We start from the raw sequence: 72,089 nt of genomic DNA, 5'->3' as shown, positions 1-72,089 counted from the left end.
CCTGTCTCTGCATCCTGAGTGCTAAGATTAATTAATCGCTTGCTTGCACCACCACCACCTGGCTTCAAAAGACAAATTTTTAAACTTATTATCTACTTACAAAAGTCCTTTTGGTGTAGTTCGAACTTTCTTTGGGGTGAAAGTGAGTTAATTATGTGCAGTTAGTCTGAGCAAGTAACAAGGCAGGCTTTTAAGTGTCCAAGGTTCTTGTGGAACAAATAGATCTGGTGATGAAACATGTCTCAGTATATTTTCTATATATCAAAATTAAAAATTAAATGAACAGTCATCTTTCTGAACATCCCCAGATATATGTACGCAGTAGATGGAATATTTTCATGACATAAACACACAAGTAGTGCGAAAACACAGAGTTATTCTTAGGGAAGGAATGAATGACACCTGAGAGAAAGTACAGACAGGAACTATTTGTTTCCACAGCCAGTAACTCTGTTGCCTTGTCACATACGGCTCCCTGTCAAAGAATCACTCATCTGGTAGGTCTGTCTGTTGAACACTAGTTATCAATTGCAGTATCTCACATGACTCCTAATATTGAACAAGTTTGGATAGAAAAATATTAACCCTGGGAAATTTTCATAACACTACTTCTCAGTGTGATGTGGTTTGTGACACAACTGAACTAGAGAAAAAAAGGTATGGTATTCATGCCAAGTCTAAGCTTCTCAGAACTATTGTCCTCCTGATTCTCCATAGCTTATATTTCACAGATGAATTGCAGAGAAATATGTTTTTTAATTTAATTTCCAGAGTCATTTGATGTTTCATTTTAGGGATTCTGCTCAAAATTTGTCAAAGAAGAGTGATTTTATTTGGCTTTTCAATCAGATATTCAAGAAATAAAATTAGCACATCATGAATATGGTGTTTTTAATGAGGATGATTGCAAAGGCTCATATATTTGAATGTTTGGTCCTCAATTGTTAGAAATGTTTTAAAAAGATAAGGAAGTGTGGCCTTGTTGAAGGAGCTGTGTCAACGGGCATGAGCTTTGAGGTTGCAAATGTTCTTTATTTTAATATTTACGGATAATTCCTTGCATCTTTCCTTTAAGATATTGTAAAGAAAAATGCACATATGTAATGTAAATAGTTCTACTTCATTTTTTTTCTCAGTTAATGGTGACAAAAGTCATGAGTACTTTAGTTCCCATATCTGTAATTATTTCTTCACCTACCTAAAGAGGTTACAAACCTTAAGAAAAAATGGGGGGGTTTATTCTTTTAAAAATATTATTCTCTATGTGTGTGAATTTGAGAGGTAGTGCATATCACACTCTGGATAGAGGACAACTTTGTGAAGTAGGGCTTTTTCCTACCTTTATGTGTATTCTAAGGATCAAAGTTGAGTCAACAGTCCTATCTAGCAAATACCATTTTTAAAGAAAATGTTTGAGAAATAAATACTGTAATACATGAACTATTTAAAATTTTAGCATCTAGGACATCCCACTGGCTGGGAATCATTTTCTTATATCAGTTTAATTTCACTATTGGTGACAAAATTAATTCATTACACAACTTTTAAAATTTGCAAATGAAAAACAATCATACTTTTTAGAGTGATAATGGAATATTTACACTCATAAAGTTAGGACAGAAAAATATCAACCAAATTTAGGCAGGTATTCTTTCATCTGAATCACTGTAAATTAGAATTAAAATTTATATTATATTATATTATAAATTATATTGTAAATTAAAAGCATTGGCTTTTAACCTACTGTAAGGAGTAAAACAGCATTAAAAAGGGGTTGACATAATGCCTAGAGAATACAACAAACTGTTAAATACTTAAGCTCAACCATGAAATTCATTTACTCAAAAGCTGCAAGCTGCTGAGTCTTTTATCTTGCTTGAGAAAGAAAGAAAGAAAGAAAGAAAGAAAGAAAGAAAGAAAGAAAGAAAGAAAGAAAGGCAGGAGAGAGGGAGGAAGGGAGGGAGGGAGGGGAAAAGGGAGGAAGGGGAGGAATGAGGGAGGGAGAAGAGGAAAGGAGAAGGGAAGGGAAGAAAGAAAAACTTTAAAATGTTCTGTGATACTCTCTTTTATGTCAATCAGTAAACCGTACTCTAAGTCAGATGAATTCGAAATTGGGATGCTTGATGAAATATCTATTATGTGTTAACAGATTGGAAAGTTTTATGAATGGTCATATTTAGAGAAATCATTTAAGGTAACTCTCCTATTTTTTTCACTAGTTCCACAGAAGTACATCATCTTGGATTTCAAAGCAGTTGAATTAGGTGACTTCAGAGAGTGATGAATAGCATTTATTTATGTAATGAATTCAAAAGTATATGACATTCTCTAGATGTAATGATGTGGTGAATTTGTACAGAATATATTCTCTATAGAAACAGAGCGAATACACTTTAGATTAGATAGATGAATGTGCAGATGAATGAAAGAAAGAAAAAATAAACAAATGATAGATGATACACAGATGTTAGATGATAGGAAAAAAGATCAAATGATGATGGGCCTATTTTAAGGCATAAGTAACTATGGAGGATGGAAAAATAAAAAGTTTCAGGGTAGATTCACCAGATACAAGATGTCTCTTCTTATCAGTGTTCCTTCCTTTGACTAAGTTTGCCTTTTATAATAAAGTTGGAATTGCTTGGTTGAGAAATTCTTACATTATGGGCGATAAGTATCTTATTCAATATCTATTAATTTAAATGTGAACTATTTAGAAAGACCTCCTCAGCAAAGTCCAGATGGATTTGTATAAGGATCTGAATATTGTGGCCTAGTAAATTTGCATATAAAATTATTCATCAGTGTGGCATTATTTACAGCATGCAGGTCCTTACACTTAACTCATTCTGTAGAAAGTCAAACACACATTGTTCATGTTTTTACTTATGTCTTTTATTAGATTATAATTGCATAATTTTTCCCTTCACTTTCCTTCCCCTAAATTCTCCAATATTCCTATCCCATTCTGTCTTGCTCTCTTTTATGTTCATGACCTCTTTAACCATTTTTAGCATACACACTGTCTAAACAGTCTTTATAATGTTATTTTTGTGACTTCACAAACTTGTGCTAAACAAGGACTCAAACCATAGTCAGGCAGAAGGGAACAGGGTAAAGATCAAGAAGCTTTAAATTACAGGCAACTAATTATGTTAAAAGCAGGAGAATAATCTCATTCAGACAAAGCACACCAGTTTGTTATCCATGGTCACCCTTCAAAACATGCATGTAATAACATTGTTACAATTTCAAAAAATAATTTAAAAGATGATGTAGAAATTTTAGAACTATTTATTTTATTAAGAGTATCTCATTACCCAGTAAGTCACACTGCATTGTTAATCATTTAGAAGTTCATTAGCATTAATAAAATACTTTAGAATTATAACTGACAAAATCCTACTGTTAAAACACTGAGAAAACTTACAATGTTGAATACAGAAACTTACTTTGGTGTCTGCAATTATTTTAATGTACATTTTAACTTAAAGAAGGTAATTTGAATATGTTTATACTAATTATATAATTTAGTAGTTATTGGCAACTTCAAAATATCCTTCTCCATTTTTTTGTTACCAATTTCAAAAAACAAGAATAACTGTTGAAATTGCTTCTGTATTGGACTATTTTGATTAATTCGTTTAAAATCTTGCTACCAGAATACCACTGTAATTAAATTTTATTATTAAAAATAAAACATTTTTCTATAGGACTCATCATATTTTGTTATAAGTAGTTGGGTTATTTGTTATTAAAATCAGTAATTTCTCCTTTTCTATACATCCTCGAAAGTATGTTTATATCTACATATGAGTGTCAGTGTTACCCAGTAATTTGTCTGCTAGGCAAAGGTAGACCCCTGCTATCACTTCATGACCTATGGAACTCAGATAACTTCCTTTTAAGTCCTGATAAAACATCTTTGCTTCTATGAGTTGAAAAGTCTCTAGGAAGTCAGTGATGATTTAGCACCAATTTTCTCTTTCTCTCTCTTTATATGTGCATTCCTGTGATAGCAAAAGTTGTGGCAGTTCTGTCTCTCATTGAAATGGATCATTTCTAAGATATTGATTCACTAACATTGGTACAAATTCATAGAGGGCTTATACATTTAAACTATTCTTTTGCTTGTTTATCTTTTTAGAATTTTGAGATTTTTAACATTTATTTTGCCATTTTTAAAAAATGTATACTTTGTCTTTACATCATTTACATCATTATATTCCCCATGTCAACTCTTCACAAATACTCCATCACTAGGGCCTCTAAAATTTATTGCCATTTACTCTTATTGTTAGATATATACACATATATAACTAGATACATATATGCACATACACATACAGAGATGCACAGCCACATCCTAATCACTCAGATTCTTCAAATATCCCCTCCCTTTTTGAGTTCTAGAAACCCTCATTATAGCAGGTGTGTGACACATAGTCAAATGCAGAAAAAAAATATGTTTTGTCCCCTATAGTATTCAAAGTTGAAGTGAGCTTATTTAAGTAATTTTTTGTGGCATATATCAAAGTTTCTCTATAAGTATATTTGGTTTTACACTATGATTTTTTTCATTCAGTGTGCATATTCATAATTTTATGTGATTATCAATCAAATTAATATATTTATAATTTAAATATATGTTTGTTACAGTGAAAATTTCAATATGCTTCACAGCATATTATATTTTCCATTATCACTAAAGAATAAAATATTAGAAACATGCCATCATAGCACATAGAAAGGGAAGCCTTTGACATTATGCACAAAATCAAGGAGATTTGTAGCAGTACAAATATGTGCCAAAATCCATACATAATAACTTTGTTTAGCTTATGACCTAAAATCTCCTGTGCTTATGTGTATATAATGAGTCCTCAGTATAAATGTAATCTGATTCTGTAATCATTATAAATATAGAAATCTAAAGATGCTCATTGTTTATAGGATGGCAGTAAGTCTCCTGTGTTCTTTAAATCAAGATATCACTAGATATGTAAAATAAGAAAATAAATAAATAAATAATAATTTTAAAAAGATATTAAAAATATTAGATTGCTTATAATAAGTACATAATACAATGCAATTCTACGGAGATTTTTGTATATTTTATGGAATACAGTGACAACAAAAATGTCTATAAATATTTGGTGCAGGTAAAATTCATTTTTCCAAGTACTTTGAAGCACACTTGGTTGAATACTCAGATGTAGAACTGACAGCTATGGAAAGCCATCTTTATTGGAATTATTTTAAAAAGATACAGTAGGAGTATGATGGTTTGAATGTGAATGGTACCCATTAACTATCATGCTTAGTCTCTAGGAAGTGATATTATTTGAAATGATTAGAAGGATTATGAGTTGTGGCCTCTGTGAAGGCAGTGTATCACTGAGGCACGTTTTGAGGTTTCAAAAGTCCGTGCCAGACCTGCTTATGAATCAGGATGTAGATATCTCAACTACCTCTCCAGCACTACATTTGCCTGAATGCTTCCATGCTCCCTAACATGATGATAATGGACTAACCTCTGAAACTGCAAGCAAGCCCACAATTGTAAGAATTGCCTGGGTCATGGGGTCTCTTCACAACAGTGGAATGGTGACTAAGAGAGAAAATAAATATAAGTTAAGGGGATAAAAATAAAATTACAAGTACAATGGGAAAAAATTAGAGAAAGTAATTACCAGACATAATGCATGGCAGTTAAGATAATAGCATATACTTGACAAAACCAGGACCCAAAGCAAGATTCAGTGATTTCTGCCTGTCTTCTTTTCTATTTCCGATTTCCTTTGACTGAAATTGTATGTAGAATATTTTACAATCTGGTGTTGGACAAATGACCTAGTCCACCTTGAAGTTATTTTCCTAAAGCTTAGCACCAGACATGCCTAATGGTAGAGGGGGCAACTGACAGTGGGAGGGGGCAGTGAGAATTAGAAAGAGATAGAAAGACTCTTAGTGCTGTCAGAAATATGAAATAATTAAATAATTTTTTTTATTGGTAGCACAAATGGATTCAAAAGAAGTATTATATCAATTCCAATCAAAACAGATTTTTCTCATCTCTCTCCCTCACCCCCCTCTCTCTTCTCTCTGTCTACACCCCCCCACACACACACACTCACAGTTTTCTTAATTATTTTATACTGCCCACTTTTAAAGGAATTCAATAAATTAAATTCCTTTCCTCCCTTTTTCCATCCCTGGTCAGTTAGCCTTAAAGTTTTGAGTTTATGGGCACACATTTAGGGCTATTTTAATTTTAATTAACACCTCTGATGGACTATAAAAAGAAAAAGCCATCTATCCAGAATTTATGGTGACTTGGCACATTAGAGGACCACATTTTCATCCCCAGGACCCAAATGGTGACTCATAACTATCTGTAGCTCAGTCCCAGGAGATATGACATCCTCATCTGGATTATTGGAAAATTTTATACATGAAGTATATTGACATGCATGCAAGGAAAGAAGAAATACACACAAAACAAAAGTAAAATCAGTTTTAAAAGTAGTGCAACAATAATTACTTCATAAATAAATTTAAAATTATAATTTACGTACAAGACATAACCATAATACACATTTACATACATTGTTTGGAGGAAACTCTTCCTGTGAGACATTTCTTTTTCAAGGAAAAGAAACAGGACTCAAGGAAGAGAATACATTCACAGCCTGCACTACAGAGATGCAGAGAGCTTTAAAGCAAGCAGCATTTCTAAAGGTTGATGCCTAGTCTTTGTTCACAAGCCTGACAGAATTCATTCACTAAGCAGATGGAATCCCAGATGCATAGTGTCTATGTCAGTGCCGCTATGTTGTATAATGTGCTGAGGCATAAAAATCTATAAATAACTATAATTTAGTAGCCATTTCACACTTACTAATTGTTTGAAAATCATAAACATCACAGCTAATTCTCAAAACAGTGAGTATGTGTTTAAGTCAGGACTTAAGCTATTTCTTGACAGCAATATCATTGTGTTTATCATGATTCCTTTTCTACATTTCTCCGTGAATATAATGAAAAAATAAAAGAGAATGCAGAAAGACCAGATACATTAAAATATATAAGTTCACAATGTTTGAAATGTTTTGAATTTTTTCCTACATTTTAATTGTTAAAACACCAATATTAAAAAACATTTTCTGAGAAATATATATATTATGTGCATATATATACATATATGCACATAATATATATGGATAATATTTAGTGATTTTATTTTTCTCGTAGAAAATAAAAGGAAATGATTTGAGTCATTTGAAATACTATATAAAAACCCACAATAACCAAAAAAATATCTCATATCCACATAATCAGCAATATGGCTTTTCCCAAATGCTAAGCTCCTGCATCAGGCTGTGTAACTTTGAACAATTACTCTCATTGCCTTGGATTTTTAATTATGATTATTACATAAGGGCTTGGAGTGCTGAAATAAGGGCAACACAGGCCTACTTGATATACCATAATCAGTGAACTGATATCTGATAGGACAATATAAACCGTGTATATTACTGACACAGTTTTCAGCTAACATCATTGTAAATGCTTCTATAATCCATATAAAAATTTATTGTCCCACCTGCTAAAAATTGATACATGATCTGGCAAAATGCTTCTCGAATAAAAGAAATTTTCTGCACAGGTGTAAAAAGAGGGATGGGAACTGATTCTGAAAATTTTCTTTAACCCCAAATAAATGCAGTGATATTTTGACATTGTGAGAACCAAACAAATGGCATATAGCACACACACAAAGACAGAGAGAGAGAGAGAGAGAGAGAGAGAGAGAGAGAGAGAGAGAGAGAGAGAGAGAACTGTAAAATGTATAATGCCCAGACTGATAGCTGGGAAACCAGCATTATACTGACTCGGACCAACTGAAAGTGGGTCTCAGTAAGAAGGCCTGGGCAGTCTAAGGGACCTCTGACATTGTAACCAGGATGTATCCCTGGTGCACAAAAGGACTTTGGGAACACATTCCACATGGAAGGATACTCCCTTAACCTAGAGACAGGAGGGAGGGCATAGACTACTCCAAATGTCTTGACAGATATTGATAATTCCTCCTATAAGGCATTACCCTCCCTGTGGAGAGTGTGGGGGGGGAATGGGATGGAGGAGGTTTGGGGGCCATGGGAAGGAGGGAGAGGAAACTGGGATCAATATGTAAAATAAGAAAACATTATATATATATACATATATATATACATATATATATGTATATATATATATATAATATGTTTTCATTTTTCATGTTATCATATGGAAGATGTTATCAGGATCTGGGAATTGGAACTTGCAGGACATTTCAAGCATGTGTAGAGAATTTAGGTGATAAGTTTCTTACTCTGAATTACTTCATTTGGGAGTCAGTTGCTATGCTGGCTAGTTATATGGCAACTTGACATAAGCTAAAGTCATCTTCAAGGAAGGGTCCTTAACTGAGAAAATATCTCATTTTCTTTATGGTGTTTTCTATATTATTGACTCATGAGGCAACTCCCAAACCATTTTGGGTGGTGTTACATGTAGGGTGGTAGACCTGGAGACTGAGCAAACAATGGTGAGCAACCCACTAATCAGGATTCCCAAATGGCCTCTGCATCAACTCTTCTAGTTTACTCCCTTGTTTGAGTTCTTATTCTGATTTTCTTCAAAGTGAATAGTGATAATAAATATTTTCCTCCCAACATTGCTTTTATCGTGGTGTTTCATCATAGGAATAGTAACACTAGCCAAGACAATCACTGGAATACTGTAGCCAAAATGATGTGTCCCATGGTTGTAGTCTAAGCACTTCATTTCTGATGGAGGACGAACACGCAAAATTAATACCAGCTAGAGCTAAAAAATGAGATTCTGTCAAAAATAAATAAATAAATAAATGTTTTATGTACTTTTTAAAAAAGAATGATGTTCATCAATAGAAATATGGGATATATTGTGTGTGTATGTGTGTATACATATGTATACAGTATGTAAATTAGGGACTATTATATATTTATAAATATATATACATACACATTTATAAATTATACTTCCCATTAATATTTCCAGAACATTTATAAAACACAGAGACTTGATTCATTCCTCAGCCCTGCAGAGAGGACAAAAGGGAGGGAATGAGGGAGGGAGGAAGAATTGAGAGAGTGAGGGAGAGGGAACTGGGATCAACATGTAAAATAATAAATTAAATTAAAAAAAAAATGCTTTGACTCCAAAATTTAAGTTCAAGGACAAGTTACTGGGGAAAATAATTTCTATTTTTGTTTCCACAAAAAATGAAAAGATGTGGATTCCTTCCAGACTAAAGTGGTTTGATCAAGCCAGACCACCTGAAACAGAGTACCAGGTGATCCTACATTCAAAACAGCTGGACAAAGCAGCCTTACAGACTATAACCAGGATATCTGAATCTTCTTCGAATCCCCTATGACACCGCACCTTACCAGCAAGAAGTAGTTTGGAAAGAAGGATGCCCAAATTCCCAAATATTGTCTATAAATATTTGTTTTCATTTAAATGTACTTGGTTATATATAAAAAAATCTGATTAATATAGGTATTATTTAAAATCTGCATTGAATTATACATTACATTTCTACACAATACCTAAACAAGAGAAGAAATACACATATCACAAAATTAACCTTAAATTTTATCAATAAATGAAAATCCATTTCAAAACAAATATTTCATATCTATAACATAATCCCCTTTTTACCTTTAAAATATTTTATTGCCATAATTAACCATTATAACCAACCCCATTTAATTGAAAAACAAAAAACAGTGGACACAGTGGACAAGACCAAACAGCAGCCCACAGACTAGGAAAGATTTTCACCAATCCTATATCCTACAAAGGGCTGATCCCCAAAATATAAAAGAACTCAAGATACTAGTCAACAAAACACCAAATAACCCTATTAAAAACGGGGTACAGAACTGAAGAAAGAATTCTCAATAGAAGAACTCAAAAAGGCTGAAAGACACTTAAGAAAATGCTCCACATCCTTAGCTATCAGGGAAATGCAAATCAAAACAACTTTGAGATACCATCTTACCCCTGCCAGAATGGCTAAAATTAGAAACACCAATGATGACTTATGTTCTAGAGGATGTGGAGAATGTGGAACACTCCTCCACTGCTGGTGGGAGTGCAAACTCATACAACCATTTTGGAGATCAGTATGGCTGTTCCTCAGGAAAATGGGAATTAGTTTACCACAGGACCCGGCAATCCCCCTCTTGGGCATATACCCAAAGGATTCACATCCACGCAAAAAAGACATCTGTTCAACTATGTTCATAGCAGCACTATTTGTGATAGCAAGAACCTGGAAGCAACCTAGATGCCCCTCAATTGAAGAATGGTAAATGAAGATGTGGCACATCCACAAAATGGAATACTACTCTGCAGAAAAAAATAATGGTATCTTGAAATTCGCAGGCAACTGGATGGCACTTGAAGAAACCATCCTGAATGAGGTAACCCAGTTACAAAAAGAGGAAGACAGTATGTACTCACTCATATTTGGACTTTAGACTTAGATCAAAGAATCACCAGGCTATAATTCAAACGACCAGAGGAACTATGATACAAGGGGTATTCTAAGAGATTCATATGAAGTCCCTCACAGAACTGGTAAGGGACAAGTCCCCAACAACTCAGGGGAAGTGGGGGGGCAGCGAATGGAGAGAGAAGTAGGAGAAAAGAGGGGGAGGAAAGAAAACATATGCAACCAGGAAGATTGAGCCTTGTTAGGAATAGAAGACAGGAAAGAGAGAGAGAGAGAGAGAGAGAGAGAGAGAGAACATAAAAGAGGGAGCCAATATTGATTTGAAGATAAAATTGAACACAAAGAAAGGTCTACAGAACTACATTACTGCTCCCAACTAACACTTTGAACTTCTGTGCAAAGGCTTTCATAAATGCCCTTCCCAGAGAGTGAGATCAACAACTAACTTATCCATGGAGCCCTCAACTAATGCCTGTTGGAAACAGGATCAAACACCCATACATAAACACCGAGTCGAACTAGAACCCAGATGCAGATGGAGAGGACAAGACCGTGTGCCAGAAATACATAGAGACAGCTTACCTGAACTAGGAGGAGCTAACAGCCACCAGACTGACAGCTGGGAAGCCAGCATGGAACTGACTCAGGCCCCCCTGAATATGGGTCTCAGCCAGAAGGACTGAGCAGTCTAAAGGACCTCAAACAGTGGAGCCAGTATGTATCCTGGTGCACAAAAGGATTTTGCGAACACATCCCCCATGGAGGGATAACTGCCTTAATCCAGAGACAGGAGAGAAGCCCTAGTCCCTTCTTCACATGACCTGTCAGATCTACATGACCCCAACTGGATGGCATTTCCCTACATATGGAATTGGGGTGGTGGGATGGGTGGGGAGGGTGTTTAGAGTGCATGTGAGAGGGCAGAGAGGGTAAATTGGAGGGAAGGATGGAGGGAGGAAAGGAGGGAGTGAGGGAAGGAGGGAGGGAGGGAAGGAGGGAGGGAGGGAGTGAAGGAGGGAGGGAGGAAGAGGGAACTGGGATCTACATGTAAAATTATAAATTAAATTAAAAAAAGAGTGCTTTGACTCCAAAATTTAAGTTGAAGGACAAGTTACTGGGGAAAAGGATTTCTATTTTTGTTTACCCAGAAAATGGAAAGATGTGGATTCCTTCCAGACTAATGTGGTTTGATCAAGCCAGACCACCTGAAACAGAGTACGAGGTGATCCTACAATCAAAACAGCTGGACAAAGCAGCCTTACAGACTACAGCCAGGATTTCTGCATCTTCTTCGAATCCTCGATGACAGGGCACCTTACCAGCAGGAAGTTGTTTGGAAAGAACAAAGCCCAAATTCCCAAATATTTTGTATAAATGTTTGTTTTCATTTAATTGGACTTTGTTATATAAAATAAATTTTAAAAAATTAAAAAAAAATGAATAAAACCACAGAAGTCATGAATGGTGGAAACAAAACAAAACAAAACAAAATATTAAAACCAATGTCGAAGTTGTATTTTTTAGAAAAAAAATATATAAATTGAATTAATCCAGTAGTACTTCCATTAACAGTTGTTTGCTCAGCTGTCAATGATGCAAAGACAATATAATGCCCTACAGTAGCCACAGTTTTTCTGTGCTTTTCATTATTACATGGCTTTTGTATTACTGTTTCTATCACTTTTTATTTTTTTAATTTATTATTTTACATGTCGATCCCAATTCCCTCTCCCTCATTCCCTCCCTACATCACTTTTACCCTCTCTGCCCCCTCACATGCACCCTGAGCACCCTCCCCACCCTTTCCTCCACCCAAATTCCATATATAGGGCAATGCATTCCAGGTGGAGTCATGTAAATCAGGCAATTCATTTGAAGTTGGGACTAGGACTTCTCTCCTGTCTTTAGGTTAATGCAGTATCCCTCCATGGGGGTGTGTTTGCAAGGTCCTTTTGTGCACCAGGGATACATCCTGGTTCTACTGCCTGAGGCCCTTAGACTGCTCATTCCTATATGCTGAGACACATATCCAGGGGTGGCCTGATTCTGTCCCATGCTGGCTTCTCAGCTTTCAGTCTGGGGGCCTATTAGCTCTTCCTGTTTCAGGTCACATGTCTCTATGTGTTTCTGCAATCGTCCTCTCGCTCTGCATATGGATTGTAGTTCTACTCAGTGATTAGGTATGGGTGTTTGCTTCTGTTTCCAACAGGTATTAGATGAGGGCTCCATGGATAAGTTGGTTGAGGATCTCACTATCCAGGAAGGGCATTTATGATTGACTTTCCATGGTTGCCCACATTGTTAGTTGGAGTCGGTCTTGTAGGTCTCTAGACCTTTCTGTAGGTTCAGTTTCCTCCTCAAACCATTAATGGCTCCCTCTTTTGTGCTCTCTCTCTCTCTCTCTCTCTCTCTCTCTCTCTCTCTCTCTCTCTCTCTTCTATTCTTACCCTGAATCAATTTTCCTAGTCACATGTGCTTTGTTCTCCTCCCTCTCTCTTTCTCCTACTTCTCTCTTGATTCACTGCTGCCCACTACTTCACCTGTGCTCTGGGGGACTTGTGCCTTCCCCCTTCTCTGAAGGATGCCATATGAAACTTTTAGTAGGCACCTTCTATCCTAGTTCCTCTGGTGGTATGAATTATAGACTGGTGATCCTTTGCTCTGGTTCTAAAATCCATATATAAGTGAGTACATATCATATTTCTCTGTTCCTCTTTTTATGACTGGGTTACCTCATTATGGATGGTTTCTTTAGGAGCCATTCACTTGCCTCAGAATTTCAAGATTCCACTACTTTTTTCCTTTGTGTAGATGTGCCACATCTTCTTTATCCATTCTTCAGTTGAGGGACATCTAGGTTGCTTCCAGGTTCTTGCTATTGCAAATAATGCTGCTAATGAACATAGTTGAGCACATGTAATTGTTGCATGGATGTGGATCATTTGGGTATATGCCTAAGAGGGGGATTTATTGGTCCTGTGGGAAACTAATTCCCATTTTCCTTAGGAAATGCCATACTGATCTCCAAAATAGCTGTACGAATTTGCACTCTCACCAGCAATGAAGGAGTATTCCCCTTTCTCCACATCCTCTCGAGCATGAGTTGTCATTGGTGTTTCGAATTGTAGCCATTCTTGCAGGAATAAGATGGTATCTCAAAGGTATTTTGATTTGCACATCCCTGATAGCTAAGGATGTTGAGCACTTTCTTAAGTGTCTTTCAGCCTTCTTGATTTCCTCTATTGAGAATTCTTTCTTCAGTTGTATACTCCATTTTTTAATAGGTGTATTTGCTGTTTTGTTGAATAATTTCTTGAGTTCTTTGTATATTTTGGAGATCAGCATTTTGATGGATGTAGGATTGGTGAAAATGTTTTCCCAATCTGCGGGCTGCTGTTTGGTCTTGTCATCTGTGTCTTTGAGTTACAGAAGCTTCTAAGTTTGAGGAGGTCCCATTTATTAATTATTGCTGTCAGTGTCTGTGCCCCTGGAGTTATGTTCAGGAAGCAGTACCTCCTACTTTCTCTTCTAAGATGTTCAGTGTGGCTGGATTAATGTTGAGGTTTTGATCCATTTGTAGTTGAGTTTTGTGCATGGGACAGACGTGTTTCTATCTACAGTCTTCTACACAGCATCATCCAGTTGTGCCAGCACCATATGTTGAAGATACTATCCTCACCCATTTTATTCTTTTAGCTGTTTTGTCGTAAATCATGTGTTCATAGATGTGTGGGTTAATATCAGGATTTTCAATTCAATTCCATTGTCCAACCTGAGTATTTATGCCAATACCAGACTATTTTCAGAACTATAGCTCTGTAGTAGAGCTTAAAGTCAGGGATGGTGATGCCTCCTGAATTTCTTTTATTGTACAGGTTTGTTTTTGCTAATCTGGGTCTTGTGTTTTTCCATATAAAGTTGACTATTATCCTTTCAAGGTCAGTGAAGAATTGTGCTGGGATTTTAATTGGGATTGTTATGAATCTGTAGAATGCTCTTGGCAAGATTTCCATTTTTACTATGTTTATCCTACCTATCCAAGAGCATGGGAGATCTTTCCATTTTCTGGTATCTTCTTTAATTTCATTCTTTAGAGCCACAAAGTTCTTCTTATATAGGTCTTTCACTTGTTTGATAAGTGTTACCCCAAGATACTATATGTTGCTTGTGGCTATTGTAAAGAGTAATGTTTCTGTGATTTCTTTCTAAGCCCCTTTGTTGTCTGAATAAAGTAGGCATCTGACTTTTTTGAGTTTATCTTGTATCCTGCTAGTTTGCTGAAGGTGTTTATCAGCTTTAGGATTTCCCTGGTAGAATTTATTGTATTGCTTATATAAACTACCATATCATCTGCAAATAGAGACAGTTTGACTTCTTCCTTTCCAATTTGGATCCCCTTGAGCTCCTTTTGTTGTCTTGTAGCTTTAGCTAGAACTTGAAGTACTATATTGAAGAGATATGGAGAGAGAGGGCAGCCTTGTCTTTTTCCTGATTTCAGTGGAATCTCCTTAAGCTTCTCTCCATTTACTTTGATGTTTGATGTTGGTTTGCTGTTTATCGCTCTTATTCTGTTTAGGTATGTTCCTGTTATCCCTAATCTCTCCAAGGCCTTTATCATGAAAGAGTGTTGAATTTTGTCGAAGGCTTTTTCAGCATCTAGGGATATGATCATTTTTTAAAGGCTAGGCTCAAAACCAAAACCACAGATGGTCATTTACTCTATGTGTTCATATTTAATTTACTCCATAGCTGTCTGTACTTTCTAAATGAATATATGTCTGACAATGCAATTTTCATGATGGTGCCTACCTCTTGGAAGAATTTTGCCATAATCGTGCAATTCTGCCTCCCATTTACTCAACTGCTGCTACTTAAAGTAGCATGATTATTTTTAAGAATATGGCTCAGTTGACTCAATTTCTTTTTTCTTTCTTCCTGCCTTTTTCCCTTTCCTTTCTCTCTCTGTGTTATCTATTTTCTCTCTATATATATGTATATGTTTTTTTTTCCTTCCTTCTTTTTGTGGATCTTCCTTTTTTCCCTCTTTGGTTTCATTACCAAAATATATTTTCTAATAGGTAATCTTTCAATGGCTTCAATATTTTCCTTTCAGACAACACAAGTTTTAGTACTTGCTCACCGGCCCTTTCTCTCCTTGGCTTCACCCATTTCAAAGTGCCTGTATTTCTTAAAGACAAGCATCCTCTTGTATCTTCAGTTAGGTTCAGCACACTCAGCTTAAGCAAATTATTCTTTGCAGTTTTGGCATTCTTTGTGACAATTGGTTTTGTCTGTCCACCAGAGCCACTCTGCTTCTGATTGCAATGCCTCTCTCATTTGACATACAAGGAATCATTGCTCTTCTTATATTGATTCACATTGAGAGACTAATACTTGCCACATTTCTTACTGAAAGTCCTTCAGATTTTAGGTGCACTGACCATCTTTTCAGTAGAGTTGATTATGGAAAGAAATGTAGAAATCCAACATCCTCATGAATTTTATTTATGTTTTACTTACAATTTTGTCAATTATTTCTTTTTATTAATTATATGTTTGGGATTTTTATTTACATTCCTTTATTCTACAACCAACTTTTTTTATATTTTCTTAAAATTTGTGTAGCAATGTACTTATTTTTACATTAAAATGTTGTAATTTGTTTTTTGTGGATTTACTTTGATCATATCCATTCACTTCACTCAACACCTTCCAGATTCCCTACCTACTAATACAACTAATTTTCATATCCCCTCACTCTTAAAAACAATGCAAAAACATGTATTCTAATATGTTGATCAGTTACATTTGAGGTTGAAGCCTGACTAGAATGTGGTTGATATATCCCTTGTCATGCCACTAAGAAAACATGATATTCCTTTCTCAGCAACTATCCGTTGTTAATAGCTCTTTAAGTACAGATGGGACTTTGTGTCCATTTCACCTCCTTTATGTATGTATTTTATTGGGGTTGGATTATTGTAATCTGTGTATGTATAGTCACTATCCCTGCAAATTCATATCTGCTTCTGTACTGTTGTGTCTTAAAAGTGCTATTTCCTTCAAGTCATCTACAATCTCTCCATTTTATAAAGTTTGTCATCTCCCTTGTTGCATAGATCATTGTGCTTTGAGAACAGCGATTTTATGCACATGGCCCATATCAGGATGAACAGTTGAAAGCCCATATATATTCCCCATATATTGACCAAGTATAAATTTTTGTGTTAATCACTGTCTAATGAGAGAGGAAGCATGTATGTTGAGTATTGAGTAATACATTCATCTTTGGTTATAAAAATAGGTCATTAGTTTTCTTACTTCTATATTTATTTATCAGAATAATAGTAATAGGTTACTTGTAGGTCAATGACGTATGTATTTTCAAGTTTTTGGACTCATTGATAATGTCAAGTATGAATTTTGTCTCACTGAGCAGGACTTAGATGTAATTTCTAAAAGTGTTTACTCCCATAAGATTTGTACTATTATTGAACAAGGGGATATCTTGCTAGGTTGGTCATTATTATACCTCAAAATGTTCATAGCTGTATAATACTGGGTAATTACTTTTACCTTAGAGTGCATATCATCTTTTAAAACAATGAATACTAATAGTAGGGGCAAAGTTTCCAAATGAGTGATAACTTGATTTTTCCATGTTTTATGATATAAATATGGTTTTCTGTTTCAGTTGTAGAGAATAATCAACACCATTATTCTGTGTTATGCGGGGGTTTATTGAACTCCATTGGTCAATAATTTAAAAATTGTAACCCATTATTGATACTAAAGATTGCCAGGGCCCATAAAAATAGCTCCACTTCATCTTGACTAAAGGTCAGAGAGTTTAAAACTGTCATTACACCTATAAGTCTGTAGCTTGGCTGGTGTAGGATGTTTAGGCCTTGGTTGCAAATTTCTTTATCCAAGTAACAGCAGACTTGGGTTCAGGTGTGTTTTCTCTTGACCCTGAAGACCAGATGACAGGTGTGGCTATGAAATACCTAGAGGATTAGGGAAGTAAGTAGTAAGTCTGATTACCCTTTATACATGATAACCAAAGTCTTCTATCATTCTCTCCGCTTTTGGTTGGGCACTTAGGAAGGTTGAAGAATATATTAAGGCACCTTGAGTATTAAATCTGCCCTTCTGATTTCTGTGTCTCTCTCTTTATTGTCTTTAGCTACCCTTTTTCCTATGCATACTCCCCCATCTGGTGGGCAAGTCAGCTGGTTCTGGCTGTAGCCTTGCTAACACAACTCCCATAATTATACTAGTAATATTCACTGCCTAGATAGAGTATTATCCTCACCTGCAATAGAGTAAATCCAATTAACCTTCTGTCTCACTTAGGGTTCTTATTCCTATGAGGAAACACATTTACTTGGAGTGAATCACTTATAGTTCCATAGGTACAGTCTATTATCATCATGGTCGGAGAAGCATGACAGTATTAGGAAGATAGTGGTCTGCAGCTTACAGTGCTACATCTTGCCAGCAACAGAAAGTCAACTGACATAGTCATTGGCATCCTGAGCATAAGAAACCTCAAAGCCCAACCACACAGTGACACACTTCTTCTAACAAAGCCATACCCACTCCCAAAATCCATACCTTCTAAGAATGCTACTCCCTTTGAAATTATAGATGTAAATTATATTCAAACTACCACATTCTACTTCCTGTCACCCATAAGCTTGTAACAATATCATAATCTAAAATGTACTGTGTCTTACTTCAAGAGTAACCATAGTTTATAACAGTCTCAAACTTCTTTTAAAGTCCAAATTTCAAAGTCTTTTCTGAGATTGATGCAATCTCTTTACTGTAATCTCCTATAAAATCAAAATATAAATATATCACATCCTTCCACACATATAATGACACATGATATACCATACCAGTCCAAAATGAGGAGATACTAAACAAAAGCAAGAGTGAAAAACAGCTGGGCAAACTCAAAAAAAAATATATATCGTTATGTCTAATGTCAAAACATTCTTCAGATATCCAACTTCATGCAACTTTATTGACTGCAACACATTTCATTCTCTTGGACTGATTCCTCACCCTTTCAGGAGCTCTCCCTGACAAGTATCTCACAACTCTGGTATCTCTAACATCTTGGGATCTCAAAGGCAATGCAGGCTTCAACTTCACAGCTTCACATGATGGCATCTATGCTAGGCCTGCATTAAAAGTTTCCTGGACTCAGTGGTGTTCTTTAGATATGGACAAATTCCATCACCTGTTTCTCCTATCCTTAACTGTAAAGCCAGAATCATATGATCAAAGCTGTCAAGTTATGCTGCTTGCTATATGAGCCTGGAACAATACCCTTTTGTTCAATTATATTTTTACCAACTTTCTGCTTTTGATTGTTACCTTTACTGTTTAAGATTGGCTATCTTTGTGTTCTTTCAGGTACCAAAATTTTGTTCAACTTATAATCTCTGAATGTTAAACTATTCTCTTGCACAATATAGCTTTTATCCTATATGTTTTGTTACAAAATATATAGGATTCTAGTTCTATTGGCAGTGACATTGTAATACCAAATGGTATAATCTACATTTATGTTGTTATCATACAAATGCAAATGTCTCTCATAGGCTCATTTACTTATACACTTGGTTTCATGCTTGTAGAGCTGCTACAGAAGCTTATGAGGCCCCTGGGATAGCTACAAGTGGGACATCAAGCAAGCCTTTAAGGACCTCTATAGCCCAGATATCCTGTGTCTGGTCACATGCTCGGCTTCCAGATCAGGCATAGTATGAACAAATTACTCTTTGATTTTCATGAAAGAATGAATGACTTTCATTTCATGAATTTAGTTTACTACAACAAAAACAGATCATTTCAGGTTTAAAAGCAAGAGCTGAGTACAAGACAGAATGTCATGTGTCTATCTCTCTTCATCAATCTAATAGAAGAAAAAAGGCATGTTCCTTGTCTTATTTCCATGTCATTATTAGATAGCCTAGAACAATCCTTAAGTTCATTGTATTTATTATCGTACATCTTTATTTTAGATGCAAATTTCATAAAGTGAATTTACCATACTACAACTAAATGATTAATTTTGTTCTTTCCCAGGTTTAAATGTTTTACAAATATATGTTATCCCTTACAAATGTGTTGAAAATAATATTGCATGTCACCAAACTGTATATATAAAGATTGAGAAATATGCATTAGTTATATATAATTTTGAAAACTTGTAATAAAAAGTTAATTAGAAACCACATTTGCTTATGAAAAACACAATTTTATCTAGCTAATCTTTACATCAAAGTAAATTAACACTACACATATACTTAACTATGGGCACCAAATTTTATATAAAAATTAACATATAGCTATACAAATAACTGTACAGAGGCTATGAGAATATATTAATAGGGAAATATTGTTGGTGGTTATTTTTCACATTGTTGTTTCCTTGAAACTATGTAATTTTTGCCAATATGGGAAGTTATTATTTCATATTATTTGACCAGAGTAGTAAATAACATAATAGTATATGAAACTGAAACTTGATTGGAGAGTATAGGAAATATAAGATTCAACATGAAAAGCAAAACAAATAGGTTTATAACTGACTTTTCCATGTATAAAATTATATTTGTGTGTTCCATCTGCACAGAATATTTTTTATATAAATGATACTGGTATAAATAAGTAATGGTTTTCTAGATAACTTATGCTTTATATTGTAAACATCCTGTATTTATAGTGATTATGTATCAAGAGAAATGGAAAAGTACATGCATGCTGGGTAAATGTGAGCAATTTATTAGTTTGGGCATGAATTCAATTTATCTGTCATATTGACTTACCAGAGTATGTTCAGTTTATGCAAAGATTTTATTAGTTTGGAAGAGAAGGAGCATAGTGGTAGTCTTCAATATTTAAGTTTAGGATTAATACCTTCTGTTCTATTGATTTGCAAGCAAAGTAGAAACAAAAATTTTCCTATTGAGAGTTTCATTTTTACCATAAAAGGCAAAGAAACACTCTCATAGGAAATAGGTTAATTTTAATTTCCCTTATAAATATTTTAGTACACTCACTTCTGTGATTAACAATGAGCAGTTGCTTCAAAAAAGTATGATTTTTCTTTACTTTTATGTATTGTATTCAGTTCTAATCATTGATATTTTATATTTTATTTTAAAATATAATTTCTTATAAGGAAAACTAATGAAAGGATACCACCGAAGTATTGAAATCCCATGCCTATTAAAGTAAAATAACACTTTAAAGAATTTTAATTTTTCTATATTCAATAGATAACATGAAACTGATCATAAGTGATTTAAAATACAATTATAATTATTATCATTTAATTAATGTTCTGAAAATTATTTGTAAAGAGGATTTTATTAAAATAATCTCTCAAAACCTACCAATACACTAGGAGGGAACTGATCATGAGGAAAATATATTCTATATTATTAAAATTAAGCTTTAAATTTAATTATAGATATTAATTGGAGATAATAAACCTCCATCTTCATTTCAAGTATTATCTACAAACATTGCTTCTAGTTTCACAGAGCAGCTCTTATCAACACAGGCTTCCTGAGGGATAAAGTTTAAAAAGCGGGAAAAGAGGAACTATAAAAAAGAAAAAACAGAGGAAAACTACAGGTGGAAACCAGAAGTTAACTTGGACATATCACTTTCTAAGATATCTAAAAACAGTAATAGAAGTAATTGAACAAGCAGGTAACAAAAGAAAACTATAAAACATTGCTTAAATCTTCCTGGGACAGACATGTAAGAAAATGAGTTGGGTAGACATCCTAGTGTGATTGTCTCCAATTCTGGTGTGAAGTTGTGTATACCACTTGATACATAAAATGTTGTCCTCAAATATACAGTCCTAAAGCAGTAACTGCTGTCACACCTTTGTGAGGCAGCTCTTTCTGACAGGTTGGGCCCCTCCTATTGCTTCATTCAGACAATTGAAGTATCCTCTGTATGGGATCTTCAAGATGACTCCTTTACATGATGAGGAAGCCTGGCTATTTCATGGGAGTTCATCTAGTGCAGTTGACAAAGGACCAACCCATGTCTTTGTACACTTGCTTCAGAGGAAGCAGACTGTTTGACTAGCAGAAGGGGTCCTCAATGCTGTTTCTTAAATGGAAAAAAGCTTGCATGGAGACAACATGATACTTAAGTAGGGAACTCTCACATATACTATGAAGTTGATAAAGATTTTCTGAATATTAAATCTGTAAAGATAATTATATAAAATTACAAAATGTAGTTCTAGTTTTTTCTAATAATTTACATGCATTTTGAGTTCTGCAATAGTTAATATTTGTGTTCTGGTCCAACTTGAAATTGCCTGTATTGGGTGCTATGATAAAGATTGTCTTTGTCTGCCTTTAGCAACTAGAATATATCTGGTTTTAAGTGAAGGTGTTTGATCTAGTTTGAACTATTTTTATTTAAGGAGAGAAATATTCATCTAATTCCATTCTTTTGTAGGTGGGTTCCCCAGCAGCATTTATTGAAAATGCTGACTGTTTCCAGTCAATGTCTTTTTAACCTTTGTCAAACATTAGGTATCCAGAGATATGTGGGTATATCTTACAATCTTTTATGCTCTGCACAACAGGTCTTCTTTTGCTTGGGCCCCATGCTGTCTTTATCTTTATGGCTTTGTAGTAGAGTTTGATGTCAATAATTTAATGCCTCTGCTGCCTTATTATGCTTGGGGTTACTTGGGCAATCAATGGACTTTATATATATATTTTACATATATATATATATATGCATACATATATATGTATATATATATATATCTTATTTCACACACACACACACACACATATATATATATATATATATATATATATATATATATATAAAATCTTATTTTACATATTGATCCCAGTTCCCTCACCATCCCCCCTTTCCATTCCCCACAACCATCCTCCCATTCCATTGCCCCACCCCACCCCCCCACTCCACAAGGAGGGTGACACCTTCTAGGATGGATCATTAAAATCTGGCAAGTCATTCAGAGTAGGAACAGGGCCCTTCCAACTACCTCTATGCTAAAGGAGCCCTCCATAGGGAATGAGTTCCCAAAGTCCTTTCCTGCAGCAGATACACATCCTGGTTTCACTGTCAGAGGTCCCCTAGACCGCCCAGGCATTCTAAATGAGACCCAAGTTCAGGGAGTGTGAGTAGGTCTAATGCTGGTTTCCTAGCTATCAGTTTGGGTTCCATGAGCTCCCTCTTATTCAGGTAGCTGTCTTTGTGGGTTTCTCTAGCCCAGTCTTGACCCCATTTTCTTATCACTCCTCTCTATCTGTAACTGGATACCATGAGTTTGGCTCCATGTTTAGCTGTGGAAGTCTGCTTCTATTTCCATATGTTACTAGATGAGGGCTCGATGAAGGCATATAAATTAGTTGTCAATCTCCTTAGCAGGAAAAGGCATTTAACAAAGCCTTTCCAATGTTGCTCAGATTGTTATTTGGGGTCAACCTTGTAGGTCTCTGAACAATTCTCTAGAATTCTCTCTCTTCAAAACTATAATGACTCCCTCCATTATTCTCTCTCTCTCTCTCTCTCTCCCTTTTTCCCTCACTCTCTAGTCCGTTTGTCCCCTGACTCAATCTTCCTAGTCCCACAGGATTTCCTATTTTTCCCCTTTTCTTTCTCCTAACTCACACTCCACTCATTGCTCCCCCATCCACCCACTCCTAATATGCTGAGGAGACCTTTTTCTTTTCCCCTTCTGGAAGGGACATTTTATGAATCTCTTAGATTCCTCCTCATATGCTAGTTTCTCTGGCAATGTGAATTATATGCTGGTGATCCTTTGCTCTATGTCTAAAATCCATATATGAGTGAGTGCATACCATGGGTTTCCTCACTCAGAATAGTTTCTTCAAATTCCATACATTTGTGTATGAATTTCAAGAATCCATTTTTTATATCTAGTGCATAATATTCCATTGTGTAAATGTGCCACATCTTCTCTATCCACTCTTCAGTTGAGGAGCCCCTAGGTTGCTTCCAGTTTCTTGCCATTACAAATAATGCTCCTATGAACATAGTTGAACAGATGCCTTTGTTGCATGGATGTGGATCATTTGGGTCTATACATACAAGGGGAATAACAGGTCCTGTGTTAGACAGATTTCCCTTTTCCTGAGGAACAGCCATATTAATCCCTAAAATGACTGTGCATGTTTGCACTCCCAGCAGCAGTGGAGGAGTGTTCCCCTTTCTCTACATCCTCTCAAGCGTAAGTTGTCACTGGTGTTTATAATTTTATCCGTTCTGAAAAGAGGAAGATGGTATCTCAAAGTTGTTTTGATTTGTATTTCTCTGATGGCTAAGAATGTTGCACAATTTCTTAAGTGTCTTTCCGCCATTTTGGATTCCTCTATTGAGAATTCTCTCTTCAGTTTTGTACTCCAATTTTTATATGGTTATTTGGTGTTTTGTTGACTAGTTTCTTGAGTTCTTTGTCTATTTTGTAGATCAGCCCTCTGTAAGATGTGGGGTTGGTGAAGATCTTTTCCCAGTCTGTGGGCTGCTGTTTGGTTTGTTGACAGTGTTCTTTGCTTACAGTAGCTTCTCAGTTTGAGGAGGTTCTTTTATTAATTGTGGCTCTCGGTGCCTGTGTTACTGGTGTTATGTTCAGGATGTAGTCTCCTGTACCAATTTGTTCAAGGGTACCTCCTACTTTCTCTTCTAAGAAGTTCAGTTTTGCTGGATTTATGTTGAGGTCTTTGATCCATTTGGATTTGAGATTTGTGCATGGTGATAGACGTTGCTCTGTCTGCAGTCTTCTTCACGAACTCATCCAGTTATGCCAGCACCATTTCTTAAAGATGCTTTTCTCCTTCCATCATATACTTTTAGGGGTTTTGTGAAAAATCAGGCGTTCCTAGTTGTGTAGGTTAATGTCAGGATTTTTTGATGCGATTCCATCTGTCTACCTGTCTATTTTTGTGTAAATACCAAGCTGTTTTCAGGACTGTAGTTCTATAGTAGTGCTTGAAGTTGGGTATGGTGATACCTCCTGAAGTTACTTTATTATACAGGGTTATTTTGGCTTCCAGGGTCTTTTGTTTTTGCATATAATGTTGAGTATTGTCCTTGCAAGGTTAATGATGAATTGTTCTGGGATTTTGATGGGGATTGCATTGAATCTGGAGATTACTTTTGGCAAGAATTCCATTTTTACTATGTTTATCCTACCTATCCAAGAGCATGAGAGATCTTTCCATTTTCTTGTATCTTCTTTAATTTCTTTCTTTCAAGACACAAAGTTCTTGCTATATTGGTCTTTCATTTGTTTTGGAAGTGTTACCCTAAGTGATGGTTCTCTAATTTCCTTCTCAGTCCCTTAATTATCTGTATATAGTAGAGCTACTGATTTTTTTTTGGGGGGTTAATCTTGTATCCTGCTAATTTGCTGATGGTGTTTATCAGCTATAGGAGTTACCTGGTAGAGTTTTTTGGGTCACATATGTAAATTATCATACCACCAGCAAATAGTGAGAGTTTGACTTCTTCCTTTCCAATTTGTATCCCCTTGATCTTCTTTTATTTTGTTATTGCTTATGTAGAACTTCAAGTACAATATAGCAAAGATATGGAGAGATTGGGCAGCCTTGTTTTGTTCCTGATTTTAAAGAAATCTCCTTAAGCTTCTCTCCAATCAGTTTGATGTTGGCTGCTGGTTTACTGTATACTGCTTTTATTATGTTTAAGTATGTTTCTGTTATCCCTGAGCTCTCTAAGGGTGTTGGATTTGGTCAAAGCCGTTTTCAGCATCTAGTGAGATGATCCTATGGTTTTCTGTTTCAGTTTGTTTATATGGTGGATCACACTTATAGATTTTCTTATGGTTAACTATACCCTTGCATCCCTGGGATGAAGCCTACTTGGTCATAGTGGATGATTTCTCTAATGTGTGTTGGATTTGATTTGCCAGTATTTTATTGAATATTTTGAATCAATGTTCATAAGAAATAGTGGTCTGTAGTTATGTCTTAGTATGGCTTGTGCACCAAGGTAATTGTTGCCTCATAAAAAGAGTTTGGTAATGAACCCTCTGCTTCTATTGTGTGGAACATTTTGTAGAGTATTGGGATTAGTACCTTGAATTTCTGGTAGAATTCTGCACTGAAGCTATCTGGTCTTTCAAAACTAATTTTACAACTGCCATTTCTATTTCTATAAAGTCTGTCATTAGAATTTTGATGGAGATTGTTTGGATCTGTAGATTAATTTTTATAGTTGCTAATTTCCCAATATTAATTCTGACAATCAAAAACCATGGAAGCTCTTTCTGTGATCAAGTAATTTCTTCAATTGCACATTTATGGTATCTTACAATTTTCATTATAAAGGTTTTTTTATGTCTTTACTTAGACTAATTTTTAGATTTTTTTAATGAGGCCTTGATTAATGGAGTATCTATTCTTATTTCCCACCATATTTGTGTTTATCTGATCCAGAAGAGTTTTGGCAAAACCAATTGAGAACGTTTAAGGAAAGAACTTTACTGTTTGCCAATATGAAAATTTTCACTACTTTCATACCAATCCTTTTATCTTTCTTTTCTCCTGGTGCTCTAGTAAAGGCTTCAATCTATTTCTTGAATGAATCTAGAGAGTAAGCCCTCTTGTCTTGTGTCATATTTACAAGGAAATATTTTCTGATTTAACTTGTTTTAGTATAATCTTGGCTACTGGATTGTTACATAAAACCTTTTTTTGTCTGCGTGTTGAGGTGAATTTCAGCTACTTCAACTCTCATTAACAATTTTATCATTGACAAATGCTCTTTTGAATCTAGTGAGACAGCCATATTATTTCTATCTTTTAGTCTATTTATATGATATATGCTTAATTGATTTGCATATGTTGAACTATGATGCATTCTTAAGAAGAAATAAATTAGCCATGTATGGGCTTCCTCTAACAAGACCACTTTTTTGGCTTTTTAGTATTATGTGGAGATTTTTGCATTTTGATGAATAAAGGAGGTTGATCTGCTGTTTTATTGCTGTGTTTATGTGCTTTAGGTACTTTTAATTTTACTAGCTTGAGTCTTCTCAATTTATGTTGGTTAGTGTATCTAGGAAATGTTCTACCATGTTAATCTTTTCAAAAAAAAAAAACAACTTTTTGATTAATAGCACACATTTCCCTTAATATGTTATTTTAGCATTGCCTATAGATTTATCACACAGAGCATTTATATTTAATTAATTTCTCTTTATATTTATTGATTCTTGTAATTTGTTCCACTTCAGTTTGATTTCTTCTTGTTTTTCTATAGCTTTGAGATACATAATTGGGGTATTTCATCTCAGATTTTTAAAAATGAGACTATACATGTGGATATATATATTTACTATTTTCTTATGACAGGGATAACTGTATCTCAAAAATAAGATGACTTCTCATTCTTTCATAGTTTTCCTTATCTATTTTTATGTTCTGAAGTTATAATATAATTATATATTTGTTTCCACCCTCTGAAATTTTCCTTCACACATTTTTTTGTTCTATTTCAAATTCTGGACTCTTGTTTTTATTAATTGCTGCTACATGCATACATGTGTATTTATAAATGCAACCTGCTCATTTACATAGTGTTATTACTATGTGTATGTTTTCAGAGCTTAGCATTGCTTTTACTTCATGTAAAAATATCACGGTTTCTCCACCAATCCATTCAGAGTAACTTGTGCTTTTTTCAGTCTCAACTATTTGTTTTACTTTATGTAGTTAATATTGTTGATGTCTACTTTTATTACAGCATAGTAAGGGATAATACAGAATCACATCCAATATTTTGTTATTTACTAAGGCTTTATTATGGTCTAACATGTGATCTGTTTTAAGGAAGTCTGCAAACATAGATAAGAACAATGGGTATTCCCTATCTGTTAAAAAAAATGAAAAAAAAAAACATTCTACAGATAACTGATGTAACCAATTGACAGATTGGGTAATTTAGTTACAAGGTTTCTGGGCTCAGTTTTCATTGATAGGATGGATATATCCAGACATAAGAAGGGATATGAAAGATTCCCATTATCATTGTCTATAGATCCATGGGATGTTATATAACTTTGGGAATTTTTTTCATGATTTTCATCATGTGAGATATATAATATTTATAATCTCACAATAAATAGTTAGTTTTTTTCCAATATTTCGTGTCCTTTTAATCTCTTCTGTTTAATTTTGATTTGAAATATATATTAACTAAATGAAAACTAATAAATACTATATATAATAATCTACTTTATCAAATATATTAATGTGAGTTTCTTGAAGACAGCACAGAGCTGGTTAATCTGTCAATTTAAAACTTCAGTCAATTTGTATATGTATTCCAATAGAGCAAAAATCACCAACATTCAATTTACAATTGAGAATAGTTTGCAGTTATTTATAAATTTGTTGCATTTATTCTTGTTAGGTATTTATTTATTTATTTATTTGTACTGTTACTTTTCTTCTTTTCCCCTGACACTTTTCAGTGTCTTCTGGAAGAATATTTTACATATGACAGTTTCCTTTTCCTTATCTGCTACTCATCTGTCATTTTAATGGACTATAGCCCCTTCTGGATTCATATTAGTTAATATGTCTTTGTTATTCTTCAGTTTATGTTATTCCTTGAAGAATTTCTGAATTGCTGGGTTTGTTCTCATGAGTTCACTTAAATTCTGTTTTTTAATAGTCTTCCACAGGATTCTCTTGTGTGTAGAAATGTTACTCGATGATTCTTCACTGATCTTTACAGGATAATAGTCAACTTCATATGGAAAACCAAAAGACCCAGGAGAGCCAAAACAACCCTGTACAATAAAAGAACTTCAGGAGGCATCACCATTCCTGACTTTCAGCTATACTACAGAGCTATAGTCCTGAATACAGCCTGATATTGGCAGAAAAATAGACAGGTAGAACAATTTAATTGAATGAAAATTCCTGATGTTAACCCACACACCTATGAACACCTGATTTTCGACAAAACAGCTATAAGAATACAATGGAGGGAAGAAAGCATCTTCAACAAATGGTGCTAGTACAATTGAATGATGGTGTGTAGAAACTGCACATAGACACATGTCTATCAACATGCACAAAACTCAAGTACAGATGAATAAAAGACCTCAACATAAATCCAGCCACACAGAACCTCTTAGAAGAGAAAGTAGAAGGTACCCTTGAACAAATTGATATAGGAGACTGCTTGCTGAACATAACTCTGAGGGCACAGACACTGAGAGAAACAATTAATAAATGTGACCTCCTCAAATTTAGAAGCTTCTGCAAGGCAAAAGACACAGTGGACAAGATCACTGGGAAAAGATTTTCCCTACATTTGAGAAAGGGCTGATCTCCAAAATATACAAAGAACTCAAGTAATTAGTCAACAAAACACCAAATACTTCTATTAAAAGTGTGGTATAGAACTGAAGAAAGAATTCTCAATAGAGGAAATCAAAAAGGCTGAAAGACACTTAAGAAAGTACTTCACATCCTTAGTTATCAGGGAAATGCAAATCAAAACATCTTTGAAATACCATCTTATTCCTGCCAGAATGGCTAAAATTAGAAACACCAATGACAACTCATACTCGAGAGGATGTGGAGAAAGGGGAACACTCTTTCATTGCTGGTGGGAGTGCAAACATGTACAGCCATTTTGGAGATCATGGGAATTAGTTTCCCACAGGACCCAGGAATCCTCCTCTTAGGCATATAGCCAAATGATCAACATCCATGCAAGAAAGGCATGTGCTCAACTATGTTCATAGAAGCATTATTAGTAATAGCAAGAACCTGGAAACAACCTAGATTTCCCTCAACTGAAGAATGGATAAAGAAGATGTGGCACATCTACACAATGGAATACTACTTTGCAGAACAAAATAGTGGAATCTTGAAATTCACAGGCAAATGGATGGCACTTGGAGAGATTTTTTTCTAATATTATTTATTTGAAAATCTGAGTATTTCCTGTTTTTGATGTCTATTAAGACTTTTAGGTATGAGAAATTGCTGACAATAATCTCTTTGGAAAGTTTGTTTCAATACTTGATTTTATTCTTCTGATCACTAAATTTGTAGGTTTATCCTTATGAATTTTTCCTAAGATTTTTGATACATTCTTGTATTATTTCTTTTTATACACATCTTTGTGTATTGTCATATTGAGATTTTCCTGTATTTGTGATTTTCTCTGAGTAATTTTATCTGATGTCAATACTTATTATTGCAGTATTTTGTTGATTAATGTTTTGATTTCCATAATTCCCAATTGGTTCTTTGAAATGTTTATATTTCTGCTTTAATTTTTTCTTCACATTTTAAATGTGCTTATGAGTTATGACAATACTTTTGGTCCTGTTCTTCTAAAAGTACCTTTATTGTCAGGTATTGAAATACTTTATTATTGTCTTAATTTCCAAACAAATTTTATACGCCCAGAATTAACTGAAATCTACGCCAGGAGAAAGTGGTCGTTAATGGTAATTAAAATATTGAAGTAACATATATGGATTTCAGACATACAGCAAAGAGTTACAAGCCTACATTCCACACTGCCAGAGAATCCAGAAAACAAGAATGACACTAAGAGAGATATAGATGGTCTTCCTGAGAAGGGGTAAGGAACAAAATTTCCATATTAAATTGAGAGCATGGGGAGCTGGAATTAATAGAAAGAAAAGTGGAGAAGAGGAGAGAGGAAGACATGAGGGATCAGGAAGATTGAGTCAAATGAAGATTAGAGGAGACCTGGAAAATACATATGATAAGAGAGGGAGACATTATAGTTTTAAAGAGAAATCTGGCACTAGGGAAATGTCCAGATATCTAAAAGGAGGAGCATAATCAACAATCTCAGCAAAAGAGGAGAGGCTATCTTTAATGCCCTTCCCTACTAATGATATTGATGACTACCTTATATCATTAATATATTTTTTTTATTTAATTTATATAACAATGTCCAATTAAATTAAAACAAACATTTATACACAATATTTGGGAATTTGGGTGCCGTTCTTTCCAAACTACTTCCTGCTGGTAAGGGGCGCTGTCTTGGGGGATTCGAAGAAGATTCAGATATCCTGGCTGTAGTCTGTAGGGCTGTTTTGTCCAGCTGTTTTGAATGTAGAATCAGCTTGTACTCTGTTTCAGGTGGTCTGGCGTGATCAAACCACATTAGTCTGGAAGGAATCCACATCTTTTCATTTTCTGTGGAAACAAAAATAGAAATCCAAATATAGACATTTTTGATATATAATATCTACCAAGGTAAGTCCAGATTATATAAACAATTTAACCAGACCTGCATCCTACAATAGTATAGAAGTAAGGAAAAGTTTCCCAACTAAAAGGTAAATAAATAAAGAGCTAGTCAAATACATAAATAAGCCCAGATGATTTTAGCATAGAAAATGCCAGAACTCCTCAAATTTTTCATCCAGACTCACATAAAAAAGGAACATTTTCCAATTCTTTATAAAAGGTTAAAATTACCCTAATACCTAAACAATATAAAAACCCAGTCATACTACAAAACAATTTCCCTAATGAACACAGATACAAAAAACAAATCTCAACAGAAGTATTTGCAAATCATCAAAGAACATATCAAAACCAAGTAAGTTTTATCCCAGAAAGGCAGGGATAATTCAACATACATTAATAAATAAATGAGTCCAAATGGATCAAAAACTTCAACATAAATCCAGACACACTGAGCCTCTTAGAAGAGAAAGTAGGAGGTACCCTTGAATGAATGGGTACAGGAAAATGCTTCCTGAACCTAACATCAGTAGCACAGACACTGAGATTGACAATTGATAAAAGGGACCTCCTGAAACTGAGAAGCTTCTTTAAGGCAAAGGACACAGTCAATAGGACAAAATGTCAGCCCACAGAATGGGAAACAATATTCACCAACCCCACATCTGAAAGAGGGCTGATCCCCAAAATATACAAAGAACTCAAAAAGCTAGTCACTAAATAGATCAATGAAATCCACTGTTTAAGCAAACTGGAAGACAAAACCCACATGATCACCATATTAAAGGCAGAAAGGCGTCTGGCAAGATAAAAGATCCCTTGAAAATAAAAGTCTACAAGAAGCTAGAGACACAATGGGCATACCTCACCATAATAAAGGTGATTTACAACAATTTCACAGCCATTATCAAACTAAATGGAGAGAAACTCAGAAAATTTTCTTTGAAATAAGGGACAGGACAAAGATGTTCACTATTTCCATGTTTATTCCATATCATATTTGAAATGCTAGTTAGAGCAAGACAACTGAAAGAGATAAAAGGAATACAAATTAGAAAGGAAAACTTCATAGTATCTTTAGTTGAAGATGATATGATTAGATCCATATATGACCCAAAAATATTCTAACAGGAAGTTTCTACAGCTGATTAAACACAACAAAATAGCAGGATAAAAAAAAAATCAGTACCAAAATATCAGTAGTCCTCCTATATACAAATGACATAAATGCACTAAGAAATCAAGCAATCATCTTTCATAATAAATTCAGAAAATATAAAATATCTTGGAGTAATGATCACAAATCAATTAAAAGCCTTGTATAAAAAAATATGTTAAGAAATAGAAGATTTCATATGATGGAAAGTTTTCCATGCACATGGATATGTGGAATTAATATATCAAAAATGGTCATCCTACCAAAATTAATTTAGAGGATAAATGCAAGTTAATCAAAATCCCAACAAAACTCAAATCTTAAAATATAATTTCTGCCTTCACATGGAAACACAAAAGTCCCAGGATAGCTCAGACAATCTTAAATAAGTAAACAAATATACCTTATAGGTATCACCAACCCCAATTTCAAGTTGTACTACAGAGATATAGTTACAAAAACAGTATGTTATTGGCACAGAAATAGACTGGTTGGACAACAGAATCAAATTGAAGAACCAGACATAAGTGCACACACCTATTCATGCCTGATATCTGTTATAGTAACCAGAACTTCACACTAAAAAAGACAGTGTTTTCCACAAATTCTGCTATTCATACTGGCCTGCTGCCTATAGAAAAAAATGCAAATAAATTCCATCCCCAAATGAAACCTCATCCCCAAATGGAATAACAATATCAAAATATGATCAGATACACTGAACCTTATAGAAGAGCAACTGGGGAAATGCCTTGGACTCAGTGGCAAAGAAAAGGACTTTTTGAATACAGTACTGTTAATATAGGCACTAAAAATGATAAACAGGACCTTGTGAAACTGAAAAGCTTATTTAAGGTAGCAGCCTATGTATTGGAAAAAAATTACCAAGTATGTATCTAATATAAAATATAAAAAGAAATAAAAATCTCCAAGGATACATATAGCTATTTTTAGGCATCAGGAAAAGATTAATTAAAATTTCTTTGAGATTTCATCTTACATCCCTCAGAATTTCCAAGATAAATAAAACAAGTGACAGCATTCCATGGGACCTCTGATAATGGATCTGTATTTATACCTAGTACACAAATGGACTTTGGGGGCCCATTCCACATAGAAGGATACTCTCTCAGTCTAGACACAGGGGGAGGGCCTACTCTAAATGATGGTAGGCTTTGAAGATCCCCCATGGAAGTCCTCAACCTCCATAGGGAGCAGAAAGGGAATCTGATGGAGGTTGGTGGTGGGGACAGAGGAGGACATGAGGGTGAGGGAACTGAGATTGACATGTAAAATAAGCTTCTTTAAAATTTAAATAAAATGTTATCCAAAACAACAACAACAACAAAGAACAAAACAAACAAACAAAAAGTGACAGCTCATGCTGGCAAGGGTGTGAAGCAGAAAGAAACCCTCTTCAATTCCTGGTGTGAATGAAAATTGTGCAGCCACTATGGAAATCAGTGTGGTGGTTTTTCAGGAAGTTGGTAATGGATCTAACTGACCATCTACTTCTATCGTTCTTGGTCATATCACTAAAGGACTATGCATTACACAACATAATCACACCATGCTAATTAGTGCTCTTTTTTATCATATTCAGAAATTTGAAAAATCTTAAATGCCAGTCAATGGAGGAAGAGATAAAGAGAATATGATAAATTTAAACAATGGCATATTACCCCACTGTTAAGGAATCATTAAAACCACATGCAAACAAATGGAGTTATGTGAAAATAATACTCTTGAGTTGGGTAACCCAGTCCCAAAAAGGCAAAGTTGGCATGTATTAATTTATATATGGATGTTAGCAGTTTCATGTTAGATAATAAAGCTACAATCCATATAGCCATAGAAGTTATGCATAGATTCTGGTACTGGAGGGAGGATTGTAATATATCATCATAGATGGTTGGGGCTAACTGGAGTGAGAAATTAAAACAGGAAAATGCTGGCAAAGAAGATAACATGGGGAAGGACTGCTAAAACTATAGACCATTTGAGATAGTATATGGAAATATAATGTAGCAGAAACTTCTTAAAGTATGTGCACATACAATATATATATATATATGTATATATATATATATATATACATATATATATATATATATTGTATCAGCAAATAACCAGGAGATGGCACACTAAGTGGACACCTTTTGTAATCCAATTAAACCTGTTGTTCTGAGAATTAGTTACACATATTCCATCTGTTGGCCAAAGAGGCTCAGTGGAAATCCTCAAATTATCCATGCTACTTTAAAGGCTATTCACTATGCGCTGCTTCTCACAAGCTGAAAGCAAGGCCCTATTGTTGAAGACACCTTTCGAACTCATGAACATGGAAAAGTCTAGCTGGTGCCTACCTGCAGTCTTCTTTCCTACTGAATAGTGTTCATGATATTGTAAGGTACTACACATGTTACCAATGGCAAAAGATAAACAGCCAATTTACAAGTCCTTCAATCATTAATGCTGACCTGTGTAAAAGATTCAATTTTGCTATAAAGACACAATGCTTGCCAGGGTGAACAACCAATATCTGGTTAGATCTAAGTCCCAGTCTGTGAGATGAAACCTGCCTAACACTACTCAGGTGGCCAACAACCTGAAGCTAGATGAGCTAAGGACCTAGGGGAAAGTCAAATGGTACTGCTCTACTAAAAGTACTAACACATTCTGCTATACACATAGATCTCTACTTGTGCAGCCATCATCAGAGAAGTTTCATCCTGAAGTACATGGAAATTAATACAGTACCAGATAGAGAGAATGAGAGAGCATAGAATTTTCTTCTTGAGATGGAAAAATAATAAATGTTTTATTACTTTTTATTTTACTTATAGTATATATGCCCCAAATAAAACATGTATTAATATTTTTCTATAATGTTCATATTGTATTTATCCCATTATTTAACAGGAAAGGATATTAATCTACTGAACTTAATGTAGCTTCCATAAATGACAATGTTTACTAACTCTACATTAGTTTAAAGGTATGTAGAAATAAAAATGATTACCTTACCTTCAGTTTCTGTCATTATAGCAATTTATATAATAACTATAATGGCAGGAATGATGGCTTAGTTGTTAAGAGTACTTGTTTTTGTTCCTAAGTCTCTGACTTTGGAACCAGCATCCATGTCAGGATGGTCATAGATATCTGTGACTCCAGCTCCAGAGGATCCCATGCCTCTGGCCACCAGAGACTTCTTCACACATGTGCACATAGCCACATGAAGATACACACCCACCTACATGTAATTTAAAATTATAAAATGATGAATTTAATACATTATGAATTTTGTATGTATCATTATCACGTAGGTATGAGGCTTTCAGTATGTTTTCTTCTTAATAACAGTAGAACATATAGAAATTGTTTATAAGTTTCTGTCTTTGGTGTAAGGATCACTTTATAAATAGCCTCATCTATTTCCTAGGAACCACACTTTTAATTGAGTGAATTGTTCAGTTATACGAATTTTTGAGCTGTCTCATTACTACATACAAATATAACAGAATTCTAATCTTAAAATGAAAAGATCTTTCCCTGATGTTTAGTTGAGTGTTCTGCCAGGATTTGAAGATAATTTTGACTTCACTCTCATAACTTGTTAATGTTATTCTACATCCTCATGTAAAAATACCTGTTTTTCCTCATAAGGGAACAAATATTGAGGAACACTATTTGATATGGTTTCAGTATTTTTTTCTTTTTTCAGCAATGAGTTTTGATAAATTAACAGTCAATCGATTATACAATTTTCATCCATAATATTATTCCCATTTTCTTTTTTGAATTCATCCCTAGCCCAGTTAATATATTCCATTCACATACAATGTAGCTACTAGCCTATAATTATGTTAGCACTTTGAAGACACTGTTATCAACCTAAGTAATAATGGTTTAAGATTTTGTTTCATTTGTAAAAGGTTTTACTCCTACACTTACAACAGTTATCCATTAGGAATAGTAAAACAATTATCTCAGCTTCACTTTCTATGAGAACAACTGAAAAGAGTTCAATAGTAAAAATGTATGAGAATATTGGAGCATTGTGACAGGATTCCATACTAAATCATGTCTTCTGTAGTCAAGTAATTTATATTAATGGAGTTCAATCATACTGTGTAATCAGAAAATTGTTATTAATTTGATATCACAACCTTAAAAGATGGAAGAAGAAGAGCTGACTGGCCATTTTGATATAGAGAATTCCTAGAGCTAGGTCATTAGGAAAATTTAAACATATTTTTGAACTTCATCAATGTCTATCTAAATTGGACAAGTTATCATTTAATGGCAAAATCAAGAATTAATAGTAAAATAATATGCACTGACCCTTTTCTGCAACAAACCAGAGGAAAGATTTGACACATATTAAATTTTGAGATCTGGCAATCTATTAGATTGGTGCACAGGTGCCCGGGTAGTGGAATAATGAACCTACCATTTAAATTCTGTATATGTCTAGGTCTAATGCACAAGTAAAATCTCTCAGTTATAAAAGATATGATAATTAAATTAATTCTTATTTAAATGTAATTATTTCTAACTGCTTAGTAATCCTCATAGGAATAATGACCCATTTCACCTTCATCTCCCTAGTCCTCCCGCCTTCTTGCCTTGCTTTCTTTCTACTTTAAAATCTCCGTAAGTTAATTATAAGTCATATGACTAGAAATACTTACATAATATTCTTTTTTTAAATATATTTTTAAAACAATCTTTTCTCATTTTACATACCAATCCCAGTTCTCACTCCCTCTTCTCAATTTGCTCTCTCCACCCACCATCCACTCTTCAGAGAGGGTAAGCCTTCCCATGGGGAGTCAATGAAGTCAGGCACATCACTTTGAGGTAGGACTAAGACCTATATCTATGCTGAGCAAGGTATCCCTCCAAAATAAATGGCTGCAAAAAGCCAGTTAAAGCAATTGGTCCAACTGCCAGTGTCCCCACAGACTGTCCAAGCCACTGTCATCCAGACTCAGAGGACCTAGTTTGGTCCTATGCAGGTTCCTCCATGCTGCCAATCCAGAGCCAGTGAGCATTAACTCAGGTATCCCCCAAATGGTTTTGACCCCTTTTCTCATATTGTTGCTCCTACTACTCTTTGACTAGACTTGGGTTCCAGCCCAATTCTTAGCTGTGGATATCTGCCTCTGCTTTCATCATTGCTAGATAAAGGTTCTATGAAGCTAATTCAGGTATTCATTATATCACAAGGATATTAGGTCAACTGTGTTCAAAGCAGCATTTTTCCTAATAGCCAGAACCTGGAAACAACTTAGTTGTCCCTTAACTGAAGAATGGATAAAGAAAATGTGCTACCAGCTAAACACTGAGCCAAACTCCTGGAATCCAGTTGCTGAGAGGGAGGAGTGATAGGATAAGGGTTCAAGACCAGGCTATAGAAACCCACAGACACAGCTGACCTGACCATGGGGGGAGCTCATGAACCCCCAGACTGATAGCTGGGAAACCAGCTTTATACTGACTCCTCTGAAAGTGGGTGTCAATTGGAAGGCATGGGCAGTCTAGGAGACCACTGACAGTGGAACCAGGATGTATCCTGGTTCACGAAAGGACTTTGGGAGCACATTCCCCTTGGAGAGAAACTCGCTTAGCCTAGAGGCAGGAGAGAGGGCCTGGACCCTACTCCAAATGACTTGACAGATTTTGATGATCCCTCTTGGAGGGCATCACCCTTCCTGTGGAGAGAGTGGGATAGTATGGAAGTGAGGTAGGGGGCATAGGAGGGAGGGAAAAGGAAATGGCATCGCTATGTAAAATAAGTAAAAAAATTGTGTGTGTGTGTGTGTGTGTGTGTGTGTGTGTGTGTGTGTGTATGAAAACAAATACAGAATTAAAACATGAAAACAAATACAGAATTAAAACAAAGAAAAAGAAAGAAAATGTGCTACATTTATACAATGGAGTACTATTCAACAGTAGAAAGCCTTGACACCATGAAAGTTGCTGGCAAATAGATGAAAATAGAATAAATAAAAATAAAACATTCTGATTGAGGTAACCCAGACCCTGAAAGACAAATGAGGTATGAACTCATAAGTGGATATTAGACATAAAGCAAAGGGTAAAAAAAATATAATCCACAGGTGACAGGATGTCTGTTTGAGAACTGAAATCTACCCTGTATTTTGTGTAGTTTTCTTACATTCCTAAATTCCTGAGACAAATAACCTGAACAGAATTCTTAGGAAATAGAATTACTCACCACATTCTGAAGAATAGTATTGAAGGAAGAGTCAAGTGCAACTTACTCATGATATTTTCCATATTAAACAATGATATATCTTTGTGAAATTAAAAAAAGAACAATAGTACTTCAATAACCTCTTCCTGAAAAGAAAAATCCAAGTTCAAGGTGATATATTTCTAGATCATTTCTATTTAAACATTTAATTTGACTGGTAACATCATTATGTCTCCACAAAAATGGTGGAATTTTTGAAATTCAATAAGCAGTACTTCTATTGAAGAAACACGGTAAAGTAGTTGCTGTTTATCGGTATCCACCACAAAATTGTTATGTTTATTGAATGTATAAGTGTATTTGACTGTGTACACATGTATAAACAAGGATTTCATAAGGGAAAAGATAATACAGTAAAGCAGAAGTTGACCAACATTACACTTCAGGGGAGTGACTGAGTTTCTGTGCCTGGATGCACATGGAGAGTGAAAAGCTGGTCAATTTTGTTCTGCCACAACTTGATGTTTGGAAAAATCCTTAGATTTATATATCCTTAAGCTTCTCTTACAATGCACATTTACCAAGTAGATTAAAGGGCCATGAAGTTTGAATGAGTCCCAGACCACATGTAAGCAATGCTAGACAATGCCTTGCAGTTCATTTGAAGACAATAATTCCCAGACAAGTGCAATGGGTCCCTGAAGTGTCGGCAGCACAGATGGAGCCTTGCAAAGTGTCTTTCTCAACAGTTGAAGAGTAACATACTAAAATTGATAGAAAAGGCATCTCATTTGTATTCTACTTCCAGAGAATATTTCCTGATAGGCTGCTGGACTACTGTGACTATTTAATAAACAACTGTGTGAGATAGATATATTTTCAACGTCCCTTAGTTTAAGACATTGCTGTGAGTGATATGCTGATTTCTGAACTGTTTTCTATATGTCATCTATTTGATAGCCAGAATTATTTTCTTAAGTTCAAGAATTAACCTAAAATAAACCTCATCTTTACTATTTTAAATCCACTTTCCACTAAGACATAAAAAAAAAAGATTCTATTACATTAGATATTGAGACAAGTTGAGACATTTTACATCAAAGAAAAATAATTCAAATCCTTGAAAATGTATCTCCTGTTACTACAGACATAATAGATGAACACAGTATTGAATACCATGCCCTTAAAATATACACACAGATATATATATATATATATATATATATATATATATATATATATATAGCCTATCACACACACACACACACACACACACACACACACACACACATATACACACACATACATATACCTCCATGGTCTCTAGTCTCTGCTTCCATGCTGACCTACATGTTCCCACTTTGAACTCCTTTCCTGGCTTCCCTTGATGATGAAGTACAAATTGTAACTGGAAATGAACCCTTCATACTCAAGTTTTTTGATCAGTATTTTATCAAATAAATAAAAAACAAACTAGAACTGGGCCCAAATGCACAATTCTAAAAAAATGATATTCATATATAATATTACTCCCTTCATCAGTAAACATAGTACAGGACAGTATATTTTTTATACTCTATGTATCTCTCTCTCTCTCTCTCTCTCTCTCTCTCTCTCTCTCTCTCTCTCTCTGTGTGTGTGTGTTTGGTTGTTTGTTTTTGGTATTTTTTTGTAGGCAAGAAGTATCACAAACAAAACTGAAAAACAACATAATTTTTCCTGTCATGGACCCTGTGGAGTGACTGTGCAGCGAGAGAGTACTTTATAAAGTGAATTTGTTATCCCCTCAAAAGTGTTCATATTTGAAAGGTGGACAAAACGTGAAATAGTATTAGACCTAAAGTGCCATTTTTTTTCTTAAATGGGAGTATAAGTGCATGAATGTTATAAATCCAGTGCATTATCTTTCTTCTTTGATTTTTTTTAGCCAGTATGGATTTATTGATATCTAATAATATGTTGTCATTGATTTTAGGTACTCTGTTAAATGGAATGGGTCAATTAAAGTATCCTTATTTTAAAATGAAGAATTCATTAAATGGTTCTATAGAATGTTTTAACTTCAGAAGCTGCAGCAAATGGCAGCTGATTGCTGCCAAGAATAGAGCTATTCTCATTTCTGCATTATCATCAGAAATATAAGTAATTATAAAAAAGAATAATTATCACATAGTCTGTGATCTAGTTCTGTACACAACATGGTGCTTTAGAAATATTAATGTGATATAAAATGATATGAAATTACCAGGTAGAAACCATTACATTACTACAATTTAAAGTGATATTAATATTAATACTTTAATGTTTTTAAAAGTCCTTCATTTTATACTATTTAATAGATCATGATATGTAATTTGATACTATAATATCTCTGATGCCCTTACTGCATGTAATATAACAGATTTGGATTCTTTTATTTCTTCCTGGTCATATAAACATATATGTGCCATTCACACATTTCAGAGGACATGAAGGCCAAACTTATGAAAGCAATAGGAGTGCTTATTGTATTTTGAAAATATTTTGTTGAAATAACAAATGTACAAAAAATTGCAAGCAATTTAGAATAAGATAGCAAAGGTCATGTTAAGCTCCCTAAACTATATTATTAACAACTTTCTTCAAGAACCACATAAAAATATAAACAGATATATTTCAGCTCCAATAATGTTTCATAAAACCTTGACCAAGAAATAGTATTTTAGACTCTTACATTAATCCTCTCTTGCACTTTAAATGCTATGAGTGTAAAAGAAACAGTAGATAATTGTTGAATTATGTCAAATTCAATATATGTATCTTTTTCAAGATATATGTTTTCTAAATATAAACTATTCGTATGATAATAAAATAAAATTTCAAGACAGGAAACTTTGAGTGATTACTCTAAAAACTGATGACATATATTAGAAGGTAAGTACCAAGTCTACTTCCCATCTCCTATGGTACATCATAGTTCTTAGAAACATTTCCTTTCAATATTATTGGTAATGAATGTTGAAATCTCTAGGAATCATCATTTTTCTCTACACAACAAGGTATCACAAACCACAATTTTCAGTTCCCATCTCCTTGGTTAGAAGTCTGCACAACTGATTCCTTTGCAAACCTTCTTTTCCTTATAACTTGCTTCTATGATTTAAGAGCTCAGACAACAGGTAGAAATGTGAGGTCATTGTTGAAACATGACTGAAAAATTATTTCAGAAAGTTGGAATTGCTTTTTGCAAGAGAATTACATTTGGGTAGCAAATGACAAAAGCAATATTTAAAATTAAAAACTTTAGCTTAGGAAATTCTAGGTTTTTATTTGTAGTTAGTAACAGCTTTGTGCCTCAATCTAAAGAATGTATCATTCCCTAATTAAAATTTCCCCCTTCACTGTTTTGATTTTGTACTCAAGCAGAAAAGTGTAAGTTTATATAAGAAGTATATAAAAATTCTTAGTTATTTCTAATTTATTTTTTTTTCAAAAGAGTAAAATATAGCTCAATATAAAATATCTATGAAGACAGAATGATGGCACACCAATTTTAAAGATTTAAAGACAGAGAACTCAACAAAGCACAGGAAATATAATCTGCCATATGTCTTTCATACGGTAGACAATGAATAAAACTTATTTCTTTTAATTACCCTAAACAATGTATCACCTAACTGTTGATTCTTGATTTTATTTTTTTTATGCATATAGAGTATTTTTTATTTAATTTTATATAACAAAGTCCAATTAAATGAAAACAAACATTTATACACAATATTTGGGAATTTGGGCGTCGTTCTTTCCAAACTACTTCCTGCTGGTAAGGGGCGCTGTCTTGGGGGATTCGAAGAAGATTCAGATATCCTAGCTGTAGTCTGTAGGGCTGTTTTGTCCAGCTGTTTGGAATGTAGGATCAGCTTGTACTCTGTTTCAGGCGGTCTGGTGTGATCAAACCACATTAGTCTGGAAGGAATCCACATCTTTTCATTTTCTGTGGAAACAAAAATAGAAATACTTTTCCCCAGTAACTTGTTCTTCAACTTAAATTTTGGAGTCAAAGCGTTTTTTTTTTTTTTTTTTTTTTTTTTTTTTTTTTTTTTTATTATTTTACATGTCGATCCCAATTCCCTCTCCCTCCCTCCCTCCCTCCCCCCAAGCCCTCCCTCTTCCTTCCCTCCCTTTTGCCCTCTCTACCCTCTCCCATGCACTCTAAACACCCTCCCCTCCCAACCCCCCACCACAATACAATATGTAGGGGAATGCCATCCAGTTGGGGTCATGTAGATCTGACAGGTCCTGTGAAGTAGGGACTAGGGCTTCTCTCCTATCTCTAGAATAAGGCAGTTATCCCTCCATGGGGGATATGTTTGCAAAGTCCTTTTGTGCACCAGGGATACATCCTGGCTCCACTGTCTGAGGTCTCTTAGACTGCTCAGACCTTCTGGCTGAGACCCATATTCAGGGGGGGTCCGAGTCAGACCCCTGTTGGCTTCCCAGCTATCAGTCTAGTGGCCCTTAGCTCCTCCTTGTTCAGGTAAGCTGTCTCTATGTACTTCTACCGCATGGTCTTGTCCTCTTCATCTGCTTCTGGGTTCTAGTTTGACTCAGTGTTTATGTATGGGTGTTTGCTCCTGTTTTCAACAGGCATTAGTTGAGGACTCCATGGAGAAGTTAGTTGTTGATCTCACTGTCCGGGAAGGGCATTTATGATAGCCTTTCCACGGAAGCTGAGATTGTTAGTTGGGAGCAGTCTTGTAGTTCCCTCGACCTTTCTTTGTGTTCAACTTTATCTTCAAACCAATATTGGCTCCCTCTTTTATGTTCTCTCTCTCTGTCTCTGTCTCTCTCTCTCTTTCCTATTTTCCATTCCTAACCAGGCTCAATCCTCCTGGTCGCACATGCATTCCTCTCCTCCCTCTCATTTTCTCCTACTTCTCTCTCCATTAGCTGTCCTCCCCCACTATACCTGAGGTCTGGGGGACTTGTCCCTTCCCAGTTCTGTGAGGGACTTTATATGAATCTCTTAGAATACAACTTGTATCCTAGTTCCTCTGGTGATGTGAATTATAGGCTGGTGATCATTTGATCTAGGTCTAAAATCCATATATGAGTGAGTACATACTGTGTTCCTCTTTTTGTGACTGGGTTACCTCATTCAGGATGGTTTCTTCAAGTGCCATCCACTTGCCTGCGAATTTCAAGATACCATTATTTTTTTCTGCAGAGTAGTATTCCATTGTGTAGATGTGCCACATCTTCTTTAACAATTCTTCAATTGAAGGGCATCTAGGTTGCTTCCAGGTTCTTGCTATTACAAATAGTGCTGCTATGAACATAGTTGAACAGATGTCTTTGTTGCATTGATGTGAATCCTTTGGGTATATGCCTAAGAGGGGGATTGCCGGGTCCTGTGGTAAACTAATTCCCATTTTCCTGAGGAACCGCCATACTAATCTCCAAAGTGGCTGTATGAGTTTGCACTCCCACCAGCAGTGGAGGAGTGTTCCACTTTCTCCACATCCTCTCCAACATAAGTCATCACTGGTGTTTCTAATTTTAGCCATTCTGGCAGGGGTAAGATGGTATCTCAAAGTTGTTTTGATTTGCATTTCCCTGATAGCTAAGGATGTGGAGCATTTTCTTAAGTGTCTTTCAGCCTTTTTGATTTCCTCCATTGAGAATTCTTTCTTCAGTTCTGTACCCCATTTTTTAATAGGGTTATTTGGTGTTTTGTTGACTAGTTTCTTGAGTTCTTTGTATATTTTGGAGATCAGCCCTTTGTCGGATATAGGATTAGTGAAAATCTTTTCCCAGTCAGTGGGCTGCCGTTTGGTCTTGTCAACTGTGTCCTTTGCCTTACAGAAGCTTCTAAGTTTGAAGAGGTCCCATTTATTAATTGTTTCTTTCAGTGTCTGTGCCCCTGGAGTTATGTTCAAGAAGCGGTCTCCTATACCAATTTGTTCAAGGGTACCTCCTACTTTCTCTTCTAAGAGGTTCAATGTGGCTGGATTGATGTTGAGGTCTTTGATCCATTTGGACTTGAGTTTTGTGCATGGCGACAGACATGGGTCTATCTGCAGTCTTCTACACACCCTCATCCAATTCTGCCAGCACCATTTGTTGAAGATGCTGTCTTTGCCCCATTGTATAATTTTAGCTGTTTTGTCGAAAATCAGGTGTTCATAGGTGCGTGGATTAATATCAGGATTTTCAATTTAATTCCATTGGTCTACCTGTCTATTTTTATGCCAATACCAGGCTGTTTTCAGAACTATAGCTCTGTAGTAGAGCTTAAAGTCAGGAATGGTGATGCCTCCTGATGTTCTTTTCTTGTATAGGGTTGTTTTGGCTATCCTGGGTCTTTTGTTTTTCCATATAAAGTTGATTATTATCCTTTCAAGGTTGGTTCCACATCACCAGTCCCTGGATTAATTGGTATTTATCACCATGCCATTCAATGAACAAACTTTTAAGTTTGATTTAAACCTACCTTAAATAACCATATATGTTTATTTGCTGGTTGAAGTGTGTCTCCACACCATGTTCCTTTGGTTTAATTTGTATATGAATCAAAGTGTATTTCATACAGAGTCCTCTATTATGCCACACGATTGGGATTTATTTAGAAATAATTGTTATTACTTTATCCAAGCCAATGTCTTATATTGTCAAGTTTTCTCAAATATAATTGAAGATTAACTGATTATGCAGGGACACAATTGATAAATCTAGGACCTATCATATGTCAAGTCAAACAACACACAAGCATGCAAATGTAATCACAACCTATGGGGTATGGCATAACAGGGAAGTAACAATTGCCTAACTTGTTCTCTAGTAATTTGTGATACTGTCCCACATGAAAAATGGTCCAAAATTTTAAAAAATGGCAGTTAAGCCTGCAGAATTCCTTAGTTCATGAATGTAGATGTGAGTCTTAGGGTCTTCTTATTTGGAGCTTTCAGATCAACTCTGTGATTTGTGGCTGCGAAAAACAGTTTAAAATCTAACTACACAAGAACCTGGTGGAATTTTTAAAATTTAATTTGAACAAATTTGTTTGTACTGTATCTTTCTGTAATCTGTGGTATGGTAAACATTTTTATAGGACCAGTTTTTTTTCTTTTTTAATAATTTTTGGGTCAAGAGGCAAAACTGGAGTTAGATGAGAGGCATCCCTATGGTAATCATTTGGGGGCAAAACAGAGTCATAGAGCAGAATATATATTACCCATAGTCCATCAGTTCATAAACATGATTATGACAATGTACATGATCCAAACTCTCAGATTTGGGTTCCAATATTTAAATGATAATTGATCAATCTCTAATTTTGCATATGCAAGTTAAGTTGAATCTGGTGTATTTTAATCACCCTTCCCAAGGTCATGTTGATAAGGAACATCTGTATCTTCTGCTATTCCAGTCAATAACTCCAACTCCAAAGTTACCAGCCTGCTCTCTGGAACCAGCACAATGGGACCTTTAAGTCCCGCAGATTCCACCTATTTCCCCTGCCATCAAATGTTGTTTTAACTAAATATCATTCTAGTTAGCATTAAGAATATGGAGTCAGAAATTTTGGTGAAAACTTACTAACTCAGTGTGGTTAAGAAGCAACTAGCTGACTTCCCTCTTCTGTGTCTCCAAAGCAAAGCTTCCTTTCACTCACAAAACCAAAAAGCCACCACACTCAAAGTTTCTCCTACTACTTCCTGCATGTCCCTCTAACCACCTTACAGATATCCTGAGTCTATATGATTACCTTCTGTCAATTAGTTCCTAGCTTTGCCTCCTGTCTCAAGGTTGATTTAATTTAATTAACACAAACTCAAATACAGGGTTCACAGTGTTATCATATATCCTACAATAGATGTTTGTCCTTTTCATGCCAAAAGCTGTTTCTGTTTTCTCCTTTGTCTGTCTCCTCTAATATAATCCTTTGACTTATAACCAGAAACATATTTAAATATATAGTGATGTTTTCAATAACATCAGTGTGAATACTTAACACCTGATGAGGTAAAATTTGTACCATTCTTTTTTTATTTTCCACAAATGTATTAGATATTTTAGAAAAGCTTTTAAAAATCTCTAAATTTTGGAGATGCTAATAAAATTGCTTTATTTTATGATTGCCTTATTTATAAAAATTATTGTATTTGCTGAGAATCTTCAAATCCACAAATCCAGTATTTCCTATCATTTAATAGGATCATCTGTTAAGTACTTAGAGAAAGAGAAGCAACAGTATTAAACATCTTCTGTTAGATTTCTTCAGTTATGTAAGGAATTTTGTGTATTTATGAAAGTGATTTATTTATTATGTTTTCTAACTTACATTTAAGAACAGTGTTGAATAATTCATTACTTTCCAATAAAAATTAATTGACATTTTATATCCACTTGACATACCTTACCATAATCTGATCATAAAACCGTTTCCTAAAAACAAGAGTATACCTTATCAATTTCATGACTTTGATTGCAAATACTTTTTCAGTGACACCTATTTATTCTTATGTGAAACATAGGGGTTGTCTGCTCTTGTAATACAGTCATAGGGTTTTAGTTTTTCTGCTTACTTATCTTTAAAAAATTCCTGTAAATTATGCTAAATTTACTACAGTTGCTGAACCATACATGTTATATGATCTCTGTTGTCTGTGTAGTAGATTGTATTCTAGAATCTCTGGTATAGGTGCCTGTAATTGCATTTCTGGGGTGAAATATATATTTGGTCATATACAATATACTAAGCAAATACTGAATACAGTATAACTAGCTTTGAATCTGAAAAATTTCAATCATGTCATTTAGATATTAAAATTATAGTGATACACGGGAATTATGTATAAATTTCTAGATGATTATAACTTCCAGTTATTTTATTAAGCTTTCCAAACCTCAGCAGTTTGTGTCATTTAGGCCTTATTATCTTTAGGTGTTAAATGTTTAAAGTATTACACACATAGCTAGTGAGTCTGACTTTTCTGACAATGTCTTTACCAAAACTATTTATATTCTTTCCTGTCTTAGTAATGCAGATGTGAGTTCCTAAAGTTTAAAACAAAGCAAGGATTTGCTGACTCCCCATGGCAAACCTTGCCTTTTCTGAGGAGTTGATGGATGTGAGTTGTAGGGAGGAAGGGAGGTTGGGGGAACTGTGAACAATATAAAAATGAATTTTAAAAATTAAAAAATATAATATATATATATATACACAGAGAGAGAAAGAGAGAAAGACAGTTTAAAAGAACATATTAACATATTTAAGCTATATGTCCTGGCCCATGCATTTAATCCCATCACTCAGGAGGTGGAGCCAAGCAGATTTCTTTGAGTTCATGGACAACCTGATCTACAAAATGAATTCCAGGAAGACCAATGTTGTTACACAGAGAAATTCTGTCACAAAAAATGAACAAACATGTAAACAAAAAATATAAAACACCACAGTTACCTTTAATCAATAGCCAATGATCAAAGAAACGGTCTTAGAATTTAAAGCCTATAAACTTTAATGAATTTAAATTACCTGATGTAAATTTTAATTTCTACTCATCTCCTGTCTCAGAATAATACACTTCTCCCACAGTGAAGCAAAATTAATGATATGTCCTATAATATTTTATAGGTGGAAATTAACCCTGGTGTACTGGAGGCAAAGGGCACCACAAAGCCACACCTTGCAACACAGCTTATGTCAGAGGTTAGTTCAGAGATGTAGTGATGTGTCTGAGCTAGAGCAGGAGGAAGAGAGACAAGGGCAAGCAGCAGGGCTCATTGTTCACAAAATTTCACAGTGCACATCTTTAGGGAGATTGCCCTCCTCAATGGCTGTAGTAGTCACCATGTCACATCGTGATTGCTGCTGCCTATGCATCTTTCTAGGTACCATGGAGTAAATGTTTCAATTCCAACCTGATCTCAAAAGGGATAAAATGAGAATGGGTCAACAAATGATAGATAAAGTAGAGAGATCATTGTATGTAACCCTGAGAAAGGAATTGAAATTGCTTTGTTGGTCTCTGGTTTTTGGTCATCTAAACCGTGTCAGATATGAGTTCCATCTCATAGAGTCATTCATGTAATCAGATATTAACTAGTTAACCCATTAGATTTGTACTACCATTTCTGTAGACTATTTAGCAGTCTATGATAAAGCCAAATCTACTGGTTTAAAGTAAACATATAAATAAATAACAATAGTCAGCCATAATCAGAGAAGTTTGCTTCTGATGGTTTGAGTTGTCCAAATTCTGTATGATGGTTTTTGTTTGAACTTTCTATATTTTATTTTATTGGAAAATTTTATAAAAAATAAAATAGAATATTTTTGAAAAAGAATTTGCTTTGTATTTATTATAAATCAGGTAAAATATGAAAACATGAGGACCCAGTGTTATGACAGGAGAGTATATGGGATCATTTGACTAGATATTATTCATCTGAACACAGAAAACTATCTCCAACAAATATCGTGAACTAGAAGTCTAGAAATCTCTAGAGAGTCCAGAAATAACAGCGAAATATTAGGCACACTTGTGGACATTAATAGCAAAGACATCAGGGAAAACACTAAGGCTTAATGGGAACTGGTACTAAATAGATCACAGATTTTCAGAGCATATTTGTGACTAGTGGGTAGTTATCAAAAGAAAAATTCCACACACAGCTGATGCTGAAATCCTAGTCCAGTTACTAAACATAGGGATGTAAACAAAAATCAAAATAGACAATCTTTATAAGAGAAATGGTCTAAGAATTCAGAATTGCTTGGATGCTATACCACATTCAAACCCTAGCAGAATGCTTGTTTATACTTTGTGTTAACTGATGCTGTCATTTTTTTCCCCTGATTTTTGTGAATCCTGTTTGACTTCAGAAATGGAATGATGCTTAGCTTTTAGAAAAGATCAGAAGAATTGAGTGTGAAGAACTTGGTGTGTTGGTAAGAGGCACATAGTTAATATTTCAGTAGCTATGCTTCTGGAGAAAGACTAGTTCAATGCAAAAATATTTGGCAGGGTTGTGTGAGGCCTCTGTAGATTTAATTCTAGTTATTAGATAAATATTCCTGAGCTACTTGTTTGTGAGTGTGATACAAATGACATGAATACATATTCAGCTGTGTTTTTTTAAATAAATATTTATATGAAAAAGAATCTCATTTTACATACCAATCCCAGTTCCCTCTCCCTCCTGTCATCCCATGTACCCCACCAATTCCCTATCCCACCCCATCCTTTCCCCAGGGAGGGTGAGGCCTCCCATGTGGAATCATCACAAATCTGTCACATCATTTGGGTCAGAAGCTAAGCACCTTCCCATGTATCTAGGCTGAGAGTATCCCTCCATAGGGAATGTGCTCCCAAAGCCCATTCGTGCACTAGGGATAAATACTTGTTCCACTGTCAGAGGGAAAACTTGACAAGTTCCTAACTCAAGCTTCAGCCTTAGAATACAAGCATTATCTTACACAAGACAATATAGAAGAAATATTTACAAAGTTTGTCTGATACTGCAACAAATGCTTCCATATTGTGCTTTTAGACTTTTTTTGTGTGTGATTTCATATTATTTGTGCCTGTGTATAGCTAATAGGCTAAACTAATAGTTCACAAGAGTTGCCAGATTTTAGCATTGCTATTCTTCTTACTTTAGCTATAGAATCATAAAACAGAAATGGAATTAAGCTATAATGATAGTATATTGATTCAACTAAAACCTGATTGTAGATTCAATGTCTCCATGGTTCATAAGGGATTCTAACATTCTTTTACAGTCTCTGAATCTTGTATTTTTCAGCATTCTAAAACTTTTATGTAAAACTTTTTTTCATAATAGAAAATATAATAATATAGAATATAATTTCACGAGAGAACTCATCCCCTAGAAATACCAAAGAGTAATATCATGACTATATTCTTATACCAGTTGCTTTGTAATATACATTTGATGTTCCAAAATTTCACTTTGATCACACTTGTAGGAGAGACATGAATGACTCTTACATTATATTTGAAAATTATATTGGTAATTCTAAAAAAAAAATAGACCAAAAGTAATATATCATATTAGAATAGCATGCTTTTTAAAACATTATTATCAATGGGTAAGAAAAAATTATAAATATGGTTATTCAACATAGATGTTCAAATAAAAATTTCATTAATGGTTTATCCAAATGTCATGTGTTTTAATTTGGAAATAATGGAAGATGTCAGACAGTTTATACTGGTCCCCTTGTTGTCCAATTACCTAAGCTCATATCCTACATAGTCAGAGATGAACTGATAAAGATTGGAATAAGCTGATTCTGAGAATCTAAAAGTAAATGTTGCAACTTTGTTTAAAAATCTCTGTGGTTTTTCTTCTTTTAATTTACTTGGCATATATTTATCTCTATTCAATTTGATCACATTTGGCATTTTCTCTTTGAGTATAAATGTTGATGCTCTTTGATGATATACTATTAAATTTAATATAGAACTAGTTCTGCAAAACATTTAAGCAGAGATTAAATCTTTTGTTTTGTAGTTCACAGCAGGTGCTGTGAGGAAAGACATTACCAAATTAGCTGTTTCAGCCTTGATAGAAAGCTGAAGCCAGTGGCAATGTAAAAGGAAATCCTAAAGTCTACAGACTTGAACACATCTCTTATTTATTAACAATACACCACACTGTACAAAGCCTACATAATTTTTATGACTTAATTGCCTTCCTCTCTTGCATTTATATCACCAATCTACTCCCTGTCTTTCAACCTGTGTCCCAGAGAAAGGAAAAAGAAACATAGCACATTATTCAATAGGATTTCATTGTGCACTGAGGGCAAAAAAACAGGCACATATAAATGGAAATACATTTGAAAGCCTTCCCCACCGAAACCTGAAGGGAGGCAAAGCACTTCATTAGGATTTGTAATGTCGATAGAAAACTACTTCACATGAAGTGCTACATTTTCGAATCAGGCACAAAATTGACTGTCAAGGAGATGTAAGACCATCACAGAGCCCAATCCATTTTATACAGAGTACCCGGTGGTAACACTGAACCTCTGCAACTCTAAGATTTAGATTTCATAAACGGTTGAAAGAGATTCAACACTGAATCTTCATTAGGCACTGAAAGAAAGCTTTGTGATAATAACATCTTAGGAATTGCTAAGCTGATGCCAGGAAGCCAGTATGAATTTTCCTAATATGTTCTAAAAATAACTAGCACAGGGTAACCCACACACCCTTAATTTTGAGTGACAACAGTAACATGATTTAATATTATAATGACTGTAATTATATATCATGTGTCCACTTGTATGGTTATTAATAGTCTCAAGGTTGCTTTTCCTTATTCAGCATCACACAAAACAAAATAAATCCTCTGATCTCCTCTCACAGTGACTTTCATTATTCAAAAGTATTAAATAATAATAAACATACTTGCTGATGAGTAACAGACACTAGTCTTGTTAGCAATTCTTAAAGAGATCCTCTGATAAAATATGTACATTTCCTTATTATCCCATTGTCCCAGACCACTATCTTCTCCCTTGTTTCATTGTCTTGTTATGTGTGAGAATGAAAGTCTTCAATCTTCAGTAATGAACCTATTCATTATATTGTTAAATAAAACTAACAATTTCATATTCCTGGTATATGAAATGCATTTTGGAATTCTCCAGTGATTCAGTTGAAATGCAGAATTTTCTCCTTATTTTTTAGTTTCTCCCATACCATACTTAGTGAAATATTTAAATTAATATGGGACATTTTAATCTGATATGTTAAGAGTGATATAATTGCAATTCTTACAGGTGGCATGGTACTTGCTCTGCCATCATCTTCTTTTTGACTGAAATGTTTTGATCCCCATATTGTTAAATCATGAGCTCCTGTGGGATGAAGTTACTTGGTTTTTACTTACAAAAGTGTAATAGTAACTTCAGAACAACTGTCTTCAATTGTATATATGCAAGCATTAACATGTTTTCATAATGTCAATGTGTTCTTACATTTATGAAAATGGATACATTTGAAGAGGTTCAAATTAAGATAGCTTATAATAAATAATTATTCATAGCTATCAATTTACCACAAGATGTATGGTTTTTAAATCTTCCCATAGATGAGAACCACCTTGGTCACTTGTTAAACAGTTGTCTCCGAAGGTTTGCACTTTATAGGTTTAGACATGTCCAATGTGATTCTTATCATAGAATGACGCAGAGATCACTGTATTCTCTTTATCACTTTAAATGCTGCATGAGAAGAATCAGATGTTAAAGCATACAGGAAATAAGCAAGACATCAAACTCTTGGTGAGAAACTGCTTGTCACTGCTGGCTTGAGCAATAAACCTTTGATGCAGAGTTTAAGACAGAGAAGCCAACTTTCCTACAATTCTCTGCAGGTCAGTGCTATGAAAAGTGGGACAGCAGCCTAGGAAAATCATATCAATTCTTCATATCAATTTCCTTGTCCTTCAAATCAATTTCAAATGACAAGATGAGACTAGGTTAAAGAGGGTGAATATAGGAGGTGTCTGGGGAATCAGGATACTTGGAATGTAGGAGGGAAAACTTGACAAGTTCCTAACTCAAGCTTCAGCCTTAGAATAAAAGCATTATCTTACACAAGACAATATAGAAGAAATATAGAAGAAAAGTTTGTCTGATTAAGCTTTCCTTTTCCACTCTTTTCACTTCAGTATTTCTGAGCTATATATTCCCCATTCTCATCCATTTGTCTTACTGAAGATTTTGCTCATATGCAGAAAGTATTCTCTTCATTTTTTTCTTCCTTCTGCCTCTTCCAAAATGGTCCTTAATCCTTTGAGGGAAGAGATATGATACTGATGCTCCATTATGGTTAAGCATTCCATTTCCAGAGTAAATATGTTAAGAAATTTTATTCTGTTTATGATATCTCCATGATCCAGAATGTGGTTTGTCTAAACTGCATGTAATTTTGAGGAAAACATATAGTATTGCCTGCTGCTATGGCTGTGGAGGCAGTGATAAGCAACAGGCAGGCCTCTTCAGGGCCCAGTGAATTAGGCAGATAAATTTATTAGAATCATGAATTCTTGTGAAGGAAAATACAGGTAGGATTATTTAAAGAGACAACTCAAAAGCTTAGTTTTTTTCTAAGTGTATTGTTTATTATTGTCTCTTACTTTGTAAATAACAGGTAACAGATATGTCTGCATCAATATTGTGTTATTGACTATAAACTGTGATATTCTAAGCATCAATCACTCTATTATGTCAGAGACTTTATGTTCATAGACATATTTCTATTCAAATGTTACAAGAGCTGTACCTCACAAGGGGAAGCCAAATTGATTCCCCCAAGTGAATTAAATTAATACTGATGAACATCAGTATTCCAGACATATGCCTCATCTAGCTAAATATTTTAGTTCACAGAAATTTCTTTGAGGTAGTAATTCATATGTATCCTGCAGGTATTATTATTTCAAGTTTCAAATCAAGAACTAGCTGAAACAATGTTCATCTTGTAGTTGTTGGCTGGACTCATATTCTTGTGGACTACTATTGTGGGGTTTTTACTGTCTTTGTTGTTGAGTTTCTGTATAAGGCATCTTGCAGTATGCCATATCTTCCACATGCTCCAACATGCAGACACCAAGAGCAGAGCAATAAGAAAGAAGTTGGTCTCTACAACCCTATCTTGGAAGTTACACTATTTCTTTTTTTCATTAACGACACTTCTACTTTATTTCTATGGTCAAGAAGTACTTCTGTTAGGCAGGTATTGTAGCATATTCCTTTAATCCCAGCACTTGGCAGACAGAGGCTTAGGGATTTATGTAAGTTCAAGGCCTGTTTTATGTAGTGAATTCCAGGACAGGCAGAACTACATAGCAAGTTCTTGTCCAACAACAAAATAGAAACACTTCTGTTAGGCAGAATCAATTACATAAGAGTAAATTTCAGTATACTTCAGGAATCATCTTAGGTATTACCTCTGGAAGTATTATTGTAGCACTGAAGAAGTGTTTCTAAGAGGTATTTTATTTCCTATGAGGCATGAGTTGACCTTTTGTTTATTTTCTAATATATCATCATTTTCTAGAGTAATTACTAATATCATTCTTCACTCAACATTCCTTGCCTTGAAATTTTCATATGTATCAAAGGACTTTACACATATCTTGAAACAATACACATTCTGAATTCAACAAATTATATTCTGAGCATGATGAAAATTCATTGCATGCATGAATAAAATTCTCAAAGAATGGATCAAGATATTACTTTTAAAGAAAAAACTTAAGTTTTTTCATTTGACAATGAGAGAAAAATGCTAGGTAGGAGTATGATGACAAAAAGTAACATTTGCAGTCATCTCCTTCCTAGGCAACATTAGCATGTGACCATCAAAGTCATTCTTTCCCATAACACAGAGGTATTGACTGGTGATGGGTTATCTCTTGTTTTTCCTGGTACAGAAAAGGGGATTTCCCCATGTGAGGTATACCCCTTGCAAAATTTTACTCACAATGTATGTATGTATGCCCTCTGGCACAAATGGAGTGATTGATGCTTGGAACCCATTTTAGAATCCCAGTCTGCAGTCAATAACACACTTTTGATGTGGGAAGCATTCAATTGTCTTATCCAGGCAAGGCCTTAGAACTTCCCTGGTAAGGAGTGCTTTACGCCTAAAGCACCTTACCATTGAAAGGGGTAGGGGAATGTGACACACCAAAGGACACAATAAAAGATGAGAGGAATGACTATCCTTTTAACAGAGTGCACCTGTATATTGCTAACGCCTTTCCAGTACTTAACCCATCTATTTTCTACTCTGAAAATAACTTCCTTCCACGTTCCTTTTTCTTTGGTCTTCTTCCAGCCAGCTTCTAAGAGCTTTTTAGATTGCCTGACCTTGTGTTTTCTCTCCCAATCTTCAATAAAACATCCTCAGTTTCTCTTCTGTATTTCTTAACACGATTTTATATACAGGACCAAGAGTTTACACAAGGGACTGTGTGTCCTATAGTGACAATAAAATGCATAATACTCCCCTTGACCTATGCACAATAATGCCAAAGTTTTATTGGGAACAATAGAAATAATTGTAGTGGTGACAGTACCAGATTCCATAGCAACCTAGAATGGATAAATAATTGAATACTGGATAAAGAGGATGTGACAAATTTACACAATGGAATATTACTCCATGGAGAAAAAAAACAATGGAATCTTGAAATTCGCAGGCAAATGGATGAAACTTGAAGAAACCATCCTGAATGAGGTAACCCAGTCACAAAAAGAGGAATATGATATGTACTCACTCATATATGGATTTTAGACATAGAGCAAAGCATCACAAGCCTATAATTGACACTGCCAGAGAAACTAGGATAGTAGGAGACATCTAAGAGATGTATACAAGGTCCTTCACAGAAGGGGAAAGAAACAAGATCTCCTGAGCATATTGGAAATGGGGGGCAGTGAGTGAGAGGGAGCTAGGAGAAAGAGAAGGGAAGGAGAGTCAAGCACATGGAACTAGGAAGAGTGAGTCAAGGGAAGAATAGACGAGAGAGAAAAATAAGAAAGAGAGATACCATAAAAAGAGGGAGCCATTGTAGGTTTGAAGAGAAAATGGAAATGACCTGAGACCTACAAGACTGACCAAAACTAACAATATGAGCAAAAGTGGAAAGGCTGCCATAATTTCCCTTCCCTAATAATGAGACTGATGACTAACTTATCCACCATCATAGAACCCTCATCTAGTAGCTGATGGAAACAGATGCAGATGCCCACAGCTAAACACTGAGCCAAACTGGAATCCAGATGCAGACAAAACCTGGCTACAGAAAAGCACAGAGACAGCTGATCTGAACAAGGAGGAGCTAATGGGCCCCCAGACTGATAGCTGGGAATCCAGAATGGGACTGAATCAGACCCCCCCACCCCGAACATTTGTGTCAGTTAGAAAGCCTGGGCAGTAAGGGACCTCTGACAGTGGAACCAGGATGTATCCTTGGTGCACAAAAGACTTTGGGAGTACTTTCTCCATGGAGGGATACTCCCTTAACCTAGAGGCAGGAGGGAAGGCCTAGTCCCTACTCCAAATGACTTGACAGGTTTTGTTGATCCCTCCTGGAAGGCATCACCCTCCCTGTGGAGTAAGGTGGAGATGGGATGGGAAGGTGTTCTGGGGGGGGGGAGCATATGGATCGATATGTAAAATAAGAAAAATAAATAAATGGAAGAAAACCAACCTTTATTTATCCAGGTACTAAATAAGAACAACCAGAAGGTGTTAGACACCTCCATGGCTATCAAAGGTTAAATGGAATCCTATAAAACATTATATTTGAGTAGATATGCTTCTAAATGTATGTATTCACCCTACATAAAGCAGATATTAAATTCATGGATGACTCAGAAAAAAAATTATCCTCCAAAACTTGAAAAGTTTGTCAGGAGCAATATTGGAAGCTTGTCCACAGTTACAATGGAGAACATGATGGAAAGAGGAAGATAGGGCCATAGAACAATGATATAGGGCTATAGGTATCAATATTTTCAAAGATTAGTTTCCAGGTGAAGCTCGATATGCTGAATTACAAAGGCAGCTTGAATTTGATGATTACACCTTGGTGATAAAGATTTTTAGCTGCTTTAAGTGTTTGAGCAAGGTAAAAGAATCAGGTAAGAGGTCTGAGTCGTTTACTAAAATTACACAAGGCTGACAATGAAGTTTTACTGTACTTTTTGATCCTGAAATTTTACTCTGGGGCATATACCCAAATGATGTACACTCATACAACAAGAACATATGTTCAACTATGATCACATCAGCATTGTTTGCAATATCCATAACCTGGAAGCAATCTAGATGCCCCTCAGCTGAAGAATGTTTAGAGAAAATGTGGTACATTTACATAATGGAGTATTACTCAAATGAAAAAAAAAAAAACAATGAAATCTTGAAATTTGTAGGCAAATGGTCTGAACTAGAAGGAACCATCCTGAGTGAGGTAATTCAGACACAGTAAGAAAAATGGGGTATGTACTCTATATGTATGGATATTAGATATAGAGCAAAGGACTACTAGCCAACAATCCATACCACCAGAAAAAATTTGGAAACAAGGAGGATACTAAGAGTAATATACATGTTCCCCTGAAGAAGGAGAAAAGGGACAAGATCTCCTGAGCATATTGGAAGCATGGGGAACACGGAGTGGTGAGGGGGTTGGGATTAATAGAGCGGGAAAAGAGGAGGGAAGAAGAGAACATGAGAGAGCAGGTAGACTGATTTGGGGGGGGTATAGAGGAGAGAAAGAAAAGACATATCATAATAGAGGGAACCATTGTAGGCTTTATGAGCAATTTTTAGAGAAATGTCCAGAGGCCTATGAGGCTGACCCCAACTAACAATCTGAGCAATAGTGGAGAGGCTACCTTAAATGCTCTTCTCTGATAATGAGATTGATAACTACATTTTTGCCAATCCCACAGGTCCTTCATACAGTAGCTGATGGAAACAGAAGCAGATACCCATAGGTAAACACTGAATCAAACTCCTGGGATCCAGTTGCAGAGAGAAAGAAGTGATCAGCAACGGGGTCAAGAAGAGGCTGCAGATATACACAAAACTGTTGACCTTAAGAAGGGGGACCTCATGGACCCCAGACTGATAGCTAGGATACTATCATAGGGCTGACCCAAACTCGCTGAATATTGGTCTCAGTTGAAAGCCCGAGGCAATCCACGTGGCCTCTGACAGTGGAACTAGGATGTACAGCTAGTGCACGAAAGGACTTGTGAGTGCATCCCCCATGGAGGGATACTCCATTATCGCGGAGACACAAGGGAGGGAGTGCCTAGGTCCTACCCCAAATGACTTGATAGATTTTAATGATTTCTCCTGGAAGGCCTCACTCTCTCTCTGGGGAATAGATGAGGAATGGGACAGGAGGAGTGAGGGACATGGGAGGATAGGAGGGATGAGGAACTGCGATCTATATTAAAATTGTAAAATAAGAAAAAATATAAAATAAGGAAAGAAAAAGAAAAATTTCAGATCTTTAAATTGTGGTAAATAAGGTCATTTGAAAATGGATTATAGGCAAGGATTTTCTAGAAACAATGTGTTTTCTAGAGATAACCCAAACAGAAATCACCATCTTCTGGAGTATGCAAAATCTATGGCAAAGGCTATCATTGGACTAATGAATGCAGATGAACAAGGGGCAGGAAAGGTAACCCTTTGTAGTTAGAAAACACACTAAGGGGCCTCCCAAAGATCTCAATACCAAATTTGATTCAAACATGCCCTGGCTGGAATGGAAAACTATACACAGAACAATTAAATGATTTAATGCCTGTTGTTAAAAACCACAGTGCTCAAAATGTAATCAAGGACAGAACAATTTTAGTAGATAAAAGAAACAACTCAGGAAAAACCAGAATACTAGTATTTTGTCAAACTGTTCTAAATGATCAAAGATCAAAGATAAATTCATGGGAGACTTACAAAAACATTTTACTGAATTTTGAACTCAAAAATGCTTAATCCTAAGTCTCCCAAATACTCTCAAATTAGCAAGCTATTACAAAAAAGGGAGCAGTAGGTTTCAATGATTCTGCTTCATTCATTCCCTTTTCATTGAATCTTCCCATTAACCCTTCATACCTCTTTTTTTTTTTTTTTAATTAGGAATTTGTTTGCCAGTGGCTAGGGCTTCTTATAGGCTCACTCTGCCTTAATTATTATTATTTTTTAATTAATTAATTTATTTTATATAACCAAGTCCATTTAAATTAAAACAAACATTTATAGACAATATTTGGGAAATTGGGGGCGGTTCTTTCCAAATTACTTCCTGCTGGTAAGGGGCATTGTCATGGGGGATTCTAAGAAGATGCAGAAATCATGGCTGTAGTCTGTAAGGCTGCTTTGTCCAGCTGTTTTGAATGTAGGATCACCTGGTACTCTGTTTCAGGCGGTTTGGCTTGCTCAAACCACATTAGTCTGGAAGGAATCCACAGCTTTTCATTTTCTGTGGAAACAAAATTAGAAATCCTTTTCCCCAGTAATTTGTCCTTGAATTTAAATTTTGGAGTCAAAGCATTTTTAAAATATATAAATTGAATTAATCCAGCAGCACTTCATTTAACAGTTGTTGATTCCTCAGCAGTCAAACGATACAAAGTCAATATACCATACAGTATCCAGATTTTGTTCATTTTTATTTGGCTTTTATATTACTTTGTTTCTTTTACTTTTATTTTTTTTTTTTATTTCTTGAGATAGGGTTTCTCTGTGTAATTTTTATATGTCCTGGAATTCACTCTGCATACCATGTTTACTTTGTAATCACAGAGATCTGCTTGCCTCTGTCTTCCAATTGCTGGGATAAAAGGTGTGTGCCACCACACCCAGCTTCTTGCATTGTTTTTAAGACCATTTTATACTTTTTCTCTCCCATGCCTACATATATTTTAAAACACACTGTAAAACTTTAGTGCTTTTTATTAATGTGAATCTGTATTTCCTGTAAATCTTTATCTTTTTCAGACCACGTGTCTTTATCTGGTAATCAACAACATTGCTAAAATGAAAGTCATAGTTGTTTCTGCCACGGTTTATCAAAGATGGTGGTGGGTACCTTTAACGCCAGCAGTGAGAGCTGTGCTCACCGCCTTGATATATGCTGCACCCAGCAGCATGTTGTCAGCTTGGGATGTGGTCACTGCCATTGCCAGCTCTTGTACACACCAAAGAATTGTTAGCATAGTTTCTTAAAAGCCCTGCAGATTTTTGCTGCTTATGCTGTCAGGAAACCTTCCTTAAAGGAGCCACACAAATCTTTGCTTGAATCTACCAAAACAGAGTCCAATTCAAAAAATACTGCTACCAAGAAACTTTAATTGTCTCTGTTCTTTTGTTTCTAAAACCCTTTTTTAAGCTTTTGTTAAATTTTAAGTGGAAGTTCTTATTAGCTATGTTGAGGTGCCATAATATTAGGAGTAAGGTTTTTCCTGCTGGCCTAAACCCACCCTGGCACCAGGAAACTCTGTATTAGATATAATGCTGTTGGACAAGTACTAGTTTCTAATCGGCTAGCTCTGTCTTAATTATTATCCCATTTCTATTAATCTAAGTATTTCCATGTGGTCTCATCTTACAAGATAGTCTGCTCTCCCCAGTCTCTATATGCTGACTCCTCCGTACTAACTCCTCAAATCCTCCTTGTCTCCTAATCTCGCCTATCTTGCTTTCCTATTGGCCAAGAGTGCTTTATTCATTAACCGGTATGTGAAACATACAGAATGACATCTCCCATCACAGTTTATTTGAGTTCTTTATATTTTAGATATCAGCACTCAGCTAGATGTGTAACTGATAATTTTTCCTTTTTTCCCACTCCGAAGGTTGCCTCTTTGAAGTTTTAGTTTTTTGGGTGTCCTATTTGCTAATTGGTTTTCTTATTTTAACAGCTGAAGAATGCTGTTTATTGGGGATGAAGATTCAAACACCTGTAGCAGACACACAGATAAAACTACCCTCTGCAAAGTAGATGGGTGAAACAATCCAGTCTTCTCTTGAAGGCTGTAAGTTTAAAGCCTTTGCACAGTTTTCCTTCCAAATTAAGGCTGACCAGTTTGAAGAAAGCAAGGGTGTCTGGTTGTCCCAGAACTGTATGATGTGGCATGTCCTGAGCATGCCTTGAAATTGTTCAGGCAGCCCATCAGCAGAGTGCCTAGAGAGCTTTCCTTTTATGCTGTACACTTTTGTCTCAAGTCTGCAGTGTGAAAAAGAAGCTGCCTGTTTTGTAAATTCACCACCCTCCTCACCTAGCCATAGCCCCTGTTCCTGTCTATCTCCCTACCTCTATCTAATGTCTACTTTCACATTCTCTCCCCTACCCCCAAACTCTCAAATGTAAACTTGACTGCTAGGAGGGGATTGGAAGTGAATACCATATTAGCTTCTTCCAGCTGACAAAATGGGTTGATAATGAAGGTACAGTAGTCAAAGTGCCGCAGAGAAGGGTGGATGAGGCACTAAGATACTTGTCTGTCTTATTGTTTAAACTATCAGGGTCCGAGTGAGAAAGTCCTTTGCTATGCCAATTACTTCAACTGTAGTTAGAAGCTTCATATGGAAACACACACACACACACACACACACACACACACACACACACACACACACATACACACAGTAGTTTTTAGAAAAATCCTGAAAAAAATAAGATTGTTGGAAATGTCTCAAGTTGTACTACTACTACAAAGCCATATTAATAAAAATAGCATTATATTGATCAAAACTGACAAATTGAACAATGGAATCGAAGAGCAATGAATAAATAATTCCAATTACCTACATAGCTGATTTTTGACCAAAATACCTACTGGAGAAAAGAGAGCATCTTAAACAAATGGTGCTGCACAAAATGTATAGCAGCATTTAAAAGAATAAAAAAAAATAAATCCATATTTGTTCTCCTGCATGAATATTAGTTCCAAATAGACTAAGGACCTCAACATAGAACCTGTTATTATGAATCTTATAGAAGGGAACCATATATGATACACTTACTTTTTATTTTAATTTTAGTACAGTAATGACATTCCATTAATTTAGGAAAAACCCTTTTCCTCCCTCCCTCCTTCACTCCCACTTTCCCTCTATCCACCCTCCTATGCTCCCCGACCACCCTCCCCTCCGATCACCCCCACACACTCCACCTGTATTGTGATGCCTTCCAGGAGTGGTCATCTAAATCTGTCAAGTCATTTGGAGTAGGGACTAGGTCTTCCTTCTTGCCTCAGGGTTAAGGGAGTATCCCTCCATGGGGAATGTGCTCCCAAAGTCCTTTTTGCACCAGGGATACATCCAGGTTCCACTGTCCGAGGTTCCTTATACTTCCCAGAGCTTCTAACTGAGACCCATGTTCATGGGGTCTGAGTCGGTTCAATGCTGAATTCCTAGCGATCAGTCTGGGGGCCTATCAACTCCTCCTTGTTCAGGTCAGCTGTCTCAATGGGTTTCTGTAGCCTGTTCTTGTCCTCCGTCTCTGTATCTAGATTCCAGTTCGGCTCAGTGTTTAGTTGTGGGTCTGCTTCTGTTTCCATCAATTACTATATGAGGGCTCTATGATGGCAGATAAGTTAGTCATCAATCTCATTATCAGGGAAGGGCATTTAAGTTAGCCTTTCCAGTGTTGCTCAAATTGTTAGTTGGGGTCAGTCTTGTAGGACTCTGAATATTTCTCTAGAGCCAGTTTTCTCTTCAAACCTATGATGGCTCCCTCTTTTATGGTTTCTCCCTCTCCCTCTCCCTGTCCTTCTCCCTGTCCCTGTCCCTCTCCCTTTCCTCTCATCTATTCCTCCCCTGACTCAATCTTCTCTTTGCTCTTCTGTAAGGGACCATACATGAATCTCTTAGAATCCTCCTTGTATCATAGTTTCTCTGTCTGTGTTAAGTATAGGCTGGTGATCCTTTGCTCTATGTCTAAAATCCATACATGAATGAGTACATACCATGTTCTTCTTTTTGTGACTGTGTTACCTCATTCAGGATGGTTTCTTCAAGTTTCATCCACTTCCCTGCAAATTTCAAGATTCCACTGTTTTTTTTTTTCTGCAGAGTAGTATTCCATTGTGTAAATTACCATGGGGCTCAAATATCAGGCAGGCAGGGACTCAGGGTGGTCCTGTGTGGATTGGCAGGTCTAGTGTGCTGAGAGCAGATCTAGGAAGTTCCCTCCAGCAGAGGCCTGGCAATGGGGTCAGAGATCAGGCAGGCAGAGACTCAAGGTGGTCCTGCATGGATAGGAGGTTCTTCAGTGGAGGCCCAATGCTCTGTTAGAGGCCTGGAAATGGGAATCTCTGGCAGAGGCCAGGCAATCGGGGTCAAAGATCAAGCAAGGAGGGACTCAGGGTGGCTCGGGGTGGATAGATGGGTCTAGTGTGCTCAGAGCAGCTCCAGGAAGTTCCCTGAAGGTGGCAGAATTATTGGATGTGCCCTATGTTCCAGTGATTAACCAGAGCAGTGGGACAGTGGGCTAGGTAGGGCACTGGGTGGGGGGGGGAGGACAGGCTCTGAGTGGGTGGGGGTTGGTTATCAGAGTACCAGGAGCACTCTTGCAGGGGACAGGACACGGGGAAAATATTCAAGGCTGATCCAGGGAGTTCCCAGGGAAGGTTATGGGTGAGATTCAACCCAAACTGGTCCCGGACTCACTTCCAGTAAAGGCCTGGGGATGGGGGTCAAAGATGAAGCAGGCAGGGACTCAGGGTGATCCCTTGTGGATAGCAGGATTTCTGGCTGGGGACCAAAGCTCAGGCACAGGAATGGCAGTGGGGGTCAGAGATCAGGCAGACAGGCCACCATCATTTTCTTCACACTGCTTTCTTCTCTGTTGTGTGAAAAACAGACTAAACCTACATTTGATTGTTATATACATTATTTCTCTCAAAAATTTCACATTTTATCTAGTCAGTTATCATATCTAAAGTTCTTCAAACTTGCAGTATGACAATTTAAAGCTTAATTGTCTGAAATCCCCACTCCTATTTCTGATATTTCTGAGTAGTTCTCGGCAGTGGACAAGTGATGATCCATGGAGCTGACAGCACAGCTTTTAAGTACACACGATATCTCAATTTGCCTCTTTTTAATCCCAGCTGCACCATCTATTATGTCAATTCAGAAGTTTTATCTTTATGAACTTAAACTTGTTACCACCATAATTACACAATGTTGCTATAATCAGTAGAATCAAATTGTAGAGTTTCTGAGGCAATATCTGTGCTCAAAAAAGTAGAAATCTTAAGAGGGGTTGTGGGAGGGGAACATCTTTGATTTTTTTTTTAATTTTTTTTGAAAGAAACAAGTATCAGTATCAGAGAAACAGCATTGTAGAGAAGACCCTGACTTCAGAACCTCCTTCCATAGAGAGCTCACATTTGTCAGGGTGCAACAAACAGGCAAGGATAGATAAGGAACAGATTAGGATGAAGAGAAGACTAGCAGCTACTCACAACCTACTTGGCCAGTTCAGAGAAAACTTAAGGGTTTATCTTTATGTATTACTGAGGAAAAAACTGGGTACAAATAAAAAATTAAACATTATTCTGTATGAAAGGAGTCTGTGATGCCATCCTAACTAAAACATACTGATAACGTATCATAAGTAATCATGTCACATTTTAAAGATTCAAATTTATTAGAATTAAAGTTAATGGGATTGTAAATATGTCCATAGGGAAAGTCAGGTCTTGTTTGTGGGATGTATTCTTTTGTAGAACTTTCTAATAAAGAAGAAACATTTTAAGAGAAATATTGGCCTTTGGATGCACTTTAGCTATAGGACTTCTGGTAGTTTTCATGCTTGTCTATAATATCAGTTCTCCCAACATTTGTTTAGCTAAAAAGAGAAAAGAGAAAATACTTCAGAAATTTCTAAACAATGCACTTGTTCCCTTTATTGAAAATGTATTTTTCCCATAAAGTATATTCTTAACATGGTGTCTGCTCTTAAACGCCTAAATCATTTCTACTTCCCCACTCACACCAAAATCAACACTTTCTCTATTCTGTTAGAAACACACACACACACCAAAAAAAAAAAAAAAAAAAAAAAAAAAAAAAAAGAAGGTAATATACTATAACAGAGTAAAACAACTAAATGGAAAATGGAAAAAGAAAAAAATGAGCCAATGAAAAAGCACAAGAAGCATACAGATGCTGAGATATATGCATTTAAGCATAAAGAAATTCCATTCCATAAAACAACAACAACAACAACAACAACAACAAAAAAAAAAAAACAAAGTCTATATTATACAAGCAAAGGAGCTAACAGACAAAAACCCTTCAAAGATGCATTTGAGTTTGTTTTTCATTGTTTTTCTTTTTCCTTTTTTTTTAAATTTCTTTCTTATTTTACATATCAATCCCAGTTCCCTCTCCCTTCCTCACTCCCTTCCATGTCCACTGAAGCCCCTCCCATCCCATCCCCCCTAGTCCACAGGGAGAGTGATGACTTCCAGGAAGGATCAACAAAATTTGTCAAGTCATTTGGAATTGGGCCCTCCCTCCTGCCTCTAGGCTAAGGGAGTAACCTTATTTGAATTAGTTTGAATTTCTCATCTACTGCTGACATTGGGGCCTGTCCTTAAGTGTGGGTTCTATAACCAATAAGACTCCATTTTTGTTTTGAATTTTTGATTCTTTGGTGGTACAACATTCTTTTCCCAAATAATCACATGGAAGTTTTATATTACTTATTAATGTCTGGCCTTAGCTTGTCTTATTGCTACTTACCTTTTGTTAATATAAATTATCCCAGCTACCTTTTGCTCTGACCTTATCTTTGTCTATTATGTGTACCTTTCTTTATTTTTTACCCTGTGGCTTGCTGTGTACCTAGGTTGCTGGCCCCTGTAATCTTTCTCTCCTCCATTTTTCACTCATCAATCTCTTCCTCCCAAATTTTTCTTCCTATTTATTCTCTCTGTCTTCCAATCCCACCTTTACTTTCTGTGTGTTTTATACAGCAAAAATAATACAGATTCACAAAGAATGCAACATATCTTTGCATCATTAAATAAATGTTCCACAGCATAGATGATTATAACACATCTTTAATATTCTACAATAGACTCCATTGGAGATAACTAATTTTTCTTTTGTGAGCAAATGCCAATTTGAGGTAGCCTCTCAGTTATGAATGTATGTTTTTCCTCACTTTTCATCACTGGGACTCCTGTGCTATAACCTGTACAGGCCATGTACATATTCTATCAGTTCCTTTGAGTTCATTTTGCAAAAACACTCTTCTATTTAGAAGTCTTGGTTTTTTGGTATTCTCCAGCCCTTCTGTCTCTTAGATCATTCCCTTTCATCTTCTTTAGTGTTTCCTGAGTTCTGAGGGGAGGGAATTGATGGCCACAGCACACTTAAGACTATTTAAAAGTCTCTCACTGCCTGTACCTTTTCCCACTCTAATTCTCTGTTACCATCTATTGAAGAGGAAGCTTGTCTAATGATGGCTGAGCAAACAATGGGTCTATGACAAAGTTTCTCAACATCCCTGTGCTGAACTATTTTAATATAGTTCATAATGTTGTGGTGACCCCAACCATGAAATTATTTCTTTTGCTACTTCATAACTGGAATTTTGCTACTGTTATGATTCATACTATAAATACCTGTTTTTCCAAAGGTCTTGGGTGACCTATATGAAAAGGTCTTTCAACCTTGACAGTGTCACAATACACAGGTTGAGAGAAACTGTTCAATGAATATAGATTGTTAGGAACCATTTTATTATGTTCTTTAGCAGAACAGCAGTATTTGGTTTTCCTCTAGATTTCTGTCTTGAGTAGTCTCAGGTTCTTGGCCACCCACATAATATAAGGCATGGGATCTGTGTCATGGTACAGCCTTAAATCAAATCAGACAGTGGTCAGTTATACATACAGCATTTGTGTCATCATTTCATTAGTGTTTCATGAAAACAGATTGTAGATAAAAAGCTCTGTAGTTGCACTGGTGTTTGCTTTCCCCCCCCCCTCCCAGTAGCATCCTTAGTATGTTCTAGTATCTGGATCTCTGATCAGTAAAGGTAAAGGCTATAGTTAGACACCAGCTCAACTTCTCCATGATCAATGAATTGTATTGGTGTTGTCTTCAACAACATAGTACTTTCATCAGTTTGAATAGAAGAAGAATATCCTTTGGCAATAGCCTGAGTTGTTTGGGGTTTTCCATGGGAACCCTTTGGCCAATAACTCAATTGTAATTTCTGGCACTAGAAGTATTATTTTCTTGCAAGAGATGGGGGTTTTGTTACCCTCATATTTTAGCTTTCATTAAATCTCAGACCTACAAGACAGGTGTCTTTTCCTTTATCTTAAAAAGATTTAACATAAGACATCATTTATATCCTGAATATTACAGTCATGTATGGAAATCACTAAAATTAAGTAGATTGCTTTTCATTTTAAGTATCATTTGGCAGTTTGAAATTTCTATGGCAGGGTTGGCATTCTTTTGTTATGTTATTCATTTCATCAAGAATTAATCTGCAACTTTTAGTACTTCAAAAACTTTAGTTCAAGCATAATAAAACTTTTATAAATTTACAAAATTTAAGTTTTCACTAGAATTTAAATAGAGTGGAAAGAACCATGTAACAAATTCAACATTGTAAAAACTTTATATTTAATTAATACATGTGCTTCCTTTTCTTTTTTGGTTATTTTTTACTTTGAATGGAAATGAGCTTTTGCAAAGGTACATGTTCCTTTAAATATTAAAAAGACAATACATATTTACAGGAACATTAAAATGAACTATGCCCTTGTAACTTGTTTAATAGTTTATTAAACAGAAGATACAACAAAACATGAATTACTCTTCTTCTGTGTATCTTTTTTTTTTTTTTTTTTAGTATGTATTAGGCAAAATCAGAGATGCACAGTGCATAGTAGAAGGAATAAAAGATAGTATAATAATTGAGTTGTATTTTGCTGTTAAATTCACTATAGGAATCCAGAAAATACTTCTGTTAGATGTATTTTTGGCTGTTGCATAAATGAAGAACATGGAAAGAAATTTTTTGAAGAAATTCCTGTATTACAGTTAATAGATTTTCATGATATAAGTCTCATTATTATCCAAGGATTAAAAGGGACAAATCATGGTGTAGAAAGAAAACTTAGAAGTTAAGAGTTGCACATAGTAGTTCATAATCAACTATAACTCCACCCTCTTATACACTTTTCTGGTTTCTGTGGGGCTTTGCACACAGGTAGTGCATATAAATTCATGTATTCATACATATGCATAAAAGTTAAATAAATGCATGTTTTTAAAAAGGTATATCAGTCAAAATTAATAGTTCCAGTGACATCAATCCTTTTCTAATTTTAGCGGATTTCTATATTATCAAGGTTCAGCTGGTTCATGTGAAGGATGCAGAACTTCTTGAATGATGGGATCCAATAGAGCTGCACAGCTCTTAAGAACACAGTGATTCATAAGAACTTTGAGCCAGTGGCAATATCATTGATTTTGTAATGTGTCTCCCACCCAACTTGGAAATCCATGTCTTTAGACATCCTTTTCAAATTCTCATAATTAATTCCATATTTATACTTGAAATTCTATTTGTATTAAGAAGTGGCAATTAACTATGAGACAAAATGGAAAATTTACATCAGTAATGTGTCAGACAGTATCTCACAGATTAGGCTTTCACCAAGCATTATCTCCATGTTGTAAACACTTCCACAATGAATAGTACCAGCTTCAGAGGATGAGGAAGAGATGAGTGAGGATTTGTGACCTCCTTCATTTCTGATGAAGGAAAGTATTGAGCTTTGTTGTCTGATCATGTTCTCAATCAAAGTATCCTTTATGTGCAATGCATGAAACTGCATTTTCTGCCTGGACAAAGTATAAACACATGACATTATTTTACACTCAATATGTTGTTATGCCAAGTTCACTCATATTTATGTAGATCATAATCATACTTTCTGACCTTATGTTATACCTACTGTGCACTCTGTTCTTTTACTTGCTATCATAACAATAGATTGTTCCATACAAATAAAATAGTATATGCCCGTTCCATTTGCTTGTGTACTTTTACAACTTTCATCCATTGCCAACACATACTGGTAGATTCTTCCTTTATTTTCATCACTATTTTTCATTTTGAAATTATCATTATTTATTTATTAATTCATTTGTATAGGATAATTTTGGTAATCTTAGGGGTTTGTTGTTTGTTTCCAGAGATAATAGATTTGAAAGTCTTTGTTGGAACACACAATTTTCATTTCTCTTGATTATATACATTAAAAGTAGAATTCCTAGATCTTCTGAAAAGTGGTTTTTAGGAAGTTGTATTTTATATTACTGCAGACTCTCCTCTTCAACACTTCTCACTCCCTTCTCTTCCCCTCCCATTTCCCATTATCTCCTCTGTTCACTTCCCCTCTACTTTCCTCTTTTCACCCTCCTTATTTGTTTGCTTATGAGTCTTTGTTTCATGTTAATAACCATCAGTTTATTATATTTCTTTAGTGATTGCTCTTTAGTGATATTTTTTTGCTATAAATTCATAAAGCCTGGTAAATAAGAATCTGGGAAATGATAGGCTGATGGATGTTAATTCAGGCAGAATTCTCTTACACCAGAAACAGAGGAACCGCGAAGGTTCCCATCCAAGGATGCCTCTGTCTCTGACCAAGAAGTAAGAGAGAGTGAGCTGGGGTCTGGGAGTCCAGACTTTGTCCCCACAGGTCACCTGTTCACATGCCCCAATGTGTGTATTCAGTGCAACACATGCAGGCGGGTGAATATTTTACTATACATGCCATTGGAGCCAGCTCTTTCATGCTTATGGTGAGGGGTGGGGCCTCTTCTCCCAAATGTGGGGCCAACTCTGCTTCTACAGTTTCCAGCTAGGCACAGGGCAGGTATTTCAGGGCCAATGAGGGCCCAAGCTTGTTTACATGGTTCCTAGAACTCACTGTGACCATGAACATTATCACATAACCCAACTGCCGTAGCACCACAGACACTGACATGACCCGTGGAGGCAGATAATACTGGATATTGCCATGGCCCCTTTGGCAGCAAAGCCCACCTGTATCTGTATGACTCAAAAGCAGCAAGGCTGTTGGACACCAACAGGGTCTTTGGTGGCTGTAGTTATCACTGGCAACCGTTCAGCACTCTGTGGTAACAGAAGCCACAGACATCAACTGAGGCCCTCCATTCTGCTGGGCCATGGACCCAGACATGGCCTTAGGCAGCATCATAGATGACACCATTGCCCTGAGTGGTAGTTCAGGCCACCCAGATCAGCATGGCCCCAGTCATGGTATGACCTTCAGATATCAACATAACCATGATTTCTTCTTAGACCCTGAGCATCTATGTGGCCTGTGGTGTTTCCATGAGCCACATGTATCAACAAAAATCCTATCTGTGGTAGGACCACAAACCAGACATGGTCCGTAGTACCTTATATGTCAAGTCACCATGGCCTCAGGTGGCAACACAGGTCACACACATGTGCATGAAACCTAGACACATACATGACCACAGTTGGGAGAGTCTTACTTAGACTGAGGGTGGAAAAGACTTTATGTAGAGAACATTGTTAGTTCAGGCACTAAGATTAACACTAATAAATGGAACTCATAACCTAAGAAGCTTCTGCATGAAAAATGACATCATCATTCTTTCAAAGTGGCAGCCAATAAAACCAGAAAAGATTTTTTTATCAACTATATCTCCAAATAATATCCAAAATATATGAAGAACTCAAGTAACTAGATACCAAGAAACCAAATAATCTAATCAAAAATGGAGTAAGGATCTAAACAGTTGTATCAAAAGAAAAAACTCGAATGGCTGAGAAAGAGTTAAAGAAATGTTCACTATCCTTAGTGAGCAGAGAAATGCAAATCAAATTATTTTAGGATATTTATTTTATACCCATTAAAACTCCTGTGAAAATAAAACAAGTAAAAGCTCATGCTGGAAAGGATGTGGAGTAAGGGGAACATACAACCATTTCTGATGGTAGTACAGTCTTGTACATACAATCACTGTGGAAGTAAGTGTGGGGTTTCCCCCATGAAGATAGGAATTGATCTACATTAATGTACAGCTAAAATACTCTTAGGCATATCAACTTTTTCTTACCACAGATACACTTGTTCAACCATGATAATTGCTGTTCTATTCATATCAGCTAGAAAATGAAACAGCTTAAATGTATGTCAGCAGAAAAATGAATAATGAAAATGTGGTCTATCTATTTAGTTGACTATTACTTGGCCATTAAAAAAATGAAACTTTTAATTCTACAGATAAATGGATATGCCTAGAAAAGTCAGCTTGAGAGAGGTTTCCCAGACTCAGAAAGAGAATTATGATATGCTTTTGCTTATATGTTTTTGCATATATATATATATATATATATATATATATATTCACTTTCAAATAATTGATAACCAAGCTATATTCTGTAGAACCAAGGAGTGAAATATAGACTAAGTAACTTAAGAATACAGATAAACTTATTAGGAAAGAGAAAAGGAATAGGTAGTTATGCATGGGGAATGCTTGAATGGGAGTACCAAGTTGGGGAGACAAGAAAAAGGGGGCAAGCTAGGGAATATGGGGAGAGACAACTAGAATTAAGGGCCATTTCATTTAAAGTATGGAAACTTAAAACAGTATAAACTTAAAGGTGGGTATGTGTGTTTGAGTATGTAAAGGCAATCTAAAATGAAATTTACAAATAATGAGGGAGACAGACTTCCAAATGGCCATTTCTTCTCACCAGGTAAAGATTCTAGTACAAGGATTTGGTCATAACTATTTCAGTTCTTGGCCAAAGGAGAATAATTTGAATCCCCAAAAATACCAGGGTGATGCCAAGCCTAAAGGTTTCTATTCATAAAGTGACAGCAAGGCCTTTTCACTAAAGACAATACCTCCACAACCATTAAATATGAATAAGGTAAACTGGTGCTGACACAGAGCTTTCACACTGAGGGTTTAGTGTCTTTGACTCAGGAAGGTACCATGAATACTGCTGAAAGTGAACAATAACACCACTTCATTCACAAGCCATGAGTGGACAATGATATCCTGCCTGCAAGATATTTGAGGGCTTTGGTAGCAGAAATTTTGTAAGTTTACCATCAATATCTGATTTGACTTAAAGCCTACTTCATGAGATAGAACTCATACCAGACACTGCTTCAGTGGCCAAGAATCTATGATCAAAAGCAACAACAAAAAC

This window comes from Phodopus roborovskii, unplaced genomic scaffold (assembly GCF_943737965.1).
Source record: "Phodopus roborovskii unplaced genomic scaffold, PHOROB, whole genome shotgun sequence".
In the NCBI taxonomy this organism is placed as follows: Eukaryota; Metazoa; Chordata; class Mammalia; order Rodentia; family Cricetidae; genus Phodopus; species Phodopus roborovskii.
Note: the sequence above shows the minus strand (reverse complement) of the source record.